The sequence below is a fragment of the Triticum aestivum genome, chromosome 2B (genome assembly GCF_018294505.1).
Source record: "Triticum aestivum cultivar Chinese Spring chromosome 2B, IWGSC CS RefSeq v2.1, whole genome shotgun sequence".
NCBI classification, from domain to species: Eukaryota; Viridiplantae; Streptophyta; class Magnoliopsida; order Poales; family Poaceae; genus Triticum; species Triticum aestivum.
In genome coordinates this window covers 114,708,036-114,780,124 of record NC_057798.1, presented here as the reverse complement: position 1 = coordinate 114,780,124, position 72,089 = coordinate 114,708,036, and the positions used below count along the sequence as shown (strand labels likewise).

Below are 72,089 nucleotides of genomic sequence, written 5' to 3'. Positions count from 1 at the left end.
GCGAAAGTAGAAATCAAGAAGGAGCATCAATTGTTGATGGTTGGTGAACCCACTAGTTTCAAGAAGGGCAAGGGCAAGAAGGGACACTTCACGAAACGGCAAATCAGTTGCTGCTCCAGTAAAGAAACCCAAGGTTTAACCCAAACCCGAGACTAAGTGCTTCTGTAATAAAGGGGACAGCCATTGGAGCAGAATTACCCTAGATACTTGGTAGATAAGAAGGATGGCAAGGTCGATAGAAGTATATTGGATATACATTATATTAATGTGTACTTTACTAGTACTCCTAGTAGCACCAGGGTATTAGATACCGGTTCGGTTGCTCGGAATAAAAGCTACGGAATAAATGGAGACTAGCTAAAGGTGAGCTGACGATATGTGTTGGAAGTATTTCCAAGGTTGATGTGATCAAGCATCGCACGCTCCCTCTACCATCGAGATTGGTGTTAAACCTAAATAATTGTTATTTGGTGTTTGCGTTGAGCATAGACATGATTGGATTATGTCTGTCGCAATACGGTTATTCATTTAAGGAGAATAATGGTTACTCTGTTTATTTGAATAATACCTTCAATGGTCTAGCACCTAAAAGGAATGGTTTATTGAATCTCGATCGTAGTGATACACATTTTCATGCCAAAAAGGATATAAGATAGTAATGATAGTACCACTTACTTGTGGCACTGCCATGTAAGTCATATTGGTGTAAAACGCATGATGAAGCTCCATGTTGATGGATCTTTGGACTCACTCGTTTTTGAAAAATTTGAGGCATGCAAACCATGTCTATTGGTGTATACGCATGAAGAAACTCCATGCAGATGGATCGTTTGGACTCACTTGATTTTGAATCACTTGAGATATGAAAATCATACCACATAGGCAAGATGACTAAAAAGCCTCGTTTTCAGTAAGATGGAACAAGATAGCAACTTGTTGGAAGTAACGTACTTTGATGTGTGCAGTACAATGAGTGCTAAGGCATGGAGTGAATATCGTTATGTTCTTACTTCACAGATGATTCGAGTGGATGTTGTATATTTACTTGATGAAACACAAGTCTGAATTATTGAATGGTTCAAGTAATTTCAGAGTGAAGTTGAAGATCATTGTGACAAGAGGATAAAATGTCTATGATATGATCATAGAGATGAGTATCTGAGTTACGAGCTTTGGCACACAATTAAGACATTGTGGAAATTGTTTCACAATTAATACTGCCTGGAACACCACAGTGTGATGGTGTGTCCGAACATCATAGTTGCACCCTATTGGATATGGTGCGTCTTATCGAATTACCACTATCGTTCATGGGTTAGGCATTAGAGACAACCACACTCACTTTAATAGGGCACCACGTAATTTCATTGAGACGACACTGTTTGAACTGTGGTTTGGAGAAACCTAAGTTGTCGTTTCTTAAAAGTTTGGGGCTGCGAGGCTTATGTGAAAAGTTTCATCGTGATAAGCTCGAACCAAAAACGGATAAATACATCTTCATAGGATACCCAAAATGGTTGGGTATACCTCCTATCTCAGATCCGGAAGCAAAAGTAATTGTTTCTAGAAACAAGTCCTTTCTCGAGGAAAAGTTTCTCTCGAAAGAATTGAGTGGGAGGATGGTGGAGACTTGATGAGGTTATTGAACCGTCACTTCAACTAGTGTGTAGCAGGGCACAGGAAGTTGTTCCCGTGGCGCCTACACCAATTGAAGTAGAAGCTTATGATAGTGATCATAAAGTTTCGGATCAAGTCACTACCGTACCTCGTAGGGTGACAAGGATGCGTACTACTTCAGAGTGGTACGCAATCCAGTCTTAGAGGTCATGTTGCTAGACAACAATGAACCTACAAGCTATGGAGAAGCGATGGTGGGCCCGGATTCCGACGAATGGCTCGAGGCCATAAAATCCGAGAAAGGATCCATGACTTTGGAAGAACTACTTGATGGTCGTAAGGCTATTGGGTACAGATGGATTTTAGAAGAAGACAGACAATGATGGTAAGTATCACCATTAAGAAAGCTCGACTTGTCGTTAAGATGTTTTCCGACAAGTTCAAGGAGTTGACTACGATGAGACTTTCTCACTCGTAGCGATGCTAAGAATCTGTTGGGATTATATTAGCAATTACTGCATGATTTGTGAAATCTTCCAGATAGGATGTGAAAACATTGTTTCCTCGATGTTATACTTGAGGAAAGGCTGTATGTGATACAACCAGAAGGTTTTGTCAATCCTGAAAGACGCTAATAAGTATTCAAAGCTCTAGCAATCCTTCTTAGGACTGGAGTAAGCATCTCGGAGTTGGAATGTACGCTTTGATGAGATGATCAAAGATTTTGGGTTTATATAAAGTTTGTGAGAAACTTGTATTTCCAAAGAAGTGAGTGGGAGCACTATAGAATTTCTGATGAGTATATGTTGTTGACATATTGTTGATCAGAAATGATGTAGAATTTCTAGAAAGCATATAGGGTTATTTGAAAGGTGTTTTTCAATGGAAAACCTGGATTAGGCTACTTGAACAATAAGCATCAAGATCTATAAGATAGATCAAAATGTTTAATAATACTTTCAAATGGGCACATACCTTGACATGATCCTGAAGGTGTTCAAGATGGATCAGTCAAGAAGGATGTCGGGGAAGCTGATCCACGAACACCTATGGGACCGGCGGACCGAGCCCCTTTCGGTTCGGCGGGGGGTGGAGGTCGCACGAAGAGCGGATCGAGGCGAAGCACACGAGCAGTTTACCCAGCTTCGGAGCTCTCGGGAGAGATAATACTCCTACTGCTACTTGTCTGATTGTATTGAGTTCTTGCTCGGGAGCGCTGAGTGCTACAGTACACACGAGCTGCTAACGAGACCGAGCGTGAGTGTTTTCTGGCCTTCGAACCCCCCTCTACGTTGCGCATGGGCCTCCTTTTATACGCTCAAGGGGTCACCGAAGGTGGCAACGTAGACAAGGGTAAAAATGGAAAAAGAGGGGTGGTTGGTACAGCTACCCGTATAGTGCATCCTACCTAACCCTGATGGCAGGGGACAAAGGCATTAAATGCCCGTCTGCGTCGCCCAAACAGTGCAGAAAAGGAGCGTCAGGGACGCCACCGCTTGCCACGATGGCAATCTTGTCAGCGTCGCATGCCACCGCGCACCGCTGGCTGCACAGCCTCTCGCCACGCGCGCCTGGAGAGGCCCCAGGGCGACACGTTGGTGGATGTGCTGGAGCATGGGTACAGAGTGGTCGCTTGCCGCGGCAAGCGCCTTGCCGCGGTCGTTGTCTTGTCGCGTCCGGAAGCTTGTCGCTCATCAGGCCTTGCCGGGACGCGTGGCGCGTCACGGCAAGTTCCTTGAGATGCCTTGGTTGGCCTTCCTGGGAAGCTCCTCTTGCCGGGGCCTTGTCTCCTTGGCTTGAATACTTTGTTCTTGAATGGCTCCAAAGGAACCACAGAGGACCTTGGCGGTCACCCAGCAAGCCTTGCCGCGGGACGCTGCAACTGCCCGTGCACAAGTTCGGGATACTAGGGTACCCCTACTCTAGTACACCGACAGGAGCCCCCGGGCCTGGGCCACACACGGTGCTGAGCGCTGTTGGGCCAGGCCCAAAACAGGGCACGGGTACGCGCGGCCTGGGTTACGCCGTATCTTACTCCGTATCCACCGCGCCCTCCCCCAACGGCACGCGTCGAATGCGGCATCATGGGAGAGATCGTGGGTGGTTTCTTTATTCGGAAGGACGAAACGTCCGCCCCCTCCCTCTTTATAAGCAGGGAAAACAGGGGCAGTTCGCCCATCTCGCCGGTTGTTACTCCAATTTCACAAATATCCGCCGCTCCCCCCTTCTTCCCGAAGCTGAAAGAGAGCAGCGCTCCGCCCCCCCATTGCCACCAGCACTACCAACGCCGTTGATCTCCCCCACCACCTCCGCCATGGCTCTGAAAGCCGACAAGGGGAAGGGCGTGAAATCGGTCGAGGCGCAGCGGCTCGCGGCGCTGCGAAAGGAGCGGGCCATCTTCCCCCCTCAGCTTGCCGCGAAGGAGCTGAGGGAGTACAACTACCTCTTCTGGTCGACAGAGACGCGAGCGCATCCGCGCACGAAGGTACTCCCGGCTGCCGCTTCGGATCTGGCTCCAGACGGGTACCCCTTCTTCGCGTTGTTCTTCTACTGCGGGCTCTGCCCGCCCTTCTCTGAATTTTTTTGTGACATCATGAACACCTACGGGTTCCGCCTCCTTGACTTCACCCCCAACGTCGTTCTGACCATGGCAGTTTTCGCACATCTCTGCGAAAACTTTGTCGGAGTCCATCCAAACGTAGCTCTTTTCCGCCACTTCTTTATGCCCCGAGTCGAGAGAGGAGAGCCTCTTGCCGGCGGGATCGCCTGGATCTCGAGAGTCAGCAAGAAGGAAGCTTATCTAGAGGGAGAGCTCCGCAGCAAGTGGGAGGAATGGAGAGTAGAGTGGTGCTGGATTGTCGAGGAGAACCCGCAGCCATTTACTGCCCTGCGCCAAGCCCCAATAGTGCGTGGCAATGATTGGAGCAACGTGGCCCCGGAAGACGACAAGTTGAAGATTGCCGTCACCCAGATCCTATGCCTCAGGCTTGCCGGGCTCACCGTAGGCGCCGTTGGCGCAGATTTTCTTCGCCGCCGCATCACCCCCTTGCAGGAGAGGAGGAGACCCACCTGGGAGTTCCAGAACTCGGCGGATATCATGAGGCTGCGCCCGGGCCTCAACTTCAACTTCACTGTCCTGGAGCTGGACGCGATGCTCCTGGAACTATTCAAGCGCGATCCTCAACACCCATTCATGTTGCCGAGGGGTGTGGTTCCGTTGTGCAACAACTCCTCGCTCGACCGCATCCGTGCAATGATGCCGCTGTGCGACTCGCATGGAATTGTCCCAACTTGGCAAGAGCCGGCAGACGCCGCCATGCAGGAGTTCTTTGACGGCTTGGTCGAAGTGCCGGTCCGCTCTAACGAGCAGAAGAGCCTTACTCGCGACACCACCGACGCGGAGATGCAGCGCATCGCCACTAGGCTGGAAGAGGCGGCGGCAGCCGCTACCGCGGGTGAGTTTGGATTCACCATGGAGGAGGCAGAGGCAGCAGAGGCGGCAAGCCTTGCCGAGCGCGAGGAGTTTGCCGGCGAGGAAGAGCTTGTTGAGCCCGAAGGTGAGTCGAGCGAGCCCCGCGAGGGAGAGCTTGTCGGATCCGAACCTTCAGACAGCTTGCCGCAAGCGGAACCCCCAGCTCCACCAAGAAGGCGTCTCCGCAAGGCAGGGGACGTAGCGGGGCGGCAAACGAGTCAACAGCCGCCGTGCCGCGCGACACGCTCTACCGCGGCAAGCACTGTTGCCGCGGGAGCGCCTCACGCCGCTGCGACAACTGGGGCGGGGTCTTCCCGGTCCACCGCTACTGCCCCTGCCAAGCGAACAAGGGAACCTACTCCTCCGCCTCGTCGCACCGGAGGCGAGCCGGACTTCGATCTCTCCGCGCTCAGCTCCGACGAGGAAGAAGAAGAGTAAGATTCTTTGTTGTACTTGTGGTTCTTCAATTTGGTTGCTTTGTCTTGTATATGATTTGCTTTACTCTGAACCTATTCCTTTTCAGGACGCTGGCCCAGAGAGCGGCGAAGAGAGCCAAAGCCCCGGTGATTGTCATCGAGGATGATCCCATTGCGATGGCAGGAGACATGCCCGAGACCACCTTGCCGGAGCCGGCAACTTTTCCCCAAAGCAGCCCCCAGCGCAGCCCCCAGCGTAAGTATATGGTTTACTTTCTGTTGTCTGGTGCGCATGGGTGCTCTTTATTTGCTGATATCTGACTGCTGATTTGTGTAGGAGCAGAGCGGCCTCACCAGGAGTGCCCGGAAGCCGCTCCCGAAGTGCCATCTGCTTTGACTACACCGCCAAGGGAGGATTCCCCGGCAAGGGAGCATTCTCTGGCAAGGGACAGTTCTCCAGCAAGGGACAGCGCCAGCGACCCTCCGGTGGTTGAGACCACGACTGCAGGTCCTAGTACAGGTAAGCCACTTGCTTGAAAACTTCCCTTTGGTTCTTCTTCTTCTGATTTTCTTTTTTGCATATTTGCTTGACTCCTCTCCCTTTTCCGTTCGTCAGATCCACCTGCCACGGAGCCGATGGAAACCGAGGTCACCGGCGAGGAGGGCGCGCGCGGCGACACCGACGACGCCGTTGCCACCGAAGGAGAAGCTGGCGCTGATGATCCCGCCGGCGAAGAGGCCGCCAAGGCTGCCGCCGCAGAAGCTGGCGAGGGATCCGGCGATCGCACTAACGGCCCCGAGGCCGCAGGAGCGCCAGGCGCTGCGCCGACCGCCGATCCGTCCGTCGCTACTGCAGAGCTAGGCTCCGAAGAGCCCCAACCCGGCGCCTACTTGAAGGCCGGCGATGGCATCTTCATCAAGCTCCCCTGGGCGTCACGCTCCAGGGCGCCGGTCGAAGGAGAGATTCTGGATGGAGAGGTGCTCGCCTCCGCTGGGCTGACGTTGGTCGACGCGCCAAGCAGCAGCAGCGACGAGCCTGAGGAGGAGCGGCTGCTGCGGAAGCTGATGTCGCTCTACCGCGCCCGTCAGACCAAGCTGGCATCTCGAGAGGCGCTTGTCGCGAAGGCGGGAGTTGACATTGAGAAGCGCGCGGAGGAGCTCCGGGGTCTCAGGCAGGAAGCTCTCCGGTCCCTGGCAGAGGAGCGGGAGCGACTCACCGAGGAGCGGAAAGCCTTCCTCCTCGAGAAGGACGAAGTTGAAGAGCAACAACGGCTTGCTGCCAAGAAGTTGTTTGCGCAGGAAGGCGAGTTGGCGCAGTGCAAGGTCAACCTTGACAGCCACGAGGAGGAGCTTGCCGCACGCGAGCAAGCAATTGGTGGGGCTCTCAGGGAAGCAAAGGATGCTGCCGCAGCTGCCGAGGCCGCCAAGAAGGAGCTGGAGACGAAGATGGCGCAGCTGGAGGCCGATCTCAAGGAGAGCGGCGAGGAGCTTGCCGCGCTCAAGCGTGAGCACGAGAAGGATGCCGCCGCTCATGGCGAGCTGCAGGGTCGTCTCGCTGAGAGGAGCAAAGAGCTCAGCGCCGCCAAGGACTCCAATGCAGATCTTGAGTTGAAGCTGGCTACTTTGACTCAGACGCTGGATGGCGCCAGGGAGCGGGAGGTGGCCTTGACGGAGAAGATCAAGGCCGACGAGGCGCTGCTGGCGAGTGCTACCGCTGCCCAGAATGCTTTTAGGGAGACTGTGGAGCACTGGACCGAGGGTCTGGTGAATGTTGTCACAGCCATTGACGGGGAGCTGGCGCAGCTGGGGATGGAGGATCTCGGGTACTCCTCCGATGAGCACCTCCAACCCAGCGCCAAGCTCAGCTTGTTCTTCAAAGGCGTGGCGACGGCCCTCCAGCGACTCTGGGAGAAGATCCCAAAGCAGCTGGCCGACAAGTCGCGTAAGATCTGCGCGGGAGTTCTTCAAAAAGTGCTGGTGAAGGTGGCCTTCCGCAACCCAGGCCTCAACCTCACCAACGTCCTCAGGTCCCTGCCGCCGGATGCTGATCTGGAAGCGCTCAAGGCCCTTGTCGCACCCATTGTGGACAAGGTGAGCGATATCAAGAGGGTTGAGGGCGATCGCATAGATTAGGCCGCCCGTTTTCTCTTTTTCTTTGTCGCTGCTGGTCATGTCATGAGAATAATCTGTTAGAGCTGCGACAAGCTATCTTGTAATATAACTCTATTTTGGGTAGAGATTGTTGTGTTATTTCCTTTACTTGATTCCTTCCTTTGTATGTTTTTGCCCTACGCTTTTAGGGAACTTGTCAGCGCAGGCACCTTAGCCGCGAGCACTGGGTGCGGGACATCAGCAGCCTGCTGGCGGTGCCGCTTCTGACAAGAAACCTTGTCGCAACTAGTCGCAGCTCACTTAAGTTGTTGAGCGGACTCGAAACAAAGTAAGGGCGCAACTAGCTATGAGTTGGTTCCTCCGCGCACAGGTTTTCCATACAAAGTACGGTCGTTCGAGGAAGATAACTTAAAAATTTAAAACTGATTGCTCAAACTTTGGCAACTTAGCTTTTCTGTCGTTTGCTTCCCGGTAAGGCGAAACTTCCTTGAACGACGCCTGGTCCACACCATTATCTTCTCCTTTCCCCCCGGCAAACTTGTGTGCGAGGGAACCTTCCTTTCCTTTTTGAGAAAAAGAAAGAAGAGAAAATAAAGATATGGAGCCTTACGGCTCGTTATTGCTTACCGGGGTTTGGCGCTGCACAAAGTGTCAGATAACGCATGCAAAGATAGTAGAAAGCATGAAATTGACAAGATGTGCAGAGCACATGAGCTTTACTTATGCACGGGTTCTGCGCCCGGCTTTGTACAAAGGATTACATGCAACATCGGCAAGACTTGTACAAAAGGTGGTTGCCGGAACAGGTTCCGGCAACCGCGCCTTATGGGTAAAACTTACGAAGATGCTCAATGTTCCAGGAGTTGCTCACCGGAATGCCATCTTCGGTCTCAAGGCGGACAGCGCCAGGCCTAGTGACTCGTTTCACCCGGTAAGGGCCTTCCCACCTCGGCGTCAACTTGTTGGAATTCTTGGTGGACTGAACGCGCCAAAGAACAAGGTCGCCTTCCTCGAGACTTCTGGCATTTACTTTGCGGCTATGGTAGCGGCGCAAAGCTTGCTGGTATCGAGCAGCTCGTACAGCAGCCTGAAGACGGTCCTCCTCAAGGAGCAGCGCGTCATCTTGTCACAACTACTCTTGCTCGAGCTCATCATAAGCGAGCACTCGAGGTGACCCGTATACGAGTTCCGTGGGGAGAACTACCTCTGCTCCATAGACTAGAGCGAAAGGTGTCTGTCCAGTGGCTCGATTTGGTGTCGTCCTGATCGACCAAAGAACCACCAGCAGCTCCTCAATCCAGTTCTTTCCGCACCTGTGCAGCCTGTCGAAAGTCCTGGTCTTGAGCCCGCGCAGCACTTCAGCATTTGCCCTCTCCGCTTGACCGTTGCTTCTCGGATGAGCAACAGAAGCGAAGCAGACCTTGGCGCCAAGATCTTGGACGTACTGCATGAAGGTGCGGCTCGTGAATTGTGTGCCATTGTCGGTGATGATCCTGTTAGGGATCCCGAAACGGCAAACAATCGACCTGAAGAACTTGACTGCTGACTGTGTTCTCACCTTCCTCACTGGTTCCACTTCTGGCCACTTTGTGAACTTGTCGATTGCAACGTACAAGTACTCAAAGCCCCCGACAGCTCGGGGAAAAGGGCCGAGGATATCGAGCCCCTAGACCGAAAATGGCCAGGATAAAGGGATCGTCTCGAGAGCTTGAGCTGGCTGGTGTATCTGCTTGGAATGGAACTGGCACGCTTCACACTTGGTTACTTGTGCAGTTGCATCCTGGAGGGCTGTCGGCCAAAAGAAACCTTGCCGGAACGCTTTGCCGGCAAGTGCTCTTGCGCCAATGTGGTGACCACATATGCCTCCATGTATCTCTGCCAACAGCTTTTGTCCGTCTTCCCGGTGAATACACTTCAATTTCACACCGTTGAGTCTTCTTCTGTACAGTCTGTTGTCGACAAACTGGTACATACTTGACTACCGGGCTACTCTTTCCGCTTCTTCTTGCTCTTCGGGAAGTTCTCCTGTCTGAAGGAAAAGGACAATCTGTTGTGCCCATGCTGGAGCTTGCGGCTCGACAACAAGGACTAAAGGCACATCTGCTGCTGCAGGAACATCCGCTTCTACGGCGAGAACCTAGGGCTCAGCCGGAGCTTGATGTTCCCCAGCAAGTTTCTGGAACAAAACTTGTCGGGAGCGTCTGCTTCAATGGAACAAATGCTAGTGCTTGCCGGAGTAGACTGCTCCTCAGCACTCTTGGTGTTGATTTTGACGACCTTCTTGGCGGCAGCTTCGGGGAGCTCTGCCGGAAAATAGTCACCAGAAATCAACTTCCTCTTCTTGCTCTGTCCAATTGATGGCGTTACAGATGGTTGAGTCAGCTTGAGCACTTTGACAGACCATCGGCAATGTCGTTCTGAGCTCTTGGAACATGTTCCATCTGTAGGCCGTCAAAGTGCTGTTCTAGCTTTCTCACTTCATCAACGTAGGCTTCCATCAACGGACTCTGATAATTCTTGTTCACTTGGCGGACGACAAGCTGTGAGTCACCCCTGACAATGAGCTTCTTGATCCCAAGGTCTGCTGCGATCCTGAGACCGGCAAGCAAACCTTCATACTCAGCGGTATTGTTCGTTGCTTGCTCCTTGGGAAAGTGCATCTGGACTACGTACTTGAGGTGCTCTCCGGTGGGTGCAACAAGTAGCACGCCCGCACCGGCGCCTTGCAGCGAGAAGGCACCATCAAAGTACATCAGCCACTCTTTGCTTGCTTCCTTGACGGGGATGCTTGTTTCTGGAATTTCTTCATCTTGTGTTGGCGTCCATTCTGCTATGAACTCCGCCAACGCTCTGCTTTGGATAGTTGAAGTGCTCTCAAACTTAAGGCCAAAGCTTGACAGTTCCAGTGCCCACTCAACAATCCTGCCTGTTGCTTCTGGATTTTGCAGTATCCTCTTCAGCGGAAAACGAGTGACGACTATGATCTCATGTGCTTGGAAGTAATGGCGCAGCTTTCTTGGGGCCATGAGAAGGCCGAAAAGCAATTTCTGCACACCAGAGTACCTTGACCTAGCCCCCTGCAGAAAGGAACTGACAAAGTAAACCGGGGGCTGCACCATTCTTTTCTGCATTTTCTCACGCGCCTGCGCAGATCCATCTTTGTCGGGACCAGAGCTTGCTGGTGAAGTCCCCCGCTTGTCGCTGGATACATCTGCCGTGGTTGCTGGCTCATCATCCGCCTCCCTCTCCGCTACTAACGCAGCACTAACCACTTGATTGGTTGCCGCTATATATAGCAGCAACTTCTCTTGTGGCTTAGGTGCGACAAGTGTTGGAGTAGAGGACAGGTATCTCTTCAGGTCCTGCAGCGCAGCCTCCGCCTCCGGAGTCCATTTCATTGGACCTACCTTTTTCAATATTTTGAAAAATGGCAGGGCGCGCTCAGCAGACCTAGAGATAAACCTGCTAAGAGCAGCTACGCAACCGGCAAGTCTTCGTACATTCTTGACATGCTTTGGTGCTTCAATCTGCTCAATGGCCTTGATCTTGTCGGGATTGGCTTCAATTCCCCGCTGAGACACGAAGAACCCGAGAAGCTTGCCGGAGGGGACTCCAAACACACACTTCTCGGGGTTAAGCTTGAGGTTGATCTTGCGCAGATTTGCAAAGGTTTCGTCTAAATCTTGAATCAGAGTCGCCTTGTCCTTGCTCTTGACCACTATGTCATCCATGTAGGCTTCCACATTTCTGTGTATTTGCGGTCCAAAAGCATCATGGACTACCCTTGCAAATGTTGAACCAGCATTCTTTAAACCGAAAGGCATCCGTACGAAACAGTATGTGCCACATGGGGTGATGAATGCAGTCTTCTCCTCATCCTCTTCTGCCATGAAGATCTGATGGTATCCTGAGTATGCATCAAGAAATGAAAGCAAGTCACATCTGGCCGTGGAGTCAACAATCTAGTCGATGCGCGGCAAGGGAAATGGGTCTTTGGGACAAGCTTTATTGACATCAGTAAAGTCGATACAAAGCCTCCATTTCCCGTTTGCCTTGCGCACGACTACAGGATTGGCCAACCACGTAGGATGGAGCACTCCTCTGACGAGGCCTACTGCTTCCAATTTCTTGATTTCTTCTACGATGAATTCTTGGCGCTCCACTGCCTGTTTCCTGACTTTCTGCTTGACGGGCCGCGCATGAGGACATACGGCAAGGTGGTGCTCGATTACTTTCCTGGGAACACCAGGGATGTCAGACGGTTGCCATGCAAATACGTCGACGTTCGCCCACAGGAAAGCAACGAGCGCGCTTTCCTATTTAGGGTCGAGAGTGGCACTGATGGTGAAGGTACCGCCAGTGCCATCCTCCTTGGCCGACACCTTCTTGGTCTCTGGTGGAGCTGCCATTTTCCTCTTACACTTGCTGGTGGAGCTCGATGGTGCGTCCTCGACGGTAGCGCAGCACTCCGAAGAGGTGCGCTTGCCGGAGTGGGCATCAGAACTCTTGCCGGACTTGGTCTTTTTCTTCCCCCCGGGAGCTTCAACGGCAAGTGATTTGCGATCTGTTGCGGCTGCTACTTCCCGGTAGATCTTGTCGGCGTAGATAAGAGCGTCCTTCTTGTCGCCAGGGACAGAGATGACACTTATCGGGCTTGGCATCTTCAGCATGTTGTATGCATAGTGAGAGGCTGCCATGAATTTGGCGAGTGCTGGACGGCCGAGTATCCCATTGTAAGGCAATGGAAAGTCAGCAATGTCAAATGTGACCCTCTCAGTCCTGAAGTTCAACTCGCTGCCAAATGTCACCGGCAACGTGATCTTTCCCTTCGGCTTGCTCCTTCCCGGATTGATTCCTTGGAATGTGCCGGTCTCTTCGAGCTCGCCATCAGGGATCTGGAGTGTCTGGAGTACCGCGGGGGAGATCAGGTTCAAGCCGGCCCCGCCGTCAACTAGCATCTTAGTGACCTTGAGGTTGCGGATAGTTGGTGAAACCAACATCGGCAAGCACCCGACCGCAGTTATGCAATCAGGGTGGTCCTCAATATCAAAGATGATAGGCGTGCTGGACCATTTCAGAGGCTTGCGTGACTCGACGGGTGGTTCTGCCGCATTGACTTCCCGCACCCACTGCTTGAGCTAGCGGTGCGAAGTATGCAGAGAGGCACTGCCGTCAACACACAGGACCTCTGTGGCTTTCTGGAACTCCTGCTCATCGGTCTCGTCATCATCCATATCTTCATCGTCGTCGTCATCTTCATCCTTGTCGCGGCCGCGGGGAGGTCTGTCTCCTTGCCGCTGCTTGGCCTTGCCGCGGCGTCCTCCTCGGCCGGGACGTTTCTTGCCAGCTCCCCCAGCACCTTCCTGGGCTTTCTCCTTGTCGCGTCGCTCGTATTCATCTTTTTGCTGCTCGACAAGCTGCTCGACTTTCTTGCAACTCTGGAGGTCATGGCCCTTGGTGCGGTGGATCTTGTAGTACTGCTTGTTGGTGCCGTCCTGCTTGTCGGCGACCGCCACAGCCTGGTAGTTGGTGCCCGCGACAATCTCCTTGCCGGAGCTACCAGTTTTGGCTTTCTTGGCGCCGCCTCCGTTGCCAGACTGCTCAACGACTAGCACATCTTTGCCTTTCTTCTTCCTGTTGTTCCGCCGCCGGTTTTTCTTTGTCGGGGCAGTCTCCTCACTATCAAATCCTCCTGCTCCTATCTCTTCTCCGGGGAGTTTCCTCCCTTCCTCAGCACGTGCACACTTGTCGGCCAGGGCATATAGCTCACTGGCGTCCCTGATCTTGCACATCGCCATCTCCTCCCGCATCCTGCGGTTTCGCACGTTCTGATGGAACGCGCTGATTACCGTGGCAGGGTGGACATCTGGGATGTTGTGCTGCACGCGGCTGAATCTCTGAATGTACTTGCGCAGGGGCTCTCCTTCCTTCTGGGCGAGCAGATGAAGGTCACTCTCTTGGCCATGGGGCTTGTGGCCGCCTGTAAAGGCGCCGACAAACTGATGGCATAAATCTGCCCAAGAGGATATGGAGTTGTCCGGCAAGTGCATGAGCCAGGATCTAACATTGGGCTTGAGCACCAGCGGGAAGTAGTTGGCCAGGATCTTGTCGTCCCGCCCCCCGGCAACTTGCACCACGATGGTGTAGATGCTGAGGAACTCCGACGGATGCGACTTGCCATCGTACTTCTCTGGTACATCTGGCTTGAAATTCTTCATGCTGGGCCACTGGACTTGCCGCAGCTCACGAGTGAACGCAGGGCAACCTACCGTGTACGGCAGGTCGCCTGGTTCCCCTGGCGCATGCATGTCGATAGAGGGCCCAGCGCGCTGGTCGGATTGACGTCGCGCTTCTCTTCGGTGCTCGATGCGAGTGCGAGCGTCTCCTTGCTGTCGCTCGTGGATCTGATGATGCAGTGGAGTCGCTGTCGAGGTGGATCCAGCGAGTCGGCGATCTTGGCCTTCGGGGTGGAGAGTGCATGGTGGTTGCACCCCTACCGGTTTTGTCGCCATCGGCTCGTGCCTGGCAGCCCTGCCACGGCAACGATGTACTCGACTGCCGCGGAGTGTCACCGTTGGCGAAGCCGATGAGACTCTGAATGGTGGCCCTCCGTCCATCGATCTTGTCTGCCATTGGAGGATAATCTAGGAGCAGTTGAGCTCGCGCCAAAGCTTCTGCTGGAGTGGTGGGCGGCAGTGGCGAACGGTGCGAGGAGCGGGATATGCTCGGACTTCTAACTATGTTAGAAGGAGCAGTATCCCGTCCAGGCGACCGTGTCTCGCTCGTGCCAGCATGTTGGCGTGCATGCTGGTCTTGAGCACCCCTAGACCCACCAGCTTGATCCTGGTCCAACAAACGTATGGTACTGCGAATACCATGACGCTGTCGGTCCCGCGCCTCCTGAGATGGGCGCGGAACATGTACGGACGCCAAGGTCTGCGCAGCCTTGTCCTTGGACCTGGCAGCGTCATGAGCTCCCTCGTCGATGTCCGTTCTTCCGTCGGCGTCTACCCCACCACTCGTTTGCTCCGGTGGTGGTGGGATCGACGTGGACGGAGCAGCTGCCGCCGAAGTCTTCTTCTTCGGTGGCATGTTGATGAAGAAGATGAAGATCTAGCTCGTGTGAACGCCGGATCAGGTTCACACAACCTCAACGCCCCCTACCTGGCGCGCCAAAGATGTCGGGGAAGCTGATCCATGAACACCTATTGGACAGGCGGACCGAGCCCCTTTCAGTTCGGCGGGGGGCGGAGGTCGCACGAAGAGCGGATCGAGGTGAAGCACACGAGCAGTTTACCCACCTTCGGAGCTCTCCGGAGAGATAATACTCCTACTGCTGCTTGTCTGATTGTATTGAGTTCTTGCTCGGGAGCGCTGAGTGCTACAGTACACACGAGCTGCTAACAAGACCGAGCGTGAGTGTTTTCTGGCCTTCGAACCCCCCTCTACGTTGCGCATGGGCCTCCTTTTATACGCTCAAGGGGTCACCGACAGGTGGCAACGTAGACAAGGGTAAAAATGGAAAAAAAAGGGTGGTTGGTATAGCTACCCGTACAGTGCATCCTACCTAACCCTGACGGCAGGGGACAAAGGCATTAAATGCCCGTCTGCGTCGCCCAAATAGTGCAGAAAAGGACCGTCAGGGACGCCACCGCTTGCCACGATGGCAATCTTGTCAGCGTCGCATGCCACCGCGCACCGCTGGCTGCACAGCCTCTCGCCACGCGCGCCTGGAGAGGCCCCAGGGCGACACGTTGGTGGATGTGCTGGAGCGTGGGTACAGAGTGGTCGCTTGCCGCGGCAAGCGCCTTGCCGCGGTCGTTGTCTTGTCGCGTCCGGAAGCTTGTCGCTCACCGGGCCTGGCCGGGACGCGTGGCGCGTCACGGCAAGTTCCTTGAGATGCCTTGGTTGGCTCCAAAGGAACCACGGAGGACCTTGGCGGTCACCCGGCAAGCCTTGCCGCGGGGCGCTGCAACTGCCCGTGCACAAGTTCGGGATACTAGGGTACCCCTACTCTAGTACACCGACAAAGGAGTTCTTGCCTGAGTTGTAAGGTATGAAGTTAAGAGTTAAAGCTCGATCACGGCAGAAGAGAGAGAAAGGACGAAGGTCGTCCCCTATGCTTCAGACGTAGGCTCTATAGTATGCCATGCTGTGTACCGCACCGGAAGTGTGCCTTGCCATGAGTCAGTCAAGGGGTACAAGAATGATCCAGGAATGGATCATTGGACAGCGGTCAAAATTGTCCTTGGAGTAAATAAGGACATGTTTCTCGATTATGGAGGTGACAAAGAGTTCGGCATAAAGGGTTACGTCGATGCAAGCTTTAACACCTATCCGAATGACTCTGAATAGCAAACCGGATACGTATAGTGGAGCAACCATTTGGAATAGCTTCAAGTGGAACGTGGAAGCAGCATTTACAATATGACATAGAGAATTGTGAAGTACATACGGATCTAAATACTCCGGACCCGTTGACTAAAACTTCTCTCACAAGGAAAACATGATCAAACCCCAGAACTCATTGAGACTTAATCACATGGTGATGTGAACTAGTTTAAGACACTAGTAAACTCTTTGGATGTTGGTCACATGGCGATGTGACCTATCAGTGTTAATCACATGGCGATGTGAACTAGATTATTGACTCTAGTGCAAGTGGGAGACTGTTGGAAATATGCCCTAGAGGCAATAATAAATTAGTTATTATTATTATACTTCCTTGTTCATGATAATCGTTTATTATCCATGCTATAATTGTATTGATAGGAAACTCAGATACATGTGTGGGTACATAGACAACACCATGTCCCTAGTAAGCCTCTAGTTGACTAGCTCGTTGATCAATAGATGGTTATGGTTTCCTGACCATGGACATTTGGATGTCGTTGATAACGGGATCACATCATTAGGGAATGATGTGATGGACAAGACCCAATCCTAAGCCTAGCACAAAGATCGTAGTTCGTATGCTAAAGCTTTTCTAAATGTCAAGTATCATTTCCTTAGACCATGAGATTGTGCAACTCCCGGATACCGTAAGAATGCTTTGGGTGTACCAAACGTCACAACATAACTGGGTGGCTATAAAGGTGCACTACAGGTATCTCCAAAAGTGTCTGTTGGGTTGGCACGAATCGAGGCTGGGATTTGTCACTCCGGTTAACGGAGAGGTATCTCTGGGCCCACTCGGTAGGACATCATCATAATGTGACCAAGGGGTTGATCACGGGATGATGTGTTACGGAACGAGTAAAGAGACTTGCCGGTAACGAGATTGAACAAGGTATCGGGATACCAATGATCGAATCTCGAGCAAGTACAATACCGCTAGACAAAGGGAATTGTATACGGGATCGATTGAGTCCTTGACATCGTGGTTCATCCGATGAGATCATTGTGGAACATGTGGGAGCCAACATGGGTATCCAGATCCCGCTGTTGGTTATTGACCGGAGAACGTCTCGGTCATGTCTGCATGATTCCCGAACCCGTAGGGTCTACACACTTAAGGTTCGATGACGCTAGGGTTATAAAGGAAGTTTGTATGTGGTTACCGAATGTTGTTCGAAGTCCCGGATGAGATCCCGGACGTCACGAGGAGTTCCGGAATGGTCCAGAGGTAAAGATTTATATATGGGAAGTCCTGTTTTGGTCACCGGAAAAGTTTTGGGTTTTATCGGTAACGTACCGGGATCACCGGGAGGGTCCCGGGGGTCCACCAAGTGGGGCCACCGGCCCCGGAGGGCTGCATGGGCCAAGTGTGGGAGGGGACCAGCCCCAGGTGGGCTGGTGCGCCCCCCCACAAGGGCCCAAGGCGCCTAGGGTTTGGGGAGGGGGTGCTTCCACCTAACTTGGGGGGCAAGTTTCCCCTCTCCCACCCCCCCTTGGCCGCCACCCTTAGATGCGATTGGGGCTGCCACACCCCTTGGGGTGGAAACCCTAGAGGGGGCGCACCCCCCTCCCTCTCCCCAATATATAGTTGAGGTCTTGAGGGCTGCCAACACATGAGTTTTGGCCTCTCCCTGGCGCAGCCCTACCTCTCTCCCTTCTCCTCTCCCGCGGTGCTTGGCGAAGCCCTGCAGGATTGCCACGCTCCTCCATCACCACCACGCCGTTGTGCTGCTGCTGGATGGAGTCTTCCTCAACCTCTCCCTCTCTCCTTGCTGGATCAAGGCGTGGGAGACGTCACCGGGTTGTACGTGTGTTGAACGCGGAGGTGCCGTCCGTTCGGCACTAGGATCTCCGGTGATTTGGATCACGACGAGTACGAGTCCTTCAACCCCGTTCTCTTGAACGCTTCCGCTTAGCGATCTACAAGGGTATGTAGATGCACTCTCCTTCCCCTCGTTGCTGCTTTCTCCATAGATAGATCTTGGTGACACGTAGGAAAATTTTGAATTTCTGCTACGTTTCCCAACAGTAACTTCATAGTCCAACAGTCCGGCCAAAGTACATAGTCCGGCTGTCCGGATACCGCCTTATCCAGGACTCCCTCAGGGGGTCAATCAAAAAATGTAACATATGCAGTGTGTGTGAAATAGAGTCCTGGATATATCATATATAGAGAGGGGCGATCCACGAGAAGAGAGTGGAGGTATCATCGGCTTGAGGTGTCCATAGAATCGAAGAGAGGGATGATGTGTGTGTGTGCGCGCGCGATCGATAAAGAGTGCCATAGAATTTGTGTGTGCCCACGTCAAATATATAGAGTGGCTGGCCTACTGGAAGGTGAGAGGGGACATGTGTTGTTTGTCTTTGTGGCATGGATACCTCCCTACCGCGCTCGACTATCGGTGTGTGGTGGAGGGAGAGGGAGGCCTAATTAACTATAGAGGTACAATGGCTTGTATATGTGTGGAGGAGGAGAGAGGCCTACCTCATGTATTAAGGAGATTGATTTACCTCATGTATTAAGGGAGATCAATCGACATCCATGCATATGTGTAGGAGAGGAATAAGGTTGGGAGAGAGATAGAGCTAGAGTGTTGGAGGGGGTGGTAGTGGAGTTGCTTCTAACAAATGGTGGGATAGGCTTGCTAGACAAATGGAGGGCACGCCCACAATATCAATAAGAGAGGAGATGGCTGCTTGTCTGTGCACGTGCGGGTGAGAGACGGGTCAGGAGGCATGCACGAATGATGAGGGAGGACGTATGGTTGTGGTAAGCAGACGTAACTACATAGGAAGATCAATCGCCCTTTGTTAGAGAAAGGAGAGACATAACTTGTGAGGTACGTCAATCGATGGGGGAGGGGATAGTTAAAGTCGATCTAGGTATATGTTGGGAGATCGATCGGTATACATGCATATGTGTGTTAGAAGCAAATGAGGCACATGGAGAAGGATAGAGAGAGAGGGATGCATCTAGGAGGTGGTACGAGAGGCATACTATATCGAGAGGGAAGGAGTGTGCGAGTACGAGATCGATGAAAAGAGTGGTGGGAGTGAGGCATGGACGGTGATAAGAGAAGAGGGGAAGCTTGTGTTTGTGCTAGGCACACCTAGCTAGAGAAGCATATCGATCGATGTGTGACATAAAGAAGGAGCTGGGGGCCTACACACACTGTGGGTGAAAGACCTAAAGTGAAAAGATGAATTTGCACGATGGAGCTAGAGAATGTTGAGGGAGGGTGAGAGGGATGCGGGCGTGTGCATGCACGAGAGAAAGTTAGCGCTAGCTACAAAGACAAGAGGATTGTGTGGGTGTAAAAGACGAATAGAGATCATACTTCACTATAAAAAGCAAATTCGGATATTTGCAGAATTTATCATAGTGTTTTAAACCGACGCATGTGTGAATATATATAATGGTGATACACATGGTGTGGTTATGAACATGTTATACTACATATAATATATTTTATCTCTACTTCTTATAAAAAACGGAGTTGTTGATGATGGTGTGCCTGCCATCCTGCAATATGGGCCGTCCGATTTATATTTGGCGGATAGGAAGGAAACTATGGCAATTTTGAAAAAAGATACCCACACCCGTCTCCATATTTGCAAATTAGGCCCCTTGATCATGTTAATCTTCTGCGGAATGCATGGGCATCTTGCTAGTACTACGCATAATATATAGAAACATTAATTATAATTTGGGCTAATGTGTGGCTTTTGCAGCTCAGGTCTAAATACTTGCCATAATGTAGGGGGCGGGGCACTATACTTTGTGTGATAAACACGGTGTATGTATGGAACATGGTTTAGATTATGAATATATAGTTAGTACATCAAATGTACTATTATTTGGAATCAACATCAAGTGTATTCAAAAAATAGAATTCGAGTTCATGTAGTACACATAGTTCATATCTATCTCTATATTAATCATGTGGTGTGTTATTAAGGTAATATACGAATGATGGTTGAAGTTGGCAACAATCATGATTGTAGATTCTTATTGAAATAGAGAAATGAATTCAATTTTAGTTCAAATTACAGCGGTAGTATAGACATTTGGAATGCACTAAAATGTTGGTATGAGTAGGTTACATGCATTATACAGCAAGCGAAAAAAAATTAATTGGACATAACATGGATTCATACTCCCTCCTTCCATCTATATAGGGCGTAATGAGTTTTTAAAGACCGCCTTTGACTATTGACAATATTAATAGTACATGACATGCACAATGTGTGAAAATTATATCATTGAAAGACCTTTCACAGACGAATTTAACGGTGTGCTTTGTGTAAGTTGCATGTCATATATTATTGCTCTAATATTTGGTCAGAGTTAGCATCAAAAAACGCATTAGGCCCTATATAAATGGAAGGAGTGAGTAGCTTTGAATAGCATTTGTATAGTAAAATGGGGCAAGACTCTCTCTTTGTGTGGTGTGAATAGTTTAATTTTTTTTGTTTTCTTTTTGATTGAGGGAAGTGCGAATTGATTTAGTACGTACAAGTACAATATTACTACACGTTAGGCTTGTCCCTAAAATTCAAACCGCGCCTTGTTATATCCCGAAAATTCAGATATCGTGCTCGCAAAACTGGCGCCTTCACGACCCGCGCCTTGCTATCCCAAAATTACAACGCGCGTGAAAACTCCCTCCAGCTGCCAAATCCCAACACGCGAAATCCCCCTTCTAACCCTGAGCCGAAATGGCCACTAGTTCAAATCGGTGGGGGGTACTAATGTAACACACCCTACATTTTGGACAAGCGCGTCCCTAAGTCATGCTTCACCCCCTCCCATCGCCCCCTTTTCGCCATTCGAAATCCCAGGCCTCCATAACCTCTCTGCTCCAGCCGTGAAACCCCACCCTCCTTCGTCCGCCACCTCACCGTTGCCCAGCCGGAGCTTCTTCCCCGACAACATCGTCCATTGCAACAGCTCGACGTCCCTCGTCTACCTCCCCGGATGAGGATCCGTCGTCCATCTCGTCGTCCCGCCGCTTCAGCCGACCCGTCCTCCACCTCCAAGGAGCTGCTCCGACGATCATCTCATCTATCGCGTCTACTCCATCCCCGTAGCGCCGCCTTAACCTGCTCCACCGGAACCGCAACATCCTCACCGACTCCTCGGACGAAGCCGAGGCCTACTCAGCACCACCAAAGAGGTTGTACACTCATCGCATCGCACCTTCTCCTTAACTCAACCTCCCGGCGCCGACAGTGCTCCATCACGCACCCCCATGGAACGGCTACCTTGAAGCCGGTGCCACGGGTGACATCTCCATGGCGGCTCTCCCCCAGTGCGAGGCCCCTTCGGCGGCGGCGGCCATACCAGCCGGATCTGTTGCTGCTGCTCCGGCTCTCGCTCGCTCGCGCTGCTGCTGCTGCTCCGGCTCTCGCTCGATCACTCGTTCACCCAGCTGCTACTGCTCCGGCTCTCGCTCGCTCGCCCGCGCTGCTGCTGCAGCTCTCCCCCTCGCTCGTGTTGCTGCTCTGCTCCGATTTAGCCACACTTCAGTCGACTGAATCGACTTTTGGGTCAGTCAATTTTTAGGGAGTTAAGGAAGAACCACCCGCAGCGGGGACGGGGGCTCGTCGGAGGGGTACCCCACTATCTATCTTGGGGTTCAGGGTGGGGGCGGGGGCCTAGAGGGCTGGACGGGGTGGAGAGGCGGTGCTGGGGCCGGCGGTTCGGTCGGTGGTGGCTGGCGGCTCAGCGGGGTGCAGGTTGAAGATGAACTGCAGGCCCTCCCTAAACTACATGTCAAGTGCCTCTCTGCTACCATTGTGTTCAGTTTCGATAGTAACATTCAGATTCCACAGTAAATTTCAGTTTCGACAGTTAAGTTCAGAGTCAACAGTTTTTACCTCATCTATTGTAGTCAGGTGGTTTTTGGTGATGTAAATTTTACATCAATTTTACATCATCTATTGGAGATGCTATTAGAATCCCACTTGAGATTGATGATGTTTGTCTTGTGCTGCTTCAGCCTTGACGTCTTACGGCTCACCGGAGCTGCTCCAACGACAGAATGATCCATCACAACAGAGCAGTGCCCTAGACGCTGTCTACAGATTCCTTAGATCTTCCTCCACACCTCCGACAGCCACCTCTGCCTCAACTACTTCAGCGACCAACCCAATGATATTAAGGTCTACACAGCTACGGCAAAGAGGTTGTACACTTGTTGCATCACTTATTACTATACATTCATGTCGATCCATTAGGGCTATTTTGGTTCAACGGAAAAACATAGCAATAGGGAATTTTCCAATGGCACTCTACTATTCAATTATTCCGGCATTTTGTTGAAAGGAATGAAACAGAACATCCACCTGGACCTACTTTTCAAAATCCTATGCATGAAAACAAGACCAAGTGCATTAGTGGCAGAATAATATTCTAACTTGAGTCAGGTTCAAATTAATGTTCAAACTTGAGTTCTAAATTAGTTGTGGGGCACATATCGAGGCAGCAATGAATAGTCTATCTGTCTAATATCTTGTTCACCTAGGGTATGCCTATGTTGTTCATCTTGGGTGGGAAACAAATAGTAAAGCAATCATCATCTATCTTTTTATTAAACTAAAGCAATCATCAGCCAACTATCATTATTTTTGGATCCATCCACTGGTTGTTACCATCACTCTAAATTTCTGCATGTTCTCCTTACATAATCTCACCATATTTTTTTCGTATACATGTCAGATATTGTACACAGTCATGTTGAACATGTAGAGAAAAAGAGAAGAGTTTTGCGCGGCAATACAATGTCATGCAGACATCGCTCCATGGTGGGTTCAATGGAAAACCCTCCCTACCCCTCTCCAGATTGTAATCTAGAGGAAAATATCTGTTTTGAGGCGGATTCAGACGCCGCTGACCACTCCTATTTACCCCCCAAGGTGTTTGCTCTACCTTAGCATGATGATGTTAGTCATATCATGCATATGTTGCCTTGTAGTGCCTACTTTTGACATCATATATGTCATCTTCTTAGTTTAGACATGTTCTGTAATGCCACCTGTTTAGTTTATATATCATATATGGGAATTATGCAGCCTCATCTCTTTTAGCCAGCCATAATATATGTGAAATGTGCAATGCCATCCTGTTTAACTAGGCATCATATATTTGAATGATATCTTGCCCATCCTTTTCTTCATTACATTTCCATTTGTCTACAATGTTTGTACATTAAACTACTCTTCTTGTGAATCAGCCATTTGGGTGGGAGATGGAAAAATCTGGAGTGAAAACAAGGCCTTCAGAGCAGACAGTGCTACCTGTCGAAGCAGATCTCTTGTTGGGTCCCGATAGCTCCTCAGAGATGGATTCAGAGATAGATGACCAGTCCTATTCCCCCACTGAGGTGTATGCTCTAACTTGGCACGGTTATACTGCTCATATCATGCATATGGTGTCTTGCATTGCATAGTTTAGACATCATATACACAATATTCAACACCATGTTCTTAGTTCAGACATCATATCGAATGCCCTCTGTTTAGCATATAAATCACATATGTGAATTAAATGATGTGATCCTGATTACTTAGATAACATGTAGGTGAATTATGTCATGCGATCCTGTTTTGTTATTCATCATATCTTTGAATTATGTTATGCTATGCTATCCAGTTTAGATAGACATCATATATGTGAAATTATGTCATGATATCCGTTTTAGTTAAACAATATACATGTCAACTATTTCATGCCCTCTGTTTTCCACACTATCTATTGCATCTGTCTCTCATACAATGTCTGTACATTCAACTATGTTTCCTGTTTATTAGCCATTTGAATTGGAGCGGGTGATGCCAGTATCTAGTGGACTAAAAACACGGTCTTCAAATCAAACAGTGCTACCTCTTGGTGGAGATAGCACCCCGGTTGTACATGCACAAGAACCAGCCCTACCACACATAACCCAAACTCTCGCAGATTGTACCCCTACTGTGATAGACAGAGAACCAACTTCACCCAATCTAACCCCAACCCCAGCCGATATTAACCCAGTTCCTGTTGACACAGCACCATCTCCACCACAGAGCTCCCAAACAAGAGCAGTTAGTAAGGCAGCTCTAGTGCCCAAAGGCCCAGTACTATCAGGGCGAACCCCAACTCCACCAGTTAGTACGCCTATTCCTGTGGAGGAAGCACAACCAGCTAGTCGTAGTTTGGCATCTATCACATTTGATGTTGTTAAATCGTATGTGCGCATCTTCCCATCTTGGAAATATTACACATAAGATGAAGGAAAATTCCAGTTGCAGGTGTTTGTCCAGGAGTTATGTGTAAGTAATGTTATTCATGGCAATTACTTTGCTTCGTCCCATACATCCTACCTCCATGATGGTTATAATACAAAAAAAATTCCCATTTTTCTCTATAGAGAAGGACCGATTTGGAAACTCAGGATGAGGTAACTTGTGCTAATACCTCTGCTATCTTCAAGAATGCTTGGTGGCAGTATTGGAATTACCAAAAGAAAACGTACTTCACCGGCAAAGAAACTCATCAAATTCCCTTACGTTCTCCTGAGACACATTTACTGGACGATGACTGGGAACGCCTTGTTCTGTACTGGTCCCGAACCAAGAATGTGGTAAGGTCTATGAGCTCATTTTCTATTTTTAAGTATTATATTCTTGTGTCTTACTGTACTCTGTTCATGTAGAACAAGTGCCTAAACCTGAAGAACAACTGTTCTAATTTAAGATTCCATTGCTATCATAGTTCAAAAAAGCCCTAGGCGTTAATTGTGCGTTTTGCCACCGCCTTGTGCTTTACTGACCAAAGCGCATGCTTATGCGCAGTTATGCACAGATTAAGCGTAGCTATGCGCAATGCGTTTTGCCAACACCTAGAGCCTAGGCGCGCTTAAGCGCTCGCTTAGGCGCGCCTTTTTTAACTATGATTGCTTTGCTCTTGTATCACTATATTTACTCATACAAACTTATTTTTAAATTGAAGGATCCAAACGAAACTCCAATGGCACAGCAAGTATGTTCACACATGTTTCTTTAATAGGTTTGCTCTTATCAATAGCTCTGTTGATTTCAATTTCAATTGTGTATACAGTTGACTTGCATATCATGCAATTACTAGCATCACAATAGAGCCAATAGTGTTGTTGTACATGTAGACCCGTGGTACCCATCTGAAATCTTATTGTGTCGTGTAGTTTCCCACGCTTTATATTCTTTAACTGCTGCTTTGCCTTGAACTGATATGATTTGAACCGTGTCTCTATTTTGATTTGGCAAGACAATGTAGTGACCATAGGACATATATATATGTATGTTTGATGCTTTTATTATGTACTAGTACTTGGCAATAGAAGACTTGGTAGTTTAATCCTGTCCACCTTACTAATGAACTAGTTCACCGAAATGGGTTTCATATACTAGTACATGCTAAACTTGTTATGTGTCTACTTGTTTCTTCTTTTAGAATGCTGACAGAATATTGGGGAAGAGTGCCTTATTAAGCAATGGTAAAGGAAGTAATGCAGATAAGGTTCAGGATAGTGACACATCCTTGTTGGTCTCCAACAAAGCTAATAAAACAGCTAAGGAAGACTATCTTGAAGACAGCGAGACAACCCCAAAGTCCTGTCTTGGTTTAGTGTTCGAGTTACTGGCCACTACCGCTTGTACAAGCTATTCAAACTCACTGTTTGAATCAGTTCGGTTTCTTGAGTCTCAACTACAAGCTGAAAGACATCGATCAGCTGTGCTGTGACAAGAAGCAGAAGGACTGCGGAAGTCCCTGGAGCATTCAGATGCATACCTTCTGGTGCAACAGCAAGCGTTGGAGGATTTTAGTGCCAAACAGGACAAAGCTAATAAGCTTGCTAAGCTTATTGCCATCATGGTGGATACCCAGGATAACGTTTCTTGAGCTCTTCTGAAGTTGTTTCAGTTATGCTCTTGTTTTGCTGCCGCGTTTATTTGCACTGGTGGCCAATTTTGACGGTCAGTGTATGTAATATGCTGCTTTGTTCCCTATATTTGCACTAGTGGCGAACTTTGATGCCCAGTGGATGTAATATGTGTAATAGCGGTAATAGGCTAGCGTTTATTGCTTGCTTATTTATTTCCTTATTGTCTTATTTAGTTGTTTGCTTGTAGTCACTGCAGTTCTTTTTCTGTGTTTTTCTAGTGGCCACAATAGCCTATTTTTGGTAACTAGACCAAAATAATCATGGCAACACACGGACTGTTGTAACAATGGGCCTCCTGCAGGCCGTATGTTCCATGGGCCTTCTTCCGGTCTAGGATCCATTGGCCTTCTATACGGGCCATAGGATCCATTGGCCTTCTATACGGGCCTTCTACGGGCCTTAGGATTCATGGGCTTTCTATGGTCCGTAGGGTCCATGGGCCTTCTACGGGCCGTAGGGTCCATGGGCCTTCTACAGGCCGTGCGATCCACTGGCCTTCTATGGGCCGTACGATCCATGGGCCTCATATGGGCCGTACGGTCCATGGGCCTTCTACGGGGCGTATCGTCATTCCGCCAATCATGGGCCATACTGTTCGTGGACCATAACGGGCCGTTAATAGGCCGTATTTTATAAGTCTATGAAAACAGCCCAACGGGTTTTTTACATGAAAACGGCCCAACGTATTAACGGTCCACAAACGGGCCGACTGCAACAATGGGCTGAATTTGGCCCACAAGCAGAAAATGACAGTAACGGGCCGTACGTAACCGAATGCTGCAAATGAGCCCAAGAAATAATGGGCCCTGAGAAGGCCGAAAGATAACTTGGGCTGGAAACGGCCCAACAGAATAACGGGCCGTTAATGGGTATAAAGTGATACACTATTCATTACGGGCCAGTTTCACAATGGGCCGTTAATGGGCCAAGAGTTACAAAGGGCCTCATATGGGCCGAAAGAAGTCATGGGCCACACATGGGCTGGAATCATATTGGACGGCCCAGATGACGCTACTGGGCCTAATTCGGAGAGGTCGTAACGGGCCCTGTGTTAGCGGGTTGTAAATGGGTTATATGCGAACAGGCCGTTAGCAGGCTTTCCGTGGGCCGGCCTGCCATCTTTTGACCAAGTCAAACGGGTTGGCTTTTTCATAGGAATGGGCCTCTGTTGGGCCATGCCACGTGTCGACGTATCATAGGCGCCTTCGGTCCAATGAGTGGATGACATTTGTCCCAACAGTGAGCCGACATGTGTTTCCTCTAGCCAATGATGATTTTACACGTGCAAAATCCCCATTGGTCGGGGCTATTAACAGGTTATCGGATCCAAAATCGGACCCGATAGCTTAACGGCGTTCCGTTACGGTGGATGCCACGTGTCGGTCACCCTTGACGAAAGCTTTTCTGTGATGCGCGATTTATCGTCATGGAAGTGGACACTTCCGTGATGATAATTTTGGTAATGTCATGGAGCACTTCTACGATAGCATAGGTATGACTATCTTGATTCTGTCATAAAATCATCATGGATGTACATGCATGACAGAAAACGTGACCTACTATGACAAACACGTATCATCACGGAAGTGTATTTTTTGTAGTGTTTATTCGTTGTCCGTTGACAACCTTCAGGTTAGTGCCTTCGAAATTATTTATTTAGATGGCTCCAGACCAGTAAACCTCCTCGATGACATATGGGCCTTCCCATTTCGAGAGGAGCTTTCCTGCAAAAAAAATCTAAAGCGAGAGTTGTACAAAAGAACACATTTTCCGACTTTGAACTCGCGCTTTTGGATTCTTTTGTCATGCCATCTTTTAAATTTCTCTTTTAATAATTTTGCATTTTAATAAGCCTGGGTTCTCCATTCATCTAAAGAGCTAATATCAAATAACCTCTTTTCACCGGCAAGTTTGAAATCATAGTTGAGTTCGTTAACTGCCCAGTATGCTTTATGTTCTAAGTCAAGAGGGCAAATGGCAAGCTTTTCCATAAACCATTTTATATGGAGACATACCCATAGGATTTTTATATGATGTTCTATAAGCCCAAAGTGCATCATCTAATTTCTTAGACCAATTCTTCCTGGACCTATTGAGAGTCTTTTGCAAAATTAATTTCATTTCTCTATTGCTAAGTTCAACTTGACTACTAGACTGAGGATGATAAGGTGATGCAATTCTATGGTTAACATCATACTTGGCAAGCATTTTACGAAAAGCACCATGAATAAAGTGTGAACCACAATCAGTCATTAAATATCTAGGGACTCCAAACCTTGGGAAAATAACTTCCTTAAGCATTTTCATAGAGGTGTTGTGATCAGCACTACTAGTTGGAATAGCTTCTACCCATTTAGTAACATAATCAACAGCAACCAAAATATGTGTATACCCATTAGAGGAAGGAAAAGGTCCCATGTAATCAAATCCCCAAACATCAGATGGTTCGACATCAAGTGAATAATTCATAGGCATTTCTTGACGCTTACTAATATTACCTATTCTTTGGCATTCATCACAAGATGAGACAAACTTACGGGCATCCTTGAAGAGAGTGGGCCAATAAAATCCAGATTGCAATACCTTGTGAGCAGTTCTATCTCCAGCATGATACCCTCCATAACCCTCAGAGTGACATTTCCGTAGGATTTGTCCTTGTTCATGCTCAGATACACAGCGTCTAATAATACCATCTACTCCTTCCTTGTAAAGATGTGGGTCATCCCAAAAGTAATGTCTTAAATCATAGAAGAATTTTTTCTTTTGTTGGTATGTAAAGCTAGGAGGTAAATATTTAGCAACAACATAAATAGCATAATCAGCATAGCAAGGAGTACTATTAGCAACATTTATTGCAGCTAACTTCTCATCAGGAAAACTATAATCAATAGGTAGTGGTTCATCAAGCACATTTTCAAGCCTAGAGAAGTTATCTGCTACGGGGTTCTCAACTCCTTTTCTATCAATAATATGTAAATCAAATTCTTGTAACAAGAGAACCCAACGAATAAGTCTAGGTTTAGCATCTTTCTTTTCCATAAGGTATTTAATAGCAGCATGGTCTGTGTGAACGGTTACTTTGGAATCAACAATATAAGGTCTAAATTTATCACAAGCAAACACCACTGCTAAAAATTCTTTTTCAGTAGTAGCATAATTTCTTTGAGCACTGTCTAGAGTTTTACTAGCATAATGAATAACATTCAACTTCTTATCAACTCTTTGTCCTAGAACATCACCAACAGCGTAATAACTAGCATCACACATAATTTCAAAAGGCAAGTTCCAATCAGGTGGTTGAACAATAGGTGCAGAAATTAAGGCTTTCTTGAGTGTTTCAAAGGTTCTAAACAATCATCATCAAAAACAAAAGGAACATCCTTTTGCAAAAGACTAGTAAGAGGCCTAGAAATTTTAGAGAAGTCTTTAATAAATCTCTTATAGAAACCAACATGACCTAGGAAACTATGAATACCTTTGATGTCCTTAGGACATGGCATTTTCTCAATTGCATCAACCTTAGCTTGGTCCACTTCAATACCTCTTTCAGAAATTTTATGACCCAAGACAATTCCCTCATTAACCATAAAGTGGCACTTCTCCCAATTCAAGACAAGATTTATTTGTTCACATCTCTGCAAAACTCGCTCAAGATTGCTTAAACGATCATCAAAGGACTTCCCATAAACAGAAAAGTCATCCATGAAAACCTCAACAATCTTTTCAAAAAAGTCACAGAATATAGCAGTCATGCATCTTTGAAAGGTAGCAGGTGCATTACATAAATCGAAAGGCATACGTCTATAAGCAAATGTTCCAAAAGGAAAAGTAAAAGTGGTCTTTTCTTGATTAGATTGTAAAACATGTATTTGTGAAAACCCAGAGTATCCATCAAGGAAGCAAAAATGTGTGTGCTTAGATAGTCTTTCTAACATTTGATCAATAAAAGGCAGAGGGTAATGATCTTTTCTAGTAGCTTTATTTAATTTTCTATAATCAATTACCATTCTATAGCCCGTGACAATTCTTTGTGGAATAAGCTCATTCTTATCATTAGGAACAACAGTAATACCTCCCTTCTTAGGGATACAATGAACAGGACTTACCCATCTACTATCAGCTACGGGGTAGATTATACCTGCTTCCAGAAGTTTTAGTATTTCCATTCTTATCACTTCTTTCATCTTCGGATTTAACCAATGTTGGTGATCAACAACGGTTTTAGCATCAGGTTCCATATTAATCTTGTGCTGACATAGAGTGGGACTAATGCCCTTAAGATCGTCAAGAGTATATCCAATAGCAGCTCTATGCTTCCTTAGAATTTTCAATAATCTTTCGTGTTCATGTTCTGAAAGGTTAGCACTAATAATAACAGGATATATCTTCTTTTCATCAAGATAAGCATATTTCAAAGTGTCTGGCAATTGTTTTAATTCAAACACAGGGTCACCCTTAGGTGGAGGAGGACCTCCAAGAGTTACAATAGGCAAATTGTGTTTAAGCAGAGGACGTTGTTCAAAGAAGATCTTATCTATTTCATTTCTTTCATGCATATGTAAATCATTCTCATGGTCTAGCAAGTATTGCTCTAAAGGATTAGTAGGTGGCACAACAATAGAAGCAAGACTAATTAATTCATCCTTACTAGGCAATTCTTTTTCATGATGATTTCTACTAAACTTGAAAAAATTAAACGCATGAGATTCATCACCAAAGCTAACACCAACAGTTTGTTTCTTACAATCTATTTTAGCATTGACGGTGTTCAAGAAAGGTCTACCAAATATAATGGGACAAAATTTATCTTGTGTGGTGGTAAGAACAAGAAAATCAGTAGGGTATTTTACCTTCCCACACAAGACTTCAACATCTCTAAGAATCCCAATTGGTGATATAGTATCTCTATTAGCAAGTTTAATAGTAACATCTATGTCTTCTATTTCAGCAGGTGCTATTTCATCTCTAATTTCTTCATACAAGGAGTGTGGAATAGCACTCACTCTAGCACCCATGTCACATAAACCATGATAACATTGATCTCCTATTTTAACTGAAACAACAGACATGCCAACAACTGGTCTATGTTTATCTTTTCCCCCAGGTTTAGCAATTCTAGCAGCTTCTTCACAGACGTAAATAACATGCCCATCCATATCTTCTTCCAAGAGATATTTAACCATAGCAATGTTAGGTTCTACTTTAATTTGTTCATAAAGTTTAGGTGTTCTAACATAGCTTTTGTTAACCACATTTGAAACTTTAGCATGTTCTTTTATCCTAACAGGGAAAGGTGGTTTCTCAATATAAGCAAAAGGAACAACTGGATCAACATTATAAAGTGTAGTTTCTTCTTTAACTGGTACCGGTTCTTTAATTTCATCTTTAATAGGTGGGTGATATTTAACCCACTTTTCTTTAGGAAGTTCAACATGAGTAGCAAATGATTCACAAAAGGAGGCTACTATATCAGAGTCAAGGCCATATTTAGTGCTAAACTTTTGAAAAGCATCGGTATCCATAAAGGATTTAACACAATCATACTTCAGCTTTATACCCGACTCTTTACCTTCATCAAGTTCCCAATCTTCAGAGTTCCGTTTAATTCTTTCCAAAAGATCCCACCGGAATTCAATAGTCTTCTTCATAAAAGAACCAGTACATGAAGTATCGAGCATGGTTTTATCATTACGAGAAAGCCGAGCATAAAAATTCTGAATAATAATTTCTCTTGAGAGCTCATGATTGGGGCATGAATATAACATCGACTTAAGCCCCCCCCCCAAGCTAGAATGATACTTTCTCCTTCACGAGGCCAAAAATTATATATATACACTACAGAAATATGTCAACTTGTGACCACCACTATTGGTCACTGAAAGGTCACAAATTTCCAATTACGACCTTTTTGTGACCAAAAACAGAAGGTGAAAAGTTGGGCGTCGTAAACTGACTATAGCGACCTTTCTTCTGGAATGGTCAAAGACGTTTACGACCAAAATATTCCTACTGTGGCCTTTTGGTCACTAGCAACCTCCCCCAGGCCACGTAGGCATCCAGCGTGGCAAGCTGATGTGGCACAAGATTCAGCCCGGTCCAATTCAATTTTCTACATGGGCCGAGCCCATTGATTCAGCCTTTTTTATGTATTTTTCCTGTGAATTTTTGGTCGACTTCATGGGCCAAGCCCAACAATTCGGCCTTTTAATTTTCTAGGCCATGGCCCTTTTGCAGACCATTTTGTTAAGCCTTTTTGTTCAGGTTTCCCAGAAGTAAAGAATGTTCCAGTCCACTATTATTTGGGCCGTAGCCTTTTTAGAGCCCATATATTATTTGGTCCAATAGACCATTTGGTCTTTTTATTCACTGATTTCCAGTTTACACACTTGAACAACAAACACTCAATAATTCTCTTGATTAAATGATTAAATTTAGAAATCATTCAGCCAAATACACACAACAGCGCATACAATCCGCACGTCCAACATCAACTAAAACAAGCAAAAACAGATACACAAGCACATACAAGTGTGCTTACAAGCAAAAACAGATACACAAGCACCAAAACATGGTGCAACATCAACTAAAACGGTGGTGCGCATCTCCAGGCCTCTTCTGATCTTCCGTCACAGCAGCAGCAGCCTAAACAACATTAGATCCTGATCCAGATCACCAAAAAGAAACATTATTAAATGTTTAGAGACAATGCCATCAACATGAGGCGGTAATCCAACTTAACAGTTTGTCAACATATTTTACATGTGCAAAGGTATTGAGACAATGACATCAACAAGAGAATGCCTCTTGTAATTGTTGTACGCGGCTCTATATGTACCATGTACTAAACACTAAGGAAGTACCAACTACAGTTTCAGTAAAACTACGTTGATCAAAGGGACCAGGATAAACAAATAATTGAGAGCCTCTTTCTTTTTGTTTGAGCAGTCATGGGCTCGCAGAGAAGGTATAGCTACAGAAGTAGAATATGACCAGTTAATATATTGCAGAGAAGGTTTTTGTGCATCAGCACTGAATCTAAGAACATATTCTCAATAATTTAGACACATCGTTTCCAGTTGTTGCAACAGAAGCTTGAGGCTGCTTCTCTATTCTCAATAATTTATGCATCAGTCATTTCTACAGTTTTAGTAAAACTATAAGAACACAAAGTAAAACTTCAAAAACTAAGTCAAATTATATGTACCATGTACGCATAGATTCAAGTATGATACTAAGTGAGCAGGTAGAATCATCCAAGCATGGAGGCAAGTGTCTCACCTGCGGCAACTGACCAGGAGCGAAGTTGAGCATGGCCGGGGCAGGAGCAGCTAGAGTAGCACGGCCGGCATTGAGGTCTGGGGCATCCATAGCCTGCCTGGCATCGGGTGCCCAGACCAAGGGGAGCATCGGGGCGTGCCTGCACGAGGAAGGAAAGCAGCATCAGAGAGTTGAAGGGAAGAAATCAAAGATGAGGGTACCTTGAGGAGCAGAGCAGAGCAGAAGTACTATAAATTAACAGGTCAAGGGTCATTGTTATCCTGGTGGCATTGACAGGCTGCAAAATTGCCTCTACAGTTTATTGTTTAGCTATGATAAATAAGTTGGTACAAGAATGATTGTGGCAACAGTAGATACAGTAAGAATGCAAAGTACATTTAGTGAGAATTGTATTCTTATAATTAAGCTACCAGCAGAGAAGCAGAAAACTGCCGAACAGCCTGGCACTAACATATAGCGCTAAGGCACTGACTGCAGTACAGAAAGCACTCCAAATTCAGATGTGATGGACCAATTCAGAACTTCAGATCAGCTCAGAACTGTTTCCCTGATCAGTTCATCCATTGCTAACAAATCTATACAGAAAGTAATAAATTGTACCCCCTAATAGAGACCAGGAATTGGGCCAAACAGCTCATGTCAACTGGCTACCATTCGAATTATTATTGTACCATGGCATAGAAAAAATTCAGTAACCTCACTTCTACAAATTAACCTGGTGCTGTTGTACTCCTACACCATTCAAGCTCATGGTCGGGATAAACAATACTAATAAGTAATAACCCATAGATAGCATGGTACAGAAGCAAGCAACCAGTTCATACTAGCTATCTGAAGGAACAGCAAACAGTGACAATTGACAGCAGCTGAAGAAAAATACGATCCTACTACTACTCTCATCCATTAAACTGACATCATATAATACAAGCTATCTCAAGGAAGGAGAGAAGGGAATATGGGGTTGGCGTCGGTGAGTAGGTGTATGATCTCCATGGTGTGCTTGATGATGCGGGCCGGCATGACATTCTTCCTGTTCTGCTTGGCCTAGTAGCGCCCCGCCAGGACAAAATCAAATCAATAACTGATGAGTCAAAGACCAATCAATCTTAATATGTCAACTGACGCTTCTGAATTTACTTGAAGAAACATATTCTCACTTACAGATTTTCTCCATCAAGTACAGGGACGAATCTGCCATAAACGGCCTTGACGAGAATGTTCGCCTTCAATGACCTGACAAACATGATTTGAGATGGCAAGTAGTTTCTCAGCAAGGTAAGATAGATAGATGCCACTCCCTCCATCCCACAAGAAAAGATGTTATTACATCAAAAATACTGAAACAACATGGCGCAGTACACTGTAATTAGAAGCGCGTGCAGATTTAAGATTGATGTGTGCATACCTAAAGGCGTCTTGGCAGAAGTGAGTGCTGAGCTTCCCGTCCGCACCCTTGACCAGGTAGAAGTAGACAGCGGTCTGCTCCAACAGGCCGTCGTCGACCAGCACGAGTAGCCTGAACGGGCCGAGCAAGCCCCGCCCCGCTGCGTCGGCGCTCGCGCTGAAAAAGAGAGGATCAATGAAACTGAGAAACTTGTCCGAGTAGAACTAGATAGAACAATACTGAATGTCTATCTAGGATAAATTTCACAACGATTTGAGCTGGATTTTAAGAACTGAGAAAGCTAAGAGCTAAGAAAGCACAACCGTGTAAGCTGCAGTTTGAGAGCTATAGAAAAAACATGTGGCTGTACTGAAGAAAAAGAAAGGTGCTCAGCTACAACACCAACTGTTGTACTATGTGAGCTACAATTTTCAAATCAAAGAACAAAAGTCTGTAGGAATGATCCGACTACTCATCACAGAAATCTCATATTATACTGAAAAATGGCAACTCTTGTTTAAATAGGAAAGTTCTAAGCAATTCAGTTCAGACAACCACCCCTAAAAAATCATGTGTTCTTTGAAAATTCTAGTGCAAAGAAACATGACTGAGTGCGCCACACCAACATAAGCAACTTACTACAGTACCAACTAATCTGCCACTTTGCCCCTCAAAAAGAAACAATCTGCCACTTTGGCCCCTATTTTTGTAGCATTTCAGTTATAGAAACTGCAACTTTAATTGCTAAAACATGTTGCTAGTACATTGAAAACTGGTTTATACACAGGCAGTAACCATGGTGAATGTACACTTGGAGCTATACCAGGATGTAAAAGGTTCTTACCAGTAACCGCAGTCAGTAACCAAGCCATGCCTCGCTTGTCTACTCGCAGCTAGTTGGGTAGCCTCGGCAGTTCAAAATCTTCTTAGGAGCGCAATGCATTCGTCTCGTTCATCCACCACCCTAAACATTCAAGTAAACGAAAGTGAGAGCTGGGAGCTAACTTAAGAGAGACTGCAGCGAATGAAATTAACAACTAGTTTTTTAATGGCTAGGGGTACACACAGCACATATATACAGTTAGAAAAATTGAGCGGGGGGGGGGGTTAAGTGGAGATGCTACATCCTCTTCATAGGAGACAATTCATAGGCAGCACTCAAGGTTTTTTTGGTGGCAATTGTTCTCGATCTAATTGTGCAAATGAATTCAAAACATCAAATGGATTGCAAATGAATTGATTCTAGGATGCAAATCAAATCATCTAAAGATGGACACACAGAGCATCTCTAAAGACAGACACACAGAGCATGGCAAGGACCAGATGCTACGCAGAGCTACCACCTAGGCAGATGGGATCGAGCGGGGGGCAAAAAGAGAGAGTGGGAGGTGGATGACCGACGGCCTGAAAACGCGCCAGGCAGCGAAGCTGGGGCCTGGAGGTCTCCGCGACGACAACCATAGTGCTCTGCGTGAGAAGGGAGGGAATCCACAACGCATCAGGTAAGGGAATGGAAGAGAAAGGAAGAGCAAATCGGGAGAATATCTTACCTCGACGAGCAATAGAAGGACGCAGACGGCCGAGCGGAAGCAGACGACACCATGGAGATGGAGCACCAGGTCCAACCCATGGGGGCGCGGATCTGGAAGCCGGCCCCATGGAGGAGACGGAACTCCAGGTCCAGGCCCATGGCGGACCTGTCAACCGCAGCCGCCGCCGTTGCCATGGGGTTGGAGCTCCAGGTCCAAGCCCTTGCGGATTTGGGAGCCGGCGCTGCCGCCTGACCTGCTCGCGCGCACGATCTCCCTCTTCTCTTCCAATGAGGTGAGGGGAGGTGAGGGAGGGGGGAGAGGGCGGGAGCGCCAACGGCGAGGTCGGAGGGAGACGCGGCAGCCAGGATCTGGCGCCGGAGGTGGCGGCGGCAAGGGAGGAGTGCAGCGCTAGGGTTAGCGCGAGAGAGAGGAGGGCTTGCTGCCATGGGTGGGGTTCGCGCGAGAGAGAGGGGGGGTTGGGTGGGGTTCGCGAGCGAGAGGGGGGTTTGCTGCCGTGGGATGGGATGGATGGATGGACGGATGGACGGATGGATGTTAGGTCATCGATCCAAGACACAAGTGATTCCACCAATCAGAATTAAGCTTAGGTAGTTTTGTTTTTTTTTTCTTTTGTTTCTCTTATAATTTTCACCCTCTAATTCAGGGTAAACATTCAACATATTAACCACTTATAGTTTGCTAAAATGAACAAATAGTGTGCACATGTGTGTATCTTGGGATGACAAACAATGTTGATTTGGGGGTTTTCACTTTCATTGCACAAAAGAGCCATTTCCATTTTTCGAGTGCCCAAAATGAGTTTTTTTGTGAAGAATCTACCATATATTTGTTGCAAAATTGGACCAAATCATTTTTACAAAATACTAGGACATGTTTAATGCACAATTAACACAATGGTTGGGTGTCAAAAGCCTTGATCCACCTTTGGTGAAAAAGACAAATTCCCGCCGATTCATTTGAAAGCGGGTCAAATTTGAACTGCAGCTGCCTCATAGTTTGCTGTTTATTTTTTCCAAAAATCATTTCTAGGTACATAAGTACCTATTTAATCAGAGAAACACCAAAAAAATTCCAAGATTCAACCATTAGCTAGGAACGGTCATTCCCGCCGTTTTGACCGCATTTTGAAACGGGCATAAAAAATTCAAAAAAATCAAAAAATTGGGAAACCTTCGATTGTGTCATGATATGTGGCCAAGTTCCCAGGAAAAATAATAAACTTGTAATACGGAAATTATTTTAAAAAAGTGTTATCAGAAACGAGCTATCACGTGTGGAGATCAATGGCTTTCAAGCCAAATGATCAATCTTATGGCCACATTCATGGCATAGTTTGTTCAAATGATCTCATATTGTGCACAAGGGTGCATATTAGAATGGCAAACAATGTTGCATAAGGAAGTTTTCATTTTCTTTGGACGAAAAAACCATTTTTCATTTTCCGAGTGCCCGAAAGGAGGTTTTTTTGTGAAGGAACTACCAAATAATTGTTGCAAAATTGGACCAAATATTTTTTCTAAAATACTAGGACATATTTAATGCACAATTGACCAAATGGTTGGGTGTAAAAACTTTTGATCCACCTCTCATGAAAAAGACAAATTTCCCCCGATTCAGTTGGAAGCGGGTCAAATTTGAACTGCAGCTGCCTCATAGTTTGCTATTTATTTTTTCCAAAAATCATTTCTAGGTACATAAGTATCTATTTAATCAGAGAAACACCAAAAAAATTCTAAGATTCAACAACTAGCTAGGAACGTTCATTCCCGTCGTTTTGACCGCATTTTGAAACGGGCATAAAAAATTCAAAAAAAATCAAAAAATTGGGAAACCTTCGCATTGTGTCATTATATGTGGCCAAGTTCCCAGGAAAAATAACAAACTTGTAATACGGAAATTATTTTAAAAAAGTGTTCTCAGAAATGAGCTATCATCTCTTAAGATTCATGGCTTTCAAGGCAAATGATCAAACTTATGGCCACATTCGTGGCATAGTTTGTTCAAATGATCTCATATTGTGCACAAGGGTGCATATTGGAATGAAAAACAATGTTGCCTAAGGAAGTTTTCATTTTCTTTGGACGAAAAAACCATTTTTCATTTTTTGAGTGCCCGAAAGGAGGTTTTTTTGTGAAGGAACTACCAAATAATTGTTGCAAAATTGGACCAAATCATTTTTGTAAAATACTAGGACATATTTAATGCACAATTGACCAAATGGTTGGGTGTAAAAAGTTTTGATCCACCTCTCGTGAAAAAGACAAATTTCCGCCGATTTAGTTGGAAGCGGGTCAGTTTTGAACTGTAGCTGCCTCATAGTTTGCTATTTATTTTTTCCAAAAATCATTTCTAGGTACATAAGTACCTATATAATCATAGAACCACCAAAAAAATTCCAAGATTCAACCACTAGCTAGGAACGGTCAAGCCCGCCGTTTTGACCGCATTTTGAAACGGGTATAAAAAATTCAAAAAAAATCAAAAAATTGGGAAACCTTCGCATTGTGTCATCATATGTGGCAAAGTTCCTAGGAAAAATAACAAACTTGTAATACGGTAATTAGTTTTAAAAAGTGTTCTCAGAAATGAGCTATCAAGCGTGAAGATTCATGGCTTTCAAGCCAAATGATCAATCTTATGGCCACATTCATGGCATAGTTTATTCAAACGATCTCATATTGTGCACAAGGGTGCATATTGGAATAGCAAACAATGGCCTAAGGAAGTTTTCATTTTCGTTGGACGAAAAAACCATTTTCCATTTTTCGAGTGCCCGAAAGGAGGTTTTTTTGTGAAGGAACTACCAAATAATTGTTGCAAAATTGGACCAAATCATTTTTATAAAATACTAGGCCATATTTAATACACAATTGACAAAATGGTTTGGTGTAAAAAAATTTGATCCACCTCTCGTGAAAAAGACAAATTTCTGCCGATTCAGTTGGAAGCGGGTCAAATTTGAATTGCAGCTGCCTCATAGTTTGCTATTTATTTTTTCCAAAAATCATTTCTAGTTACATAAGGACCTCTTTAATCATAAATACATGGTTTGGTGGCGATACGTCGAGGTTTGGGCGGTGGCCGAGGGCCCCAACTCTAGAGCGCGTAAACTCGCATGCCCGCCGCGTGGTCACCGCGTGACCGTGGAGTTGCCATGTGTTCTGGGCGGCCTAGGCATGTCTAGTGGGTTGGGCACTCCCCAGGTTGGTGCTAGGAATAAAATTACAACATAAGATTCTCACGAGGAGACCGATCGATGCTCAAACATGAATTAGCAGCCAAGTGTTTGATTAGCGGTACGGGAAATGTACATGGCTAATGGGCGTGAGTTTTGGCCGAGGATGATCAGTTACTAAGAAGACCGTTTTCACAAATTTTCAGCTCAAAAGGAGGAGCCTAGGTGGTACTTGCTTTGCAAACCACCACACTGGACATAAATACGAATGTTGAAGCTCGGCTCAAAATAATGAATGGATTGAGCTGGCATTTGGTGGAGGATGGTTATTTGGGCATAGGAAAGCACTGTAGAAAATGTATACTATTTGGACATGCCAAAGTGGTACTTCCTTCACAAACTGTTACTTTGAACAGAATAGGAAAATGAATATTTTTGAATTATTTTTGAACTAGGCAAGGAAGGTTTTTACATATTTGACGAAGATATGACCCAAAGAATTTATGAGATTTTTTTGGGAATTTTGGGAATGACACAAATATAGGTTGCTTCACAACCTAGGGCAAAAACTGCCACATGGACATGACACATAGGCAAAACTGATGAGGTGGCGCCTAGTCATAGCAACCCACCACAATTTACAAGGCTATGACCATCTATATTGGTCATTAACAACTAGAAATAAGGCAGTGGACTAGCGCTGTTAGCTTTATGACCATTTCATGTAAGGAAATTATGACCTTTCTGACCAAAATGGTCGCAATGGTTTCGGGTTTGGAGCCCCTCGAACAGCTTTTGACCAATTGGTCTCAAATGGTCATAAATCTATGACCAATTCTTCCAGGGTCACTGACAGAAGGTCATAAGTTGACATATTTCTTGTAGTGATAATTCCGATCACGATGAACTAGATGCATAGGATAATTTTTTTGATGGAACTCCAATTTCAAACGTTTCCAATTGCATGATCCAATATCATCGCGTAGCCTATACCATGCCAATGCTTTTACCTTCAAAGATAAAGGGAAAACCTTTTTCATCACTTCATCCCTGGGTAAACCTGCAAGCTTAAACAATCCACAAATTTGTTCCACATGTATCAAGTGCATATCAGGATGTTCAGTTCCGTCTCCTACATAGGGATTAGCTAGCAGTTGTTTTATCATACCCGAAGGGATTTAATATTCAATATTTTCAGTAGGTGCAATAGGTTGAGGGGTAACTAATTGTGGTTCCGGACAAGGTGAAGATACCCCGAACAAACCCCTCGAAGGATTGTTTTCCATAGTAACAAGTGACAATAAATTTCAGCACACTATATAAATGTTTCCTTACCGAATTCCACTTACCAAAGGCGCTTCACTCCCCGGCAACGGCGCCAGAAAATAGCCTTGATGACCCACAAGTGTATGGGGCCAATTGTAGCTCTTTTTGATAAGTAAGAGTGTTGAACCCAACGAGGAGCAGAAGGTAATGACAAGTGGTTTTCAATAGGGTAATGTCTGCAAGTGCTAAGATTGTAAGTAGCAAAGTAGTTTGGTAGCAAGATAATTTATAACGAGCAAGTAACAATAGTAGTAACAAAAATGCAGCAAGGTAGCCCAATCCTTTTGAGACAAAGGACATGCCAAAACAGTTTCTTATAATAAGCAAAGTGTTCTTGAGGGTACACGGGAATTTCATCTAGTTACTTTCATCATGTTGGTTTGATTTGTGTTCGCTACTTTGATAATTTGATATGTGGGTGGACCGGTGCTTAGGTGCTGTTCTTACTTGAATAAACCTCCTACTTATGATTAACCCTCCCGCAAGCATCCGCAACTATGAGAAAAGTATTAAGAATAAATTCTAAGTATAGCATTAAACTCTAGGATCCAATCGGTCTCTTACGGAATAGTGCATAAACTGGGGTTTAAGTTTCTATCACTCTCTCAACCCACCATCTATTTATTACTCCATAATGCATTCCCTTAGGCCCAAATATATATGGTGAAGTGTCATGTAGTCGACGTTCACATGACACCACTAAGGGAATCACAACATACATACCATCAAAATATCGAACACATATCAAGTTCACATGATTACTTGCAACATGATTTCTCCTGTGACCTCAGGAACAAAAGTAACTACTCACAAATAGTCAACATGCTCATGATCAGAGGGGTATTAAATAGCATAATGGATCTGAACATATAATCTTTCACCAAATAAACCATATAGTAATCAACTACAAGATGTAATCAACAATACTAGTCACCCCTAGCACCAATCTATAGTTTCTGTAACAAGATTGAATACAAGAGATGAACTAGGGTTTGAGATGAGATGGTGCTGGTGAAGATGTTGATGGAGATTGCCCTCCCCAAGATGAGAGAGTTGTTGGTGACAATGATGACGATGATTTCCCCCTCCGAGAGGGAAGTTCCCCCGGCAGGATTTCTCCGCCGGGGGGCAAAAGTGCTCCTGTCCAAGTTCAGCCTCGAGATGGCTGCGCTTCGTCCCGAATGTCCTCCTCTTATTTTTTTCTAGGTCAAAATGACTTATATACTAGAAGATGGGCACCGGAGGTGGGCCAAGGAGGGCACAACCCACCAGGGCGCGCCTGGGCTCCCTGGCGCGCTCAGGTGGGTTGTGCCCACCTGGTAGGCCCCCTCTGGTAGTTATTTGCTCCACTATTTCTTAAATATTCCATAAAAATTCTCTGGAAGGCTCAGCTTGTTTGGAGTTGTGTAGAATAGGTAGCCTGACATATCTTTTTCAAGTCCATATTTCCAGCTGCCAGAATTCTCCCTCTTGGTGTGTACCTTACAAGTTATGAGAGAAAAGGCATTAGAATTACTCCAAAAGCATTATTATGGATAAACATATTATAAATAACAGTAAGAAAACATGATGCAAACTGGGCGTATCAGAGGTCGGCTTTTATAGCCGAAGATGGGCGGTGAGAGGCTGCCCGCCGGGTGCCGCATGGCAGGAGCGGGCAAGACATGCGTCGCGGCACCTTCACTGCGCCGCCCGTGATGGATCAATGGAAGGCTGATTGGCGCGGCAGCCTTGGCATTGATTCCCGCGGGAACCGAGGCGATGAGGACGACGAAGGTGGCGAGTCGCTGACTCGGCGGGCCATTCCCGTTCGTGAAAAAAGAAGAGAAAACATGTTTTTCCCGTTTTCGAGGAGGCATGGTCGTGACTCTCGCAAAGGCACAACCGTGCCTCTCGCGGAAGCAAAACCATGAACCTCGCGAAAGGAAAAAAAATAGAAAACGCGTTTGTTTTTCCGTTTCCGAGAGGCACGGCCGTGATTCTCGCGAAAGCACAACCGTGCCTCCCGCGGAAGCAAAACCGTGACTCTCGTGAAAGAAAAGAAAACAAAAAACACGTTTTTTTCGTTTCCGAGAGGCACGGACATGACTCTCGCTAAAGCACAACTGTGCCTCTCGCAGAAGCAAAACCGTGACTCTCGCGAAAAAAAAATAGAAAACACATTTTTTTAGAGGCACGACAGTGACTCTCGCTAAAGCACAATCGTGCCTCTGGCGGAAGCAAAACAGTGACTCTCGCGAAAGGAATTGATTTCCGAGAGGCACGACCATGACTCTCGCGAAAGCACACCCGTGCCTCTCACGGAAGCAAAACCATGACTCTCGCGAAAAAAAATAGGAAACACGTTTTTTTCGTTTCTGAGAGGCACGGCCATGACTCTCGCAAAAGCAAAACCGTGACTCTCGCGATAGGAAAAAAAAGAAAACGTGTTTTTTCACGCAAATTTTCTTTTTAATTTTTTTTGGTCGAAAAGCTAAGGAAGACCGGTGGAAAACAAAAAAAACCGAAAAAACTTGTAAGAAACCAAAAACGCGTGCAGAAAAATAAAAAAGCAAAATCCGGAGGGAGCGCCTAGAACGCGACACATGACGAATGAAGCGCGTCAAGTAGCGCTGATCGTTGCGAGGCTCCCGAAGAAGCGCTCATTAACTAGTTGCTTTCCAAATAGGATCTGCCACCGAGCACACCCGTGTCGTCCTGGCGTGCTAAGAGCATCTCCAGCCGGCCCCCCAGGAAGCCCCCCACGAGCACTTTTTGGACGCCGGCGTCTATTTTTTCTCCCAGTCGGGATCCCAAGACCTCAAAAAGCGCCAGATTTGTCTAAAATTACGGCCGGCGCGCGCAAGCGGAACGCAGCAAACCGGGAGGCAGCTGGGGGCGCCGGCGCGATACTTTCACTGCCAAAGGGCCACTGCCAGCCTCTCTACCCCCTCTCCTTCTTTTCCTGGCTTGGCCCACCATGTGATGCATGCAAAAAAAAGACAAGCTCTCTCTTGCATGCCCGCCTCGCTCCTCTGCTCTCTCTCCTCTCTCCCCTGCTCCTCGCTCCGGCGAGCCGGCCCCGTCTATCGTCGCCGGCCTCGCCTGCATCTCCCTGGAGGAGCCGCAAGCGGCCGACCCCGTCGTCCGTCGTTGGCCCCGCGTCGCGCCTCCCCGGAGCAGCCGCGGAGAAGAAGGTCTCGCCCGCTCGGACACTCCACCTTGTCAGCGCGGTGCCTCGGGGCCACGGAAGCGGACGACGGCGCGGGACGCACGAGGCCGTCCTCGTCGCCCTGCCACAGGTGCACCGGGCACGACGGCTCCGGCAGTGCCATGGGGTCGAACTCCCACTTGCCGAACATGACGGCCATGTCCCTCTTCTTCCGGAGGGTGCCGGGGGCGTGTGCGCCACGCGCAGCGCCCACTGGTCGCCGCGCTCTTGCCGGGATGTACCTGAGCGCACCCGGGTCCACCGGCGGGCCCGTGTGGAGCAGGCGGCGGGCGGGCGGCAGCATGGCGTGGGGCTTGGGAGGGAGGGAGAGCGGCGCCGGGGCCGTGGCCGCGCGGGCTGACGCCGGCGAGCGGGCCGGACGACGGCTGACGGGCGCGAGAAGGAGCCGGCCAGGTCGCGGGCGCGAGGCTGCGGGCGGTGGCGAGCTTTGTGAGCAGAGCACGCACGACTTGGGCGGTGGGGGGGGGGGCAACAAGTGGATATCATTCCACCCCCAAGCTAAAATTTTCGCCGGTAGCCCCCCAAGGGGCGAAAAAAATGCCTCCTCGGGGCTTAACGGCTGGAGATGCCCTAACGGGCCGGCCCAGATGGCACGGCCAGATAGCCAGCTCTGGTTTGGACACGATCGACCCTTCTCTTTCCCTTCCTAAACCCCCTCCTCTCGCTCCCGCTAAACCCAACTTCACACTACCCAGGCAGGCACCCACATCTAAAAAAAAAAAAAACCTAGCCACCTGCGCCTAGGGTTCCGCCCCCATGACCGTCGCCGAGCCGGAGATGCCGGCGTCAGAGCGCAGGCTCGTGGCCCTCGCCAGGTGGGACGCGCTCATCTTCCTGTATTACGGGATCGTTTGGGTCGGCATCGCGGCGTCCCTCGCCAAGGTCATCGCGCACCGCGCTCTGGGCGAGGTCGAGGGTTCCGCCGTTCTCGCGGCGGCGTCCTGGCTCTCCCACCACTCCCTTATCTTCGCTGCTCTGTTCACCCCCGTTGCCTTGATTCTCGTCGGCGCGACCGGAGTGCGCTCCGCGCACAACACCAGGAAGGTAATCGCAGAAAATGCTCCTCTGTGCCTTTTTCAACAGATCCGATTTGCTTCAAACCGGACAGATTTTACAGCAGTTGAAATAGGATTTTACAATGTATGCGGTTTAAATAAGTTGCCAATTCCCAATTAGAAATTAAGATCCATCATTTTCATGAATTCAAAACTGGCATTTGCTTTATGTAAATGTCTCTGCATCCGTCTAGCTTAAGTGCATATAATATGACCTCGTCCTGACCTTTTTTATGTCGAATATGCGTAAATTCTTATGAAGGATATCAAAGAGCCCCCGAAAACTCTTCGCCAGGTTGCGCAGATGATGCTCAAGGATCCTGTCATTGTTGGAGCGCTTGTTTTGCTGGTCTTCCTCCCGCTCATAAGTCATGAAGATTTGGTGGTCGGTCTGTTGCCTGTGAAAGAATCTCAGAGGGAACATGTTCGTTCAGTATTGAGGGATGTGGGGTCATTGGGTGTCGGTGCAGTATTTTGTTTCATCATGTTACCCACTACGGTGCTGAGGCAGTGGAGGTTGAAGTAGAGAGTTATGTGGATGTGCTGTTGAGGTATATACCTGCCCTCTTCTCTGTTCTCCTATTGGCGTGACATTATATTCTTTTTATAAGCCTACTGTTTTTGGTTTGGTGAATAATCCTGATAACTTGCGAGTTTTTTATTTGTGTCCCTATCATTTGTAAATGTAAATGAGTAACACTTATTGGTGTAGGTAACTTTATTCCAAACCATTTTGTCGTACACCCCAGTTAGACCTACAAGAAAGTTTGGTTTCTTGGCTTGTTGATAGATGTTAGCTTTCTTAAAAGTATTTGCAGTTAACAGTGATCTTGTTTGGTACGCATCGCTGTTTGACCAATCAGATCCATATGGTGATATCATTAGTGGAAACCTAGTATGCCTTCTCCATGTTCAGTCATTCCCATGCTTATTATGATCGGCCAGCTTTGAATTTATCCACTGAAACCCACTAAGTGGTAGGCCTCAAATTTCTAAGGGTTGGGTCGTGGTATATCTCCAATTTAATTGCATTATCTTGTTATTTAACTGCCTTTGTTTGCTGTTACATATAAACTTATTGCATTGCTTTAGTGAAGATACAAATAGAAATTCAATTGGAATACTCAAGCAATCCATGATGGTAATATTATAGAACTCATCCTTCATTTAATCCGCAGCTAATATATACTTGCATGTGGTGTTGTTCCATGACATTTTTGTCGAAGTGCATTTGAAAACACATGTCAATGTTGTAGTAAGATTTTCTTCTCTTTCATGGGTTATCAGTGCCCCTTTATTTCCCCAAAGTAACTTGAGCCCCTTTATTTCCCCAAAAGCAACTTGTATCGCAAGAGCAATCTGTAACAAATATTTTTGATAGTTTATATGATTATTTGTTAATTATAGTGGTGCTTCTTGTGCAATAAAACTGAAAAATACCACTGTTGGGGAGTCAATTCAGTAAAGACTTAACACTGAAATACCACTTCATCGAAAAAACCCAATTCCTCTGTTTATACCATTCTTTTGTGCCCTGTGGAGTGTGGATTGCCATGCTTTGTTCTGTCCACCAGTCTTCACAGCGTAATGCATGTGAATATATAGGGTTCATGATCTCAAGATGGTTTCCATATACCGAAAAAGGCTTTGGCCCTGCTTTTTATAGATAAAGCATCGACCATCATGCAACCCGATTCAAACACACGGCACCATATCACACGCACACACCCAAGGCCGGATACACAGGCACTGAAATCAGCAACACCACCCCATACTACTCCAAGCAAACATCAGGTGGACAATAAGCATCACTGTGGAGTTACTAGGGCCCTCAACCGTGAACGACAATGAGATGAAGCCGCGCATGACAAACCGTGAGCTCCAAGGTGGCGTCTTCAGGAAGGTCATGACACCGGAGCGCCGCCACCGCCCGATCCAAGGATCAGGGTATCCTTCGGATCCAGACAACGAGTGACCGCAACAACGACGCCTTCAAGAAGAGTACGACGCTGAAACGCCGCCACCGCTGGCCTGACCGAAGTCAGAAAGGGTTTTCACACCAGCCAGCACTCACCGCCACTGAAATGTGGTACGACCTGCCACACAACCACCACCGAACATTGCACCCCGGTCACCACGCCGCCCAGATGACCATGGCCACCAGACAGCACCTGAGCCACGAGCACCTTGATTCCCACCACCAGGGGTGCTGCTCCGGCATCCGAGACTGCCCCTCATTGACCGGTAAGGTGCTGAAGACCCTCCCCCCATCCGCCCCAAAACAGGCACCTTGGCAAGATTGGGGCCTCGCCGGCCAGATCTGGGCAAGGAAGCTCTGGCAGCCGCAAGCCATGTTGAAGCTGCCCATCACGCCTCCAGACCATGTCGACGTCGTGGACGGGGAGCCCCCTGCCTTCTTCCTCAAAGAGCCCCTGCCACCTCCGGCCAGCCCCCGCGCGCTGCAAGATGAGCCACCAGACCAGCCCATCGATCCGCCCCGGCTGCCGAGCCACGTACCTACTGCACCAGCAGAGGAGAGGAAGGCTGAATCCACCACCGCTGCGCCGCCACGGCTAGCCCGCACCAATCGGATCCTGGATCAGGCAGACCGCTGCCAACAACACGGGCCGGGCACCACCGACGCGCAGCCCATCTCGCTGCCAACACACCCGTGCGCCATGACCTGTGCCGATGCGAGTCCGCGCCGCCGGCGCCCTACGACAATGCCATGACCAGATCTGGACCCCCCCCCCCTCTGGTGGTGGCGAGAGGGAGGAGGGGAGGACTGGGGGTGACGCAGGAGGGGTTAAGGTTCTGTGTATGGTTTCCATATATGCGATAACTACTAATTAGGCCATTTTGTACCATCGATTGTACTGAAATTCAGAGTTCATTTTGAGCTACCTACCATGTACATTGAATTTGCACCTTTGAGGTAGCCTTTCCAAATTAGGATGTTTTACGAAGCAAGAAAAATTACGCTCTATATGCTGAGTTTCGATCGTTGTATTCTCCATCAGGTCTGAGGTTCCACATAACCCTTCCCACTCTTGATCTTCAAAATCTCTCTAAGCTGGTGTAGTTGCAGTTGCATGGTAGTGACCCTTACCATATTAGCATAATACTTACTCTACACATAACAGTACAGACGAGTTCATAATATTGGTTGTTTCATTTTGATAAACATCTGCATATTCTCATTCAAGTGCTTCTTCATATTGGCATTGTTTTTTTTTTGTTACAGACATAACACTGAACAGATGGTGTTAATATGGGCAAGACAAATACAAGAGTTGACTCTTCGCTGAAGTTTGTGGCCCATATAAGTACTGGATTATAGTTAGTTAGTTACATGTATTCACGACTGTAGATTGATCCGCTGCTAGTATCGAATACTCCATGTGCTAGGAGCTCTCGTAATTCGACATTGTGTTGAAGTGTTTATTTGCTGCTGGGAAGCCTGGAATACATGACCAGACAAGTTAGGGGTGGCACCCTCTCCGAGGACAGTGCTTTTTTAGGCATATGTTTTTTGCCATTTTGGCAGTGTTATGTTTGATGACAACCATTTCTTCGCAAGCGGTTGGCCCTGTGGCAGTCATTGTAGAATGTTATGTTTGTAGCGATCATGGATGTTACCGATCTACAGAGTTGTGGGAAACAGTTCTTTGTATCATTCTTCGGATCGCTTGCATCGAAAGAATGCACTCAAATTAGAGCCCAGAAGTATTTGAACATGGCCTATAGGCAGTTCATTTTTTCATTTAGTTCTTCCATGTTTTTTTTTCCATACAATGGTAACACGTGAATGCAGTTCTCCAATATGCATGATTGACTGTTCACATCAATTTTTTTAATAAATTACATTGAACTGTAACGCTAATGTGAATTTATTTCTTGAGATTGTGTTAGCTCACCAAGAAGGTAGGTAGATTAGACCAAATGTGTTGTATGGCACCCTTTCGAAATAAAGATTTGTAAAAAAATACAGTCAACCATAATTGTCATTCTCGGCACAACTATTTTGATCTACAACATCATAATAATTCTACCCGTCTAAAAAATCGGTGTTGTTTACTTGAAAAACCCTTTTCTCGCTCTAAGTACAAACTTCTATCATCTAAGTTTCAACACTATAAAGTAGTATGTACTCCTAGTTTGGAATAGACAATTTGAATTCCTATGTAGTTTGAACTAAATAATTCGAATTCTATGTTATTTGAACTAAACAGTTTGAATTCCAACCTTTTTCTCTGAAAGTTTCATCTTCTTAGAGTCCCCATTGTGGTTGTCATGAAGTTAATATATAACTGAGTTTATAGCTAGAAAGTTCTAAACTCCAACAGGGAGTCGCAAGGATTCAAAATTTTGGGAAAAAAATTGGCAGCAAATATGAACGTTTCACCAGTTCTTTTTTCGAATCATCATTCCTTCTCATTCATTATAATAAAGTTTTACATCACTTACAAGCAAAGAAATACGGAAATGTTAACGCCCACACGTGTGGGCGTTTACCATCTTGACCACACGCATCCATCACTGTTGGGTACTTTGTGCACGAATCTTGGCACAATCCGGTCGTTTTTCTGCGCCACGCAGGACAAGGCGCGTGTGTGGTGTGTGAGACAGTTCGCCCGCACGTTGGTTGCCCTCCCGCGGTCAGCGGTTGCCACTCGGGATCGTGCGGTGGAACTGCTATGCACTCGCACGCCACGCGCCGACCGTGGTTGACGTCAAACACGTCGCGCACTCCCCCCCCCTCTCTCACGGTTCCATTTACTCACCCCCGCAGTTACTGGCACAACCCACTTCGCATTTCAAACCATTGGAGGAGAAGACGAGGGGAGAAGGCGACGGCGGAGGCGGAAGAATCGACGGTGTTCGCGGCCGTCGGTGGTGCTCGCCGGACCGGAGCGGCTTCGCCGGAGCGCCTGCAGATTGAAGGTAATGCTCGCTCCAACTCTCACAATCCTTTCCTGCATTTTTCCCCCTTCCCTCCCTGTTCGATTCCTCGCTCGAGATTCGTAGAGATTTAGGCGATTTGGCGATGCGTCGGCGTTCCCGTCGGCGGCGGAGTCTTGTGCTAGCCGTTTTTCGGTGGCACTGGGCAGTTTCGTCGCTGCCGTGGCGGCGGCCTCGTCGGTGTGGTTCTGCCTGTCCGGAGGCACACACTAGTTGTGCCTTGGGATTGGGCAGGTGTCTTCCGGTCTGTTAGTTGCGCATTGGTTTGAATTGGTGTTTGTAATCAGTTCGGGGAGAATTTTGAGGTTGAATTTGAAGTCATTGTAGTTGCCATTGAACCCTAGATCTAGTTAGTTGTTTTTGAAACTGCAGTATGAGGCAAACGTGGTAGTTTGATTAACTATCATGACTGTACGACAACTAACTTCCTGAATGAATGTGATAGTTGCCACAAACATGCTTTCCCATGCGGCAACTAACTTACTGAAATGACTGTGATAGTTGCCACAAACAAGCTTTCTCATGCGGCAACTAATTTATTGAATGACTGTGATAGTTGCCACACACACGCTCTTCCATGTGGCAACTAATTTCCTGAATTACTGTGATAGTAGCCACAAACATGCTTTTTCATTGTGGCAACTAATTTTCCTGAATGATTGTGATAGTTGCCACACTGTATGAATGGTAAAGTGTAGTAAATCGGTAGTCACTGCAGTTTCATCAACCAACTGCACTGGACGGCAACTAATCTGCACATCAAGTGTGCCTGTTGCCACATGGATAGTATATTCTTGTGGCAAATAGAATATGAACACACTGTGTCTGTTGCCATACTGTAGACAGGACAATGTGGCAAATTGGCTGCATAACATGGCAACCAATTTGCATATCAATTGTGTTAGATGCCATACATATGCTTTCCATGTGGCAAGGTTTTGTCTGACCACAACATGTCTGTTGCCATGTTACATTCAGTATAATGTGGCAAATTCATTGTACTGCAGACGCAATTTTTGTGTTTTGCCACAATGACTTGTGATATCTGAACACACTGTGGCAATTTTCAGGTTCTTCATTAGATGTTTTTCATCGCTTTTTTGTATTATGTGTTGCATTTTAACATGGCAATTTCAACCTAGCACATTTTTGCCGCTGAACACATAGCATTTCATTGGTGTATTTAGGACAGGGTGTGAGCTACCACATCTTAGTTTTTGTGCAGTGGATGATTTTGTGACTTTCTATCGTACTATCTTAGGCTAACATGGCAACTTCAACATTTTGTTTTCAAGTGCATTTACGATCTGTACACTTTTTTTTTGAAAATATAACCAATGTGCTTACTTGCCATGTTTATGTTTTCGACAATCATAGGGGGGTGCGTGTGTGTTCATGTGATATTTTGCATTCACTAGTTGACATTTTCTGTTAGGTGGCAACTGCTTACATCTTGCATTTTCATTTCCACCGTGACAATTTGGTCTGTTCCTATCTCAGCAGAATGGCTCGTGGTGATCATCAAAATGATGATGATGATTTCATGGATCCACCACAGCATAATCGGGCAACTAGACGGAGAAAAGAGGGTGATGAGGTAACTGTCCACACACCCCCCTCCTCCTGCTTATGTTATTGGTTGCCACCTCGAGCTTGCAGTCGTCTGTCATGAACTAAAATTTCATGACAGTGCAAAACATGGCAACAACTGATCACTTTTTGTCTGTTTTTTGCAGAAGAAGAAACGTATTCGCAATAGAGCCTCCCAAGAACGACTGACTACGTTGACTGATAGATTTACCGACGATCAAAAGGGAGCTGCTGCTGAGATGGGTATACAGGCTCTGATGAATGTCCGGTGCACGAACCTTGTCAACCCTGTATGCGACTGGCTTGGTGAGATTTACAACCCCGCCTCCAGGGAATTTGCGATTCCGGGATGTGGAAGACTACCATTGAATGAGGAATCCGTGTTCTGCACTTTGGGTGTGCCTCATGGACATATCAAAGTCCCATACGAGGTCAATAACGAGATCGAGGAAGCGCTGTTCCCTCGTTTGTTTCCTGGGTTGGAATCCATGTCGAACACGTCTACACTGGCAGATTCGCTGCAGGCCATGACAACCCATGGAGATGTTTTTAAGATGAAGCTACTCATGTACCTCATCTCAGCTGTTTTCGCGCCGACCACTTCTCTTCGCTCAAGCAACAAATGCTTCCCCATCCTGGTGAATGATCCATCTTTACTACTTTATTTTCCTTCAATCTTTTGGCTCCGATGTCATGTGTAAAGCTAGTCATTGCCAGTGTTTTTTGATGTTTTTTTTCATTTGATTTCTGATGCGGCAACCCTTTATGCTGAAATTTTGTGCGGTGCAGGCGGATCTGAAAAATGTGAAGAACATGAATTGGTGTAAGTTTATTGCCAACTTGCTGCACGATGCATTCTCAAGCAAGATGTACCAAAATGGTTGTCGACTGCATTTAATGGTATTTTTTTACCAGTCCTTTCTGTGAACACTCTATTTAACACACTTTTATTCATGCATGGCAACCTGATCATAACAAGATGGCAACTGCCATAATGACAATATGGCAACTGGCATAATGACAATATGGCAACTGCCATCATATTATTATGGCAACTATCATCATACTATGATGGCAACTGCCATCATGGCAATATGGCAACTACCATCACACTATGACGGCAACTAGCACATACAGATGGCAACTTCTTCTTTTTTCTCTTTTTCATGCACCTCAACTTGATTATCATGGGAACATAGATTATCCTATTTTTTTTCCGCAAACTAACATGATGCCAACTGATATTTCTTTCTTTCTAAAATTGTTTTACATCAGGTCATGTACGTCGACTGTCTTGATCTGTCCACCGTGGATTTCACTGGGACAGGAGGCCCGCCGCCTACGCACAAGTTTGCTGTTTCTGCGTGGACTATCAACGCTGTCAAGGCTGTGCTTGCCGCAGACAGGGTAACTGATACCAAATATGGAAAACTGCAGGTTAGTTCTGGTTTCTTTCTCCACACGGCATGCTTACAAATTTGACATGAGGCAACCATCTGTGGTTCATAAGAGATGACTACCTTTATTAGCCATGGCTGTCTGCATATTGTATCCATGTCTCACTCCACATGGCAACTCTTTTCATTCGTGCTGAAACTTACATTCTCTCTCTTACATCCTAGCTATTTTTTTTTGTTTTTTCCAACTGATGGCCAAGCATGCTATAGACTACAACGTGTTTGGGGGGCCTCAAAACTTTGGAAAGTGGATGGACGTGCACTCAGCTCCGTCTTGCCCTATTGAGGTAATCAAAAGATCTACATCTATGGTTTGCATTGGATTATTTTTGATGTCGCGCAAGTGACTGTAATATGGGTGGTTATTGATGATTCTTGTTTCGTGCACATGCGAGGGCATCTGTTGAGCATCTAATTGGGAAGTTTGCATCCGGAATGACCGGCTTGCTCGGGAAGTTGGTTGAGGGGTGGACGTCCCTCAGTGGCTCTGACAGCGACGCGGTTGCGAGGCAGTTCACTTCATTTGTCCCAGAACATACACATCGGCCAACTGGTTGCCGTGGCCGGTATGACTACAATAGTTCCCAAGAGCCTGCTGACACACAAGATGAACTAGATGGAGACGCTGGTCTCAGCAAGGATGACGACGATGACATGGAGAATATGCAACAGGACACCGATGATGATGAACATGCTGAAGTTCGTGCAGGTGGTAACAAGGGCAAGGATGCACCAGATGTCCCCCCACCGGAGAAAGTCAAAGAACATACGGCTGCGAGAGGCGAGGGGGTATTGCCATCAAAGAGGGGGAGGGCTCCAGAGGATGTTGGGCAGGGTTCTCCTGGCAAGAGGTCTAGGACCGATCCCGTAGCTGCCAGGAGGAGGTTCGACTTTAATTTTAGTTTTTTGCTTTGTCTATATTCTTGGAACAGACTGATCCCTTTTTTGCACTTGTTTTTGCCAAGCGCGGCAACGAGTTTGCTGTCTGACAATTGCCACCTTTTTTCCCTCCATCTCATACGTGCAGTGAGCCAACAGCTGGTGGACGAGCAGTTACGAAGAAACAGGCGCCAACGCCAACCCGTGTTTTTTCTCGGTTGAACAAAGGTGCCCCCATTGCCGGTGACACCCCTTCCACCAGGTCATCTCCTCGTACAACGACATCCAACACCGGGGATCCTGTCGTGTTGCCAGACCTGAGGAAGCCAGTCAAGAAGTAGGTTTTCCATGCGCTTTCATTGGCATAGTGCTATATTTTTTTTGATTTTCCAATGCATCCGTTCAGCTTGTCACATGGTCTTCTGTCATCGTCCCCACATGGCAACTGCTGTTTTCCAAATGATTTTTTCCTTCCTTTTTAAGTGCATGGCAACTCCTATTAGTTTTTACATGGCAACTGGCATCTAGGCCAAATGTCAACTCTTACTGTACCTAATGGAAACTGCCATCTTTACCGTTGGCTTGTGTGCTCATCCCATACCTAGGTTTGAAATTGCATTCATGGCAGATCAGACATTTTTATCATTCTTCAAGTTGGCTAACGTGGCAACTATTGCTGGATTTGTATGGCAACTGCTAACTATGCGACATGGCAACTCATGTTCCCCTTACATGGCAACTACCAGCTTTTCCACTTATTTTTCATTTTTTTATGATTTCTTCCATGGCAAATATATTTTGTTCATTTTTTAATACCTTTTTCATGTGCTTTCTTTTTTTGCAGGGTGAAGAAGACTACTACGCGCGGGGCCAAGCATACCAGTAAGGACCCACTCGAACGCCTTCATTCAAAGTTGTCAACAGGGGGCAACTTAGATGTTCATGAGGTGCCAGGCGACAATACTGCTGCTGCACCGTCAACTGCTCCCACTAACTCTGACGCAAGTGGCCGACCATCTCCGTCGGCTACAGATGTGCAGGCTAGAACAACAGGCATCCGTACATCGAGGAGTGAAGAGTCGGTATCTGCCAGGACAGCTGAAATATTGCCAACTCTTCTAGCAATGAAGGATGCTGCTGTGAGCCATGCCACCCCATCAGCAAGCGTTGAAGTGGACGCTCCCGAGACCAACCTAAGCAAGGAAGATTCCCGCTCATCTGACACTGATTCGAAGCGCGTGTGTGGTGGCACTCCTGTGTCCATGACAGAAGTGGCTGAGGTGGCAGTTCACAATGATATGCCATCTACAGGTGAGAGTCTTGGCACAACAGCTCCAGCTCCTGTCGGTGTAGATACTGCGAAGGTGGCTGTTTCCCGTGCTGGTCTTCCACCTAGGCATCGTAGCCCCCGCAAGCAATCAACATACATACCCAACGCACCAGCTGTAGCTAGGAGCAGCAGAGACGAGTCTGGTTATGTTCCTGCGTCCACACTATTCCCGCCACCTGCCAAAAGCAATGTGATGGAGAAACCGGAAGATCGGAGCACAACTGATGCATGTGTCAAGCCGGGCACGAGTGACGCAGGTGAACGTCCAGAGCAGACTGCGCCTTTACCCGCAGTGGAAATTCCCAGCTTAAATCTGCGCACTTCCAGGCTCCCAGTCAATGTGGGTGTCCCATACAGCCCAAACAAGAAGATTGTTAAGAAAGCTGCGGCTGATACCGCTGACAACACGCCTCGCCCTACAAATAAGCCCGATCATTCTGTAGCGGCCGATTCAGATATGTTTGTTGATCTTTCACCCTTGGATTCTGCCCCGCAAGTTGTTCGTGGTCCGGTCAGTAGGCATGAGAGGCACCCAATGGCCTTCACCCCACTGAGCTTTAGTCTTGGCATTAGTCAAGATCAACCAGTGGTGCCAGATCCTATGCCAGTTGCCTTTGCTTTCCCGGGAGGCATGCCCGCAATGATGGCGCAGCCAATGGTCGAGGGCAGGAAGGCTGTCAAGTTCGCAGAGCCGATAGTCCAAGGTACATTTATCATGTGCTTATCATTTTCTTGTATACATCTTTGTAGTTTGACTTTTGTCCCAATCATATTTTTTGGGGGTCCTCACTTATGATGGCAACTAATATGTGATGACATGGCAACTGGATTTGATGCACCATGTCACCTACATTTTTTTGCAGCCATGCTGCATTTCACATTGGGCAACCACATGGCAACTGAAGTTGATTCAACATGGCAACTGTAGTTGCTGTCACATGGCAAATACAGTGCAATACACATGGCAACTGGATTTGCTGCACCATGTCACCTGCATTTTTCGTTTCCATGCTGCTTTTTTTCCATTCAGCAAGCACATGGCAAGTGGAGTTAGCACAACATGGCAACTGTAGTTGCTGTGACATGGCAACTACATGGCAACTACAGTGCAACTACACGGCAACTGTAGTTGCTATGACATGGCCACTGTAGTTGCACCACACATGGCAACGCCCCACTTTTTGTACCTACATATCACATCATGTACCCTATCTTCTCACAATCCATCTGTTTTTGATTTCTAGGTATCCTAATCCACTTTTTTGATCCTTGCAGCCACCCCTAAGGAGATTTCACCGTCACTTGATGAAGCTTACCGCAGGATCGAGGAGGCAGCATTGCAGAGGAGGTCCTCACGAGGGCAGGGGCAATCAAGTTCCAACATGCCTGCAGATACGGTATCTGAGGATACCATTAGGAGTGCCACCCCTGGTTCTGTGAGGCAGCAAAGGGTAGTTCACCCACCTCCCGCGGAAGACTACGAGCCCGAATTCAGGGCCACTAAGGAACAAACCCAGCTATACGATATTGTCAAGCGGTTTGGAAATGCGAGGGCCAGTAGCAAGCACATGAAGGAGCTGAAAGCGTAAATGACCACACCACATAATCTCTCATTTTGCTTTGCTCCTTTTTTACCATTCACCTTCTTCGTACTTTCTATACATGATCCGCTTACGTTTTAGTTCTTTCAGTTTTTACTTAGTAGGCATGATTCTTTCATGTTATATCGTTTTCAGACAGCTCATGTTTGGATAGAACCAAGGTCATTCAATGCGAAGCGACGTACGTCGACCTGGGTGATCTTGCCGAGTTCGTGAGGCCAAACGGTAGAATGTCGACGAATGTAGTTGCATGCGGGATTGACTACATCAACAATCATACGGATGTGTGTGCCAACAAAATAATCATGCATTACAGTGTGACCTACAAAATATGGGATGGTGACTTCCACCACAAAATCCCGAGGAAGAATTTTGCTCAACATGGTGAATTCAAGCTCACACTGAAGAAATATGTGAGTACTCCTTCCCTGTTTGCACTTTTTTCACATGGTATGGTTTTTTGCCATCATCTGCACTCTGTTTATGTGGCAGATGTTTCATGTGGCAATAGCTACCGTGCAAACTGACATTTTGATTTTTGCATCCCGTGCAAACTATGTGGCAATTTCATAGTAAAATACATGGCAAATTTTGTTCATACATGGACGACGACTTTCTTTCAACTACCCCCACCATAACTAAACATTCTATGTGATTCTTCTTTTTTTGTCCCTCTGTTGTTCTTCATGTGAACTCTGCTTCTCATTTCCTTCACTTTTACATGCAGGTCATGTTCCCCATGTTCCAGGAGCTTGCACCACATGACCAACACGACAAGTGTGGTCACCACTATGCGATCTGTCTTGACCTGAAGAACCAACGCTTTGAGGTGCTTGATTCAATGCGTTCGGCAGCTGATGCAGACCTTACTTCGCATGCTGAATTCTTCATCAACAACGTCAAAGAGACATGGAACCGTCACTACGAAAACTCAAAGGTCCAGATCAGACATTTCCCGGTTGAGTATGTGCCGACTACGAATCAAGGGAACACGTAATTTCCCAGCCCCCTCCTTCATGTGCCATTTACATCAATCCCACCCCTCTTTTTGTTGTTACATCTGAATTGAAGTTTATCACTGCTATGTCAGTCCTTTTTTGCGAGTTCACCTGACTCTTTTTCTTGTGCAGGATGGACTGTGGCTTTCACACGTTGGAATACTTTGCAAAGTGGGAAGGTAGACTTGTCCCCGCTGTCACAGCTGCAACGGTCGTTGAGCTCCAGAAAATCTACACATGGAACTGGTTGACGAATGAAGATTTCAACAAGCGGTCCGGAGCACGCGAGTTCGTGAAGGAAGCTGTCAAGAAAGTCATCAAGAAGTACAAGTGATCACGTGGCGTTACACTCCAGACGCATACCTTACATTCTATTGCCGAGGAATGTAAGGTACTATCTCTTTGTTCTCGTCAAAAACTATGTTCGTGTGCTATGTTATGACTGCAACCCCGCGTAGCCTACTATGTAGTGGTGCTGTGTGAGCGACATTTGAATAGTTTCTGTAATATATGTGTGGATGTGAACCTATTTAGGCGTGACAGCAGATATGTTTTTATGTTTATCATTATTACTATGGTTTCATCATTTGTAGCACCAGTTTGCTGTTTCGAATGCGTCTACGATGTTTTAAAACATGGAAAATATAGTTCATCAGACATGGTTAGTGAAAGTCATCGTCGTTTTTCATTTGGCTTTTTTGCTTCTTCTTTTTCATCGCTAACTGCACCGGCTAGCATGGTAGGTTGATCATGTAGCCACAACCTTTGTTGCGGTTTATGCACGTTACGCTTTTTTCAACTTGTTTCCCATACATTGCACACAACACACTATGTGTCACTAAACCGCGTCGAATTATCATGGAAATATATGCGATGCAGAGTCATTACAAATACCATGGCATATTTCCAGTACAGCTAACATGGCAGATTCAGTACAAACAACACGGCAGATCCAGCATAATTAACATGGCAGATCCAGTACAATTAACATGGCAGATCCAGTACAAGTAACATGGCAGATCCAGTACAACTAGCATGGCATATTTAGTATAAAATAGCATGGCATATTTAGTATAAAATAGCATGGCGGATTAACTACACATAACATGGAAGATTAAGTACCCATAACATGGCAGATTAAGTACCCATAACATGGCAACTGCATTTATCCATTCTATGTATTTTCCTTCAACTTCTGATGCCCCTCAAGAGTCATTCTCCCAATTTTACAAAAAAATCACAACATCTAGGGTACAAAACAAAATGTCCACAAGGACCATGTCACAACGCCCCAATTTTTGCTTATGGATTGCCCGTCCCTTTCTTCGTTTTCTTGTGTTTTGCTTGAATCTCCAATACCGATTTGTACCTTATCTCTCTTGGACGACCCTTTGTGATGGAACAGGGTGGGTTCCTGACCTGGGTTTGTGTGTTTGCTATTCCAGATCCTATCTCCGAGTTTTCAGATGATGGCCTCGTGGATGAAGGCACACTTGATGTGCAGGGGAACCGGTGTAAGGCTTCCTCAGCTTTCCTCTTCTTGATCTCGTCAAGCTCTCTTTTCAGGGCCTTCCTGTGTTTTTCTGCGACTCTCGCTGTCTCATCACTCTTGCACGCTTCATCAATTAGCTCAGCATAGTTCTTTGTCAGCACAACGTGCCTCATGGCTTCCATGGTTGCCTCAGGTCTCTCGTCATGCACAGCCAGAACTGCGTTTGTTGTCTGTGGCGCAAACGCGTCGTCAGTGTCCCAAGTCCATCGTCGCCTTATGAAATGGCGGGGCATCCGTGTCACAACGTTCATGTCCCTTACTTTTAGTATGTGACAGCACACAATGTCGTCCCGTTCAAACTTGCAACATTGGCAGTAGTATTCTCCTTCGCCTATCGAGGCTTTGACGAAGTAGTTCCTTCCTTTGTCTGGGTCTTCAGGTTCTGAATCTGACATGCCCAAAATAGAACACACCTTGAACGTATGTTCGTCCACCTGGAAAGCCGTGAACATGCTGGCACGCTTTATTTCTTCCTGGAATCTGCAAGTTTTGTGTGTTTTCTGTTAAACTATCGTGCGCTCTTTTTTGTAGCACCTTATGTTGTCATGGAAATAGAAATACATTTTGTTTGAACATGGCAAACATAGTACATTGAACATGGCAAATATAGTACCTTGAACATGGCAACTGCAGTACACTAGACATGGCAACTGCAGTACACCAGACATGGCAACTGCAGTAAACTAGACAAGGCAACTGTAGTACATTTTCAACTGGCCATCATCATTTCCACACCAACATTCCCCAATGGAAGCACATTGCATAAAACATGGCAACTGCATTTTTATTAAACATGGCATCTACAGTTGAGTAAACATGGCAATTGCATTTTCAACAAACATGGAAGTTGCATTTTAGTAAACATGGCAATTGCATTTCAGCATATGTGTCGACAATATAAAAAATTTCAGTTGACATTGGCATTTGCATACCAACATGCCCCAATGGAAGTACAGTGCATTAAACATGGCAACTGCACTTCATTGAACATGGAAAATGCATCCGAGCAAGCATGGAAAACAGAATTTTCATTGAACATGGCAACTGCAGCTGAGTAAGCATGGCAAATAGTATTTCATTAAACATGGCAACTGCATATCATGGCAACTGCATAGCACTCTATATGACACCTACTGCCTTAGTGCTTTTGCGCAAATAAGACCGTAACGCAACTAACTTACTTGTTAAAGATCTTGTTGGTGTATATCTTGCTCATTTGCCTCTCCATCGGTAAATACGTTAGCAATTTTGGCTGCTTTAGCGTGGTGGTCGCTTCTTGCTGTAGCTCAGATCCCAGAATTTTTTGTTGCAAAGCTGTGTACTGCTTGGCAAACTGTAGCAATGAGTTGCCAGGGCTCACGTACCGCTTCAAAACAGCATTGAACCCCTCGCTGCGCTGCGTAGTCTGCAGAAAGGGGAAGAAGCACTGCATGAAGTAGGCCGGCACCCAGTACATTCGCTTCTACCACAGGCTAGCAAGCGTCTCGTTGTCTTGGACTTGATATGTTTCAATCATGGCCATCCAGCTCCTTTCAAACTCCTCCACCGTCAAGCTGTGGTCCACGCACAGCTCGAATGCCTTGTGGAGCTCTGGACGGTCAGCAAAGAACGGTCCTATCGTCTCTTCAGCCTTCTTTATAATGTGCCACCTGCAGTGCCTATGCACTGCCAACGGAAAGACCTCCTCTATGCCTGCACGCATGCTGAAATCTTGGTCTGTTATTATGTTCATCGGAGCAAGTCCATCCATGCACTCTAAGAAGGTCTTGAATAGCCAAACATACCCATCCGTGTCTTCCTTCCGAACGAGCCCGCAGCCGAACTGTAACGACTGATTGTGGTTATTTATTCCTATGAATGGAGCACATGGCATCTTGTAGATATTAGTCAGATACGTCGCGTCGAATGAAATGCAATCTCGGAAATGTTTGTAGGCTCTCCTTGCAGCACCATCCACCCAATACATGTTCCTGACACGGTCCTCATCGTCCAACCTTATCCTGTAGAAGAAATCTGGATCTTCCTTCGCTTTCTCATTGAAGTAGGCCATTGTGGCCTCTATGTCAGCCAACTTGCTCTCTCTACGGTACTTTGCCTGTAGGTTTGTGACGTCAGCTGGTATGTAGGGCATGCTACTCAGTTTCCCCTTTTTGTTGTGGATGAGTGATAGTATCTGGACCATTCTTGATGGACCGACGTTACAATCATGTAGCAGCTTTATGAATTGCCTTTCGACGGGGGTGAATCCTCTATGGGCGGTCAGAAATTTTACCAGGTCGAACTTCTTTACGAGTTTGTGGTTGTGCTCGTCAAAATATTCAGTGACCACATACTGTGTTCCATCTACGTTTGGCTTACACCGGACAGGGCATCCCGTCTTGAGAATGATCCCTCTCTTTCGTTCCGGAACGACAGACGCAACACCTTTCCCCTTCTTGTTCTTCGTGCCTTGTGGCACCTCATCTCACCTCTGCTGTACTCGTTAGTTTTCTTAATTTTCCTATGGTATTTGGTGTTGACGGCAAACCCATGGAACTTTGCATATGTCTGGTATAATTCCTTTGCTTCTGCAAACGATTCAAATCTCTGCCCAACGTACGGTGGCTGAGGTACCATGATCTCTGGTTGCCCATCATCTTCATCCCCTTGTGCCTCGTCGTCAGTTTCGTCATTCACTTCAGTATCGGCGGCAGTTTCATCTACTTGAGTGTTGCCAGTGCTTGTGTTCAAAGGGGTGCCTATCGGAATTTTTGGAATGATTGCCATTTCCGACTCTGACTCGGCATTGTTCGCGACATGATTGTCTGCTGGCTGGGGGAACGCGTCTTCCGTGCGCTCAGAGCTGCCCGCAGTAGATGTCCCCGCGCCGCTGTTCACTATAGTTGTAGGCCCTATAATGGAAAAAACAAGTACAAGAGCAAGATTTTTGTTTGAATAACATGTTTATCGCAACGGATCACATCAACGTCGAGAATTTGGCATTACATCATTCGAACAACAAGCTGTGAGTCCGCGCGTGGACATGTGTGGCAAATGTAGTTGTCCAGTCATGGCAGCTACAGTCCAACAAACATGGCAACTATTGTTTGCCAATGCACGACAACCAACTCCTTTTTTAGTACGAAAACTTGGATTCTATATGCATGGCAGCTGCAGTCCTGCATACATGGCAAATACTGCTACCAACACATGGCAACCACTGTGTTCTAGCAACAAAACTATTGCATTCTAAGCCTGATCTCACTAGGCAAAATGCGATCAACCATTAGTGATGCACACATGCTTTTAGAAGTTGGCAAATTTTCGAAGACAATACATGACTCATTACACGCAACCACTTGTTAGCGTTTTATGCTTGGTTTTGTCCACCATCACTGGTACAAATCTTGTTTTTCGTCACGTGCTTTTTTTGCCACAAAAACAAATCTAGTGCTGTTTTGTGGTTCAATTTTTTCCTTACCTTGTTGTGCTGCATGTGCCCATCTTGTGTGGTCTGTGACACCAAATTGATGTGCTCTATCTGCAATCTGTGAAGCTTGCCACGAGACGCTTGCCGGGTTACCACCACCATAATAACCTGTAAGCATCGTAGTAGTTGGTTAATACATGGAAAATGCAGTTTGTGCTAGCATGGCAACTGTAGTTGCCCCTGGTATGGAAACTGCAGTTGTCCTGGTATGGCAACTGCAGTTGCCCTGGCATGGCAACTGCAGTTGTTCCTCCATGGCAACTGCAGTTGTTCCTCCATGGCAACTTCAGCTGTCCAGGGATGGCAACAACAGTTATCTAGGGATGACAACTGCAGTTATTTATCCATGGCAATTGCAGATGTCCAGTCATGGGAACTGCAATTGTCAACTATGCTCCTTCTGGTAATTCACCATCCGCAACTTCACTTTTTTATGGACTCACCTGTGTATGATGTCGATGGCAGGTACATGGGTGCTGCCTGATGCCACGTGCTGCATGAAGGCTCTGCATTTTCACCCGTCATAACTCATGAGTCTTTTTGCCAATTTTTGCATGTTTATTTTTCATGTCCAGACCAGTATGTGTTCTTTTTCGTATGCGTTACCTTGATTAGCCATATTAGCTAGTTGAAGTTGGTTGCCCTTACATTTGTCAGTGTTAGCGCCTTGTGACTGAACTTGCCACGGGGGCCCCCTGAGTGTGTTTTGGTCATAAGAACCTGCAAAAAATGACAGTGTACGACATAAGTAGAATGTCATCTTCATCATTCCGAAGATGGCAACTGTTCTCTTCTTTTGTTATCACGCATCATACGAATGCCTGCATACTGTTCTAGTAGTGGCAGCAACGGCCCTGCAGAAATGAGTTGACTGTACTCTGATGCATCCCAAGGGGGCATTTCTGGCCTTTGAGAACCCCAAGTATCAGCGCCATCTTCGTGATTCATTCTTTCCGCGTCTCGCTTCTTCCAATGTGTTCTCAATAACTGCATGAACAAGAATGCATCAACAATCCACAAGAATTGTATTCTTCTGCTGCTTGCACATAGAAGATAACACGTCAGTGTTATCACATTTTCATGCGTAGGCAACCAACACATCGCGGCAAGTAGGACATGCACATGGACAGTCTTTTTTCTAAAATTTTGTGTGCTAGCTATCTGTTCTATTAGATGGCAACAGCCACTACAATAGGGATGGCAAGCAACAGGTCAACTTGGTGGCAGTTACTGACAACGAAAGGTGGCAACTGTCGTTATACACAAGTGGCAATTAATTTTTCCCACCCCCTTTATTCCAAATTTGTCATTCCTCTCCTTTTTTAGGGATCCTACTCATCCATTTCATACCCAACTACTTGCGTCAATCAAACTAGGAACTTAAGTTAATATCAAACGTAGTACATGGCAGATCTGGTGTATTCTGCTTGGCAATTGCGAAGATACACCAAACCATGTAGTGTTTTACCCCTATAGCATGGATCCAGTCGCCATCTTCATCTGTAAATTTGCAATTTTCTGCCCAGAAGAAGGATGAGAAGCAGTACGAGATCGGGAGATTTCACCTGCTTTTAGCTGATCGTCTCTGGAGGGCTGGGTTGGAGTGGGGGGCTGGTGGTGGGGAGGGTTGGGGTGTGGTTGGCGGTGGGAGTGCCCTATGGATCTGCTCTGGTTGCCATGGCAACCAGATAAGGCGGCGACGGAGGTAGGGGTTCGGGAGGTGGGGGACGATGGTGGCAGTCGAGAGTGGGGATCGATCGGAAGCCGGTAACGGCTGGGTCGTGCGGGCAGTGGGGTCGTCTGGCCCGGATGGGGTCGTGCGGGCGGGGTTGCCACACACTGGACATGCGGGCTGTGCAATTGCGCGCCCGGACGCGGTCGTGCGGGCGGGTTCCTGTTCATGCCACACGAGGCGTGCAGGCGGGTTCGTATCCATGCCATACGTGTGGCAGTTATCGGGACCCAAGAAATAATAGATGCATGAGGATCATCCATTCATACACTAGTTGGAAGAACCTAGCTAGCCTGACAAGTTCATGAGCAACAATGTATGCATCTCTAGAGCAATGCTCGAATAGAAGTGTGATAGCAGTCATCAAAGATTGCCGCATCAAAGATTGGGGAGCACTAGGCGCCGGAAGACCGACCAGTTTGGGCCGGTCGAACCTGCAACGTACGAGCAGACTGGGTCGTCTTCTCTTACCCCTATTTGTCGCATTAGCGAATAGTTCCCTCGCACGCCATTATATTGAGCGCACTCCTCCGGCCAAGAAGCTTGACGCCCTACTCCGGCCACCGCCCCGCCATCGGTACCAGCCTGCCTCCCTCGCAGGCGACCGCGGTCGCCGTCAATTAAGCGCACTCGCTGCGACCTGTAGCAAAAATCGCATCATGCAGCGCGCTCGCTCCCAACCGTTATCGCAGCATGCTCAACTCCGGCCATCAACGCTGCTGATGCTACTCCGGCTGTCAACGCTGCCAGCAGCTAGTCACCCCCCCCACACACACTCCAGTGCCATGCGCTCCACCTTGCAGCCATGCCGACCGTCGTTGTAGTACTGTTGGTCTCCTCCCGCAGCTGGCTCTAGCAAAATTTGATCATGGTCGTAGCATCCCCACATACTGGTTCCAGCATATCCAAGCCATGGTTGCAGCTTTCCTCACAGCCGGCCTAGAAAAAAAATCCGGCCATGGTTTGTAGCATCCCTGCAGGCCAGTTCAAGAATCCTCAGGCCATGGTTGTAGGATGTAGCATCCTCAGGCTAGTTGAAGCTTTTTTCATAGCCGCTTGCAGCTCTCGTCAACATTCGTTCCAGCTTTTACCGTCACCCCATAGTTTTTCGGCGTCTCTAGTTGAAGCTTTTCTGCAGCTGGTTGTAGCTTTCTCTGCACCAGTTTGAAGCTTTTTTGCTTGGCTGTCCTCGCCCCCAACTTCCGTCAACATTGGTTGAAGATTTTTGCGACATCACTTGTAGCTTTCTTCTCTGTCGGTTGTAGCATTTTTCTGTTGGCAGTGGCCATCCCCAGCATCCGTAGATGAAGGTTTAAGCTTTTGACGTCGCCAGTTGTGGCTTCCTCGAACGCCAGTTGTAACATTGGACGTGGCTGTTTTTGCAGCTCCGGTGATGTCCCCTCCCATCCCATCCCCACATGCTAGCTGCACCTCGTCGGCGCAGATTCTCATGCCTTGGGTAGTAGCTCCTAGGCTTGCTGGTTGCAACACCTTGGTCGCCTGCACTAGCAGCGCAGTCCGTCGCCGCCGGCCCGTGCACTCGTGGCACCACGCCGACCTTGTGTTTTGGGCAAAAAAACGCACTGCAGCTCGTGTCCCATGAGGGACACCTCCGACCCATGAGCCTGCTGCATGAAAAAAAGGAGAGATAGGAGCGTCCTAGCAGATTGAACATGGGAACACACAGGAGGGAAGGTGAGCGAAGAGAGAAGATTGGGTGCGGCATCCTTTTCTTACAAGGAAGAAGAACGACAATGGATAAGAGGGTGTTTGTTTCCAGGGACTTATTGGTTTAGGGACTTAAAAAAGTCTCTATAAGTTCCATCTAAACCAAACAGGAGGGACTTATAGGGACTTAAAGTGGGCATTTGGGACTTATGAAATAAGACTCTCAAGGAGAGTCTTATAGGGACTTATAGTTGTAATATGGTCTTATAGGAACTTATAAGTCCCAGGAACCAAACAGGTAGGGACTTTTTAGGGACCTGAGACTTATAAGTTGGGACTAAAAAAAGTCCTAAGACTTATGAACCAAACAGGGCCTAAGGCTCGCGAGGGAGGTGAAAACGGGCCACAAGATTCCCCCCGATCGAGTGGGTCGCGCGTGACCGGCAGAACGCTCGGCCGGTCCGCCGTATACAAACGTTTCCCCAATCGATTACATCCTAGGGACTGTGCTAGGTTCATCCCATGCTTTATTGCTGTGACTCGGATTTTAACACATTAGAGCCTCGGACGATACGAGCACAGGACTTGAACTCTAATGGGCTGGGATACCATTGTCCCTTTAACCATCTAACCACAGGGTGGTTTGCGTGTGTTTAGCATTTTTGATAGGTATTCCGTCCCAATTATACTCCCTCCGTCCCAAAATACTCGCCTGAGCAATGGATAAAAATGAATGTATCTAGAATTGAAATACATCTAGATACATCCATTCCCCCGACAAGTATTTCCGGACCAAGGAAGTATAATTGTGAGCAGAATGAGCTTTTTTCTTTGATTAAATAGATAGACTTAGACCTGAAGGTGATGGCCGCTCCCGCTCCCGCTCCCGCTCCCGCTCCCGCTCCCGCTCCCGCTCCCGCTCCCGCTCCCGCTCCCGCTCCCGCTCCCGCCCCCGCTCATGCTCCTGCTCCACCCTCCTCGCCGGCCGGCCTGCTGGCCGACGGGCAAGCCACCATCACCACACACGACATAACCCTCACCACCAACCCCCTACACGAGCTCCTTCCATCAGTAGCTCCACCACCTTCACCTTTCTTCGACCTACCTTGTGTCAAGTCCGGCCAGATAGCGCTCCGCTGCTTCCTGGGCTGCAGCAATGCTATGGGTCTGGAGTTTGAAGATGATTGCTGCTACTACCTCCGTCTCAACATCACCACCCCGGCCCTCCACCTTGCCTCCCCGCTGTACATCACCTTCGGCTACTCCAACCGCCACCTTGATGCCATAGTTGTCGCCGCTCTGCTCCAGCCGTCCTGGGTGGCTCGGCCGCCCACTTCTTCGTCGCACAATGCTAGCTCTCCCTTGGTATTTCGTTTCCATGTTGCTTCTGCGCGTGTTGCAGAGATCATTCTCGCTCAAACCGCTCTCCGTTTCCGCAACTACTCTTTCTCCTTCGCCCGAACCCGGCCCCCGCATCCACCACCAGCTTGCTCTGCTCCTACATGCATGATGATTGCACAACTGCTCCAAATCCCCGAAGACCTGGGCATCCACTTCGAAAGGGTTGCCTGGGCACAATTTCGACCGCCTGTCTCCATTCTCCCACCAAACCAGCAACACGGATGCCGCATGTACGCACGTGTCATCCAGTTCCCTTTCGCTCTTGATGCATCCACGATGGGCCTCATCCTCGCCAGCCTCTTCCGTTCACCACCTTTTCAACGTAACGGATGACGAAGACTCGTGCTTCTCCTTCACTGTTGCTTCACCTGACGTCGCATCTCTCATCGCCTCCATGGGCGACTTCCACAAGCTGGGCATGATGATCGGTTTCCGCTGGCCTCTGCCTATGAAGGGTACCTGCTGCTTGCCTATTGGGGTTGCCTCGCCGTCGTCTGCTGGTACCGTGGCTCCCTCATCGCCGGCGGTTGATCCTGCTCTACTACCACATGCATCGCCATCTCTTGATCCACCCAAGGAGCGTCGTCAATGGCCTGGTATTAGCTTTTTTTATCGTATGCTTAATGTTAATCGCTTTACCCAGCTTTCACCACATGTGCTTTACACTCAACACACGCACCTTTTTTGGATTACTTTCCTGCCAATTACTGTTAGGCCTAATGAACTGTTAATTGAGTCTGCCCTAAACCACAGTTTTTTGGTCAAGCAAGATTTTCTGGCAGTCAAAGTGCATGCGCACATTTTTAAGTCTCGCATCTACTCCCACTCAATCAAAATTCAAATTCTTAATTTTGGGTCCCTCGATTTTGAAGGGTTTAGACTCTTCCTCTTTGACCAGCTTGAACTGGCGGTCGCCCACTGCAGTCGCTTCCTTCATCATTACTCCAAGTTTACATATCCTTCTCTCCCCACTCGATCGGACTCCATTCTTGGCTCTTTCGATCCCCAGCTACTACAGCTCCATGCGCCGCAGCAGTCCACCGCGGTCGCACGCTCTCCACACATCCGCCCTGCCCCACATGGGCCTGGGGCCCGCTACATGCATGATGATGGCTGTGCGGCGCCTGCTGTCCCACCGTATCTAGCAAAAGATCCATACGCTGTGCCGGATTCGCCGCATGCAGGCAGAGTTGACGCGAGCCCCCAGGATCCCCTCCCTGTCTCTCTGTCTGTGGCATTTTTGGAAGGCCCGCTTGCCCGCCCCGCGTCTAATCCGGCCCCTGCTGCGCCGCCCTCTGTCTCCCTACGCGTGGCCCCGACGACCGCATCAATGGCGAATCTTGTATCAGGACACGACGAAGCGGAGAGATCACATGCTCGCCCGCCGCTGCACCTTCTCCACGCTCCCCTGATATGCACCTAGGCCTCATCATCACGCCTAATCCACCTCTACAGGCTACGCCGGCCGTTCGGTCACCACGCCACAGCACGTCACCTGATTGCCCTCTGACACATGCAACGGCCCCAACCGCTCTGACGGCGGCCTTGCCACCTTCTCGATCCAATAGCAAAACGACGCCATCGTACAAAGATGCTCTCCTATCCCCCCTCCCGCTCATAGCCATCCACTCCCTCCCCCACCTATATAACACCCAGACACCTCCTTTCCCATCACTTGCGCTCTCACACTCCTCCACCCACCAAAAGAAAGCGCCGCTGCTTCAGGTGCCTTGCGCTAGATAACTGTGTGGAGGCTTGCTGTGACCCAGTCTGCTGCGCTCGCTGCTGGCGGTGCGGCCACCGTAGTCGCGACTGCAGGTACAAGCGGATCTGGCCCTTCTTCCCGCCTCTTCCAGACTCCTTCTCCTCCCATCCTAACCCAACTTTTTGCACACGCAGCATGGACCCCGCTGGATCATCCTCGACGTCGACCCGCGCAGCACGCACGCTCATGATCGGCGATGTCCCCATCATCCTCTCCGAACCCTTCACCGCGCTCTGCGTACCCTCCCCCTTCGTTCTCAGTGGCATTCCCGTCAATGCCAACGGGGCTCCTCTCCCTCACTCACCGACACACGCCTCTGCGCCTCCTCCCACACCCACCCCCCCTTCCCAGGAGCCCAACACTCGCACACGCCACCGTTTGACACCCAGGAGCTGCGAGAACGTCTCTCCGACGTCCTCCTCGCCTCCCAATACATCCGCTCTCCATCCCATGTCTCCAAGACTGACTCCGAGGAGGAGCCGCCATGACCCTTCCATGAGGCTGGCCTGTTGCCGCCGTATGGAGATATGCCTTTAGTCGCCGCTCCACCATGCCTAGTTCGTTTGCCTTCGTGCACCTGCGGCACCCAGACCCCAACCCCACCCCCTCATCCGCAGAGCTATCCAGCACACATGCGGCAACCCCGCCTTTATCATGGGCGGCTCGTGGCGTGGGATTGCCTGCCTCACCTTCCACACTCCGGCCGCACGCAATGATGTCATTAGCCACAGCCCAATCGAGTTCGAGGGGAATGTTGTCACCATTGAGCCGGTCGAGCACGTCGACCGCTCTATTGCCATGTTCACTGACCTCGCTGAGGTCGAGGTTTCCGAGTTTCCGCACGAGCTCCGGCACAATGACGGCATACGCTTCGCCCTGGCCTTCCTGGGCGACGTCTGTGCCATTGATGATTTCTGCCTCCATGGCATCGACTACACATCGGTACGCGCACTCATGCTCCTCCAATCAGGCAAGCCAGCTCCCCCCGACATTGTCATCCAGCTTCCACCCATCAATGAGATCAAAAAAGCAAAAGTAGTAGAAGTTTCTCGCTGGCACCACGGTGACGGGGCCAACCCCTTCGGCGACGACTCATCTGACGGTGACTCGGCGTCGCTCTCTCAGCGTGCATCTCCACGCCCGCCCTCCCCTTCCCACCTAGCCCCTGTTGTCTCTGTGGTACATGCGGGATGGCGCGCCGACCCCACCTACGGTGGCTCTAGGCCGGTTGCCACCCATGCACCCGTCGCTTCCCCGGGCTCTGACCGATCCGCTTTGGCCTCTCCCTTTCCTCTTTTTGGCAACATGCGCCAGCCACTCATTATCTCCGACGAAGATTCTGCTGCCTCCGATGACATGCACGCCCCACTACTGCATGGCGTGCCCTCGGGCTCCCTGGACGCGATGCATGCACCCCCTCCTGTGGACATGGCCCCACCTGTAATCCGCCCGGCCGCCCAAGTGGGCTGTGTTGTGCCACCTAACCTATGCCTTGGGTCACACGCCACCCCTCCACCTGCGGGCCCGCTGATGCCGTCCAACGTGTCCACGTTCGCCGCGTTTATTCCACCTACGGATGCACCTACTGTCCCCACCAACCTCACATTCTTTGTGGGTGAATCTTCACGTGTTGCTGGTAACCCCGCCTCCCCGCCCGCCCTTAATCAATCTAATCCCGTTCCCTCTGCCTCTCCGCCACTGACTGTGATCACCGTGGATGCAGCTCTCCCTCTGCAGGATCTAGACACTGATGAGTGCACCATTCGCAAGGAGCACCGTAAGACGGCACGCGACCAGTCCGTGACCAGAGACAAGCTTCGGCGGAGCGTGCAACTGGCTGGCAAGGAGGCCAAGTACTCCCCCATGCTCGCCAGAGCCATCAAGGCCAAGGCGGCCTGCCTCTCTGCCGCGGACGTCGACACGGCCATTGGCCGCGCCATCCAGGAGGCCCGCCTCCACGAGTCCGATGCCCCTCCTGCATCCGCTGAGGACCTTGCAGCCATTGTGCCGCTCTACGGCGCCGACGACGGCCAGGTGGATGCCATCCTTGGGTCTAAGGACTCTGCTTCTAGTGACGACGAAGCTCCATGATCTGCACCCCTACTGTTAACGACTCTGTGGCGTGTTCTCGTCCGTCCCCGCCACCCTTAGTTTCTCCGCATGTCACTGCCGTTACCCTGTACTTTTGGCCGTCGAGACCTCTAGCAAATGTACCACTGCTACTCTTGTCTCCACATATATCTTTTGTGCATGTACGCATGTTGTACCCCGCCTCTGATCGCTGGTGTTGTAGCAACCTTTATGAGTAATGAAGCCTTTTTAATTTGCTCCTAGAACGTACGTGGTCTTGGCGATAACGATAAATGCTCTGACGTCCTCTCCGAGCTGGTGACGACTAAGCCGCATATAACCCTCTTGCAAGAATCAAAACTCGACACTCCCTGCCTCTAAACTAAAATCCTTTCTGCCACGAACACTTGATCAAGCCTTCTTGCTGCCAGCGGTCGGGACCGCGGGGGATACTATCTCTGCCTTTAACTCAGACTTTTTTCAGGCCGTCTCTTTCTCACATCTAACCTTCTCCTCCTCCCTAATCCTACAATCAACTGCGTGTGTCCAACACATTGCCATCACCAACATCTACGCTCCATCATCATGATCACTCAAGCAAGCTTTCTTAAACGAACTCTCATCTATCGCACAACCCGATGACACCCCCTGGAT

General features: G+C 47.7%; 1 protein-coding gene across 1 annotated transcript; it reads left to right on the top strand.

Annotated features, from left to right (window-relative positions):
• Positions 1–44,577: 44,577 nt before the first annotated feature.
• On the top strand, positions 44,578–48,724 carry LOC123043802 (uncharacterized). Its single transcript, XM_044466382.1, has 3 exons — positions 44,578–44,950; positions 45,224–45,512; positions 48,206–48,724. Exons 1-2 carry the CDS (start codon positions 44,663–44,665, stop codon positions 45,485–45,487), a joined length of 552 nt encoding a protein of 183 aa, XP_044322317.1. The 5' UTR covers positions 44,578–44,662; the 3' UTR covers positions 45,488–45,512; positions 48,206–48,724.
• The last annotated feature ends 23,365 nt before the right edge of the window (positions 48,725–72,089 follow it).

Coding starts and splice junctions, on each gene's coding strand:
- LOC123043802 (XM_044466382.1), top strand. CDS start 44,663: ATGACCGTCGCCGAGCCGGAGATGCCGGCGTCAGAGCGCAGGCTCGTG. Junction 44,951..45,223: donor CCGCGCACAACACCAGGAAG/GTAATCGCAGAA, acceptor ATTCTTATGAAG/GATATCAAAGAGCCCCCGAA.